This window comes from Myotis lucifugus, unplaced genomic scaffold (assembly GCF_000147115.1).
Source record: "Myotis lucifugus unplaced genomic scaffold, Myoluc2.0 scaffold_562, whole genome shotgun sequence".
NCBI classification, from domain to species: Eukaryota; Metazoa; Chordata; class Mammalia; order Chiroptera; family Vespertilionidae; genus Myotis; species Myotis lucifugus.
The window spans coordinates 380,474-449,051 of record NW_005871610.1 but is presented as its reverse complement, the minus strand read 5'-3'; the positions used below and the strand labels follow the sequence as shown (position 1 = coordinate 449,051).

The 68,578-nt window shown below is 51.6% G+C and overlaps 4 protein-coding genes and 3 long non-coding RNA genes across 10 annotated transcripts in view; 1 reads left to right on the top strand and 6 right to left on the bottom strand.

Moving 5' to 3' along the window:
- DPF2 (double PHD fingers 2) overlaps window positions 1-4,388 on the bottom strand; it is a 31,482-nt gene extending 27,094 nt beyond the window's left edge. For 2 of the 3 annotated variants that reach the window (XM_023745645.1, XM_023745647.1), the window contains exon 1: window positions 3,059-3,202. In XM_023745645.1, coding sequence (XP_023601413.1) covers window positions 3,059-3,069 — 11 coding nt within the window. In that variant the 5' untranslated portion in view covers window positions 3,070-3,202. Of the gene's footprint in view, window positions 1-3,058; window positions 3,203-4,256 lie in introns of those variants that run through there. The other variant, XM_023745646.1, reaches the window with a different exon arrangement.
- On the bottom strand, window positions 3,320-9,960 carry CDC42EP2 (CDC42 effector protein 2). Its single transcript, XM_006104355.3, has 2 exons — window positions 9,852-9,960; window positions 3,320-4,780 (listed from the first exon to the last, which is right to left on the bottom strand). Exon 2 carries the CDS (start codon window positions 4,432-4,434, stop codon window positions 3,793-3,795), a length of 642 nt encoding a protein of 213 aa, XP_006104417.1. The 5' UTR covers window positions 4,435-4,780; window positions 9,852-9,960; the 3' UTR covers window positions 3,320-3,792.
- Window positions 9,961-20,209: 10,249 nt separating this feature from the next.
- On the bottom strand, window positions 20,210-20,993 carry LOC111823571. Its single transcript, XR_002826623.1, has 2 exons — window positions 20,520-20,993; window positions 20,210-20,392 (listed from the first exon to the last, which is right to left on the bottom strand). It is a non-coding gene; the product is annotated as an uncharacterized LOC111823571 (long non-coding RNA).
- Window positions 20,994-21,185: 192 nt separating this feature from the next.
- On the bottom strand, window positions 21,186-50,103 carry POLA2 (DNA polymerase alpha 2, accessory subunit). Of its 2 annotated transcripts, none has more exons than XM_014446691.2 (18): window positions 49,689-50,103; window positions 45,138-45,262; window positions 44,556-44,647; window positions 44,318-44,375; window positions 38,343-38,449; window positions 35,904-36,097; window positions 35,171-35,259; window positions 33,343-33,498; window positions 32,770-32,832; window positions 32,133-32,175; window positions 28,840-28,964; window positions 27,950-27,988; window positions 27,001-27,074; window positions 24,090-24,198; window positions 23,511-23,617; window positions 22,775-22,834; window positions 22,379-22,505; window positions 21,186-21,594 (listed from the first exon to the last, which is right to left on the bottom strand). In XM_014446691.2, exons 1-18 carry the CDS (start codon window positions 49,765-49,767, stop codon window positions 21,445-21,447), a joined length of 1,797 nt encoding a protein of 598 aa, XP_014302177.1. In that variant the 5' UTR covers window positions 49,768-50,103; the 3' UTR covers window positions 21,186-21,444. The 2 variants fall into 2 exon arrangements, with proteins under 2 accessions (XP_014302177.1, XP_006104416.1); XM_006104354.3 differs by having other exon boundaries at window positions 24,090-24,195; window positions 49,689-50,102.
- A 6,297-nt stretch (window positions 50,104-56,400) lies between these two features.
- Window positions 56,401-67,715, bottom strand: SLC22A20P. Its single transcript, XM_006104353.3, has 10 exons — window positions 67,058-67,715; window positions 66,867-66,970; window positions 65,108-65,262; window positions 63,647-63,815; window positions 62,950-63,073; window positions 61,736-61,851; window positions 59,872-60,086; window positions 58,123-58,231; window positions 57,740-57,943; window positions 56,401-56,944 (listed from the first exon to the last, which is right to left on the bottom strand). Exons 1-10 carry the CDS (start codon window positions 67,430-67,432, stop codon window positions 56,851-56,853), a joined length of 1,665 nt encoding a protein of 554 aa, XP_006104415.1. The 5' UTR covers window positions 67,433-67,715; the 3' UTR covers window positions 56,401-56,850.
- LOC111823570 lies at window positions 60,063-63,653 on the top strand. The gene is made up of 3 exons (XR_002826622.1): window positions 60,063-60,196; window positions 62,694-62,851; window positions 63,010-63,653. It is a non-coding gene; the product is annotated as an uncharacterized LOC111823570 (long non-coding RNA).
- A 781-nt stretch (window positions 67,716-68,496) lies between the features above and the next one.
- Window positions 68,497-68,578, bottom strand: part of LOC106694670 — a 1,188-nt gene continuing 1,106 nt past the window's right edge. The window contains exon 2 of the long non-coding RNA XR_001345711.2: window positions 68,497-68,578. This exon is cut by the window's right edge and continues 647 nt beyond it. This is a non-coding gene — a long non-coding RNA (uncharacterized LOC106694670).

Genomic DNA, 68,578 nt, shown 5'->3' with positions numbered 1-68,578 from the left:
ATATGTAATACTCTTTGTAATACTTTAAGCAATAAAACAATAAAAAATAAAATAAAATAAAAAAAGAAAGTACACAGGTGACACACTAACCTAGCTATGTGACTCTGAGCAAGTCATGTCCCCCTTCAGAACCCCACCTCCTCCTCTAGCCACCAAGAATTTGGGCTCAACACTTTGTAAGAATTTGTTGAATCTTTGGAGATAAATAGACTCACTTTCCAGCCATGAGCTTTGTCTAGAGTGGAGCTATTACTTTTCCCCTGTAAAAGGTCTCTTGAAATACAAGAACATCATTTAAAAGTGAGATCTTGCTGTGGATGGATATGTTCCAGTATTAGATGAGAAGGGGAATAAAACCACATCCATTTAAAATCTGACAGAGGACCAGGGAGAATAAAACCCTCTTGGTCTAATGACAGGACTAAATTGGGTTCTGTTTCAAGTTGCCATTGAGTTTCTGAGTTCTTCAGAAGGCAGATAAAACAACCTCAAAAAGAATGATGTGTATAACGGATTAATTTCCAGAGCATTCACAGATGCCATTTCTGTTGCAAGTCTTCCTTCCTGAATTGTTTTCAATTTTCAATTGAGGGGTTATGTTAAAGCAAATAGATGAACCTGAGTCTGAGATACAACTGTTCAATTGGCTTTGCGGAGAAGAAATCTAAGAGGATGAGGTCAGAGGAATGGGATGGAAAACATACCCATGGTGCAACTTCTTCACTAAGTTAGGCAACCTGCTCTCTGGAAAAGGACTATTTAGCCAAGACTTTCTTCAAGACCGAGGCTGACCAGAGATGCCTTATAGTCCACAGGGAGTTATCCTGTTCTTTCAGAGTTTGAGGAGGCTTATCAGGAGCTAGGCACACATAACCTTATTCCCTGTCTGTTCTCCCCAATTTTCTCGGGGGAATATTTCTGAATATTAGAGACATGGAAAAAAATGACATATTCTCCTTTTCTCTCTCCTCATGTAGGTATTTCAGAATTGAACTACAGGGGGCCTGTAGAATTCTCTCTCTCTCAGTGATCAACAAGAGGCAGATGTGAGTGGTTTAACCTCAACAAGTGGTCTTAGTTGAATCCACCACAAAAAAGGTGATTGAAACCCTCTACTTTAGGCCCTAAAAAAAAAAGGGAGGAGAAGAGTGCAGATTGGTTTGGCTCCGTGGATAGAGCATCGGCTCTTCAGCTCTTAAGCCGCAGGGACATAAAGCAACTTCTGTTTTTAATCCTCACCCAAGGTTATGTTTACTGATTTTAAAGAGGGGGCGGGGAGAGAGAGAGAGAGAGAGAGAGGGAGAGAGAGAGATTGGTTGCCTCCTGTGTGAGCCCCAACTGGGGATTGAACCCACAACCTTCTTGGTGTATGGGACGCTCCAACGGAGACATGGGGCCATGGCAAAGCAATTTCTTGATGCCCCAGTTTTCAAAGCCCACTTTTCAGGAGCGATGTCCTGTAACTCTGAAGCCCTTTTCTTTCCAGTGCTTCAGTAAGGCTGCAGTGGCTCAGATTTTGCCAGGCCATGCAGAAACAGAACTGCAGGATTTTTTTGTTTGCACAGTAAGACCTACTCTAAATACTTACACAACATATACATTTTAGTGGAATAAGCCAGAATAATAGTGCAAGTTGGTCTGCCAGGTAACTGCACCTAAACATGTAATTAGTGTATGCAGAGTTTTATATTAAGTTGGTTCTTAGCTAGTAAACATTTTTGGGAGATGTTTCTAGTCACAGCCTTTGGCTGACACAAGGGAATAGGGAGCACCCTTTCTGAGCGTTACAATGAGTATCTCTGCCTCTTTTTGTCCCTCCCTCCTCCCCAGCGGCGAGGGGAGAGGAGGGGGAACACCGCTGGGGAGGAGGGAGGGAAAAAGGAGGCAGCGCGGGGATTTTCTTAATATTTACATTCAGTTCATTGGAGACAGGCTCCTGGTTAGGTGTTTAATTCCAACATTCCCAATAAAGAAAAATGAAAAATCAGAGAAAGTGAACAAAAAAATCTTAAAAGCATTGAAAAACTAACCATATAGTGAAGAATCACTGAGCCAACATTTAGGAGGCTCAAACCCAGAGAGGTAAGCCCAGAATTCAAAGCAATTTTTACTCTGGAGGCATTTACCGATCTGGAAGATATGACTGTGAAACTGAGCTGTTGTTTGGCAGTCTTTGGTGGGGGGCGGGGGGGCCAAAAATCAAAACCCAGAGCCTGCCCAAGGGAGGAAGTCAGATACCCCCCCACACACACACTTTAAGATGGGACCCCTACTTGTATGAACATGTAGCCCAGAATCATATTACCTGGTGGTCCAGGGACTCTTAAGCCTTGAACTTGGATTAAACTGGACCCATCCTTATCATGCCCCTGGTCACCTGGCAGAAGCAAGCATATTTGGTACCAAGCAATGTCCTCTGTAAAGGAATGTACTGTCATCCAAGGCTTCAAATTATTTCTAAAAACAATTTTTCAGATATGATATTCAGTCCGTAGTCAAAGGTAATCAGGCACACAAAGAAATAAGAAACCCTGCACAAGAACTGATACAAACAACAGGAAACACAAATTGACCCACAAAGATTTAAGATTCTGGAATATCTGATAATGGCCGTAAAGTAACACTGCTTACTGTGTTTAAAGAAGGTAAAGACAGGCATAAGAATATCTGCAGGGGCCCTAACTGATTTGGCTCAGTGGATAGAGCGTTGGCCTGTGGACCGAAAGGTCCCAGGTTCGATTCCGGTCAAGGGCATGTACCTTGGTTGTGGGCACATCCCCAATAGGATAGGAGGTGTGCAGGAGGCAGCTGATTGATGTTTCTAACTCTCTATTTCTCTCCCTTCCTCTCTGTAAAGTATCAATAAAATATATTTAAAAAAAAAAAGAATATCTGCAGGGAACAAGTACCTATTAATAAGTGCCCTAGGTTTGGCTTCGAATCACGTGTGATCATCCTAATGTCCCCGGACACCACCGTACCCCTTGCCCCAGGCATTTCCGATGCAATTGTGTTTTCATAGTGTCCAACACTATTGGGAATCAGTTTACTTGCTTACAAATTTAGCATCTTTCTCCTCCTAGAACATTAGCTTCAGGAGAGCAGGGATCATGTCTGCCTGTGTCCCCAGCGCCTGGAGCATGCCACGTACACTGCGGGTGCTCCATCAACAGCATCGAGAGTACTGTCGGGTCCCTCCCAGTCCCAGGCCCTCAGAATCAGGTAAAATCTCCCAACGCCAGGAGCTGGGGTCTCCCCCAGGGTCAGCCCAGGTTGCAGACTGGCCCGTCTTCAGGGACAAGGGTACAGGGAGCACAGCTATGAGCAGCAGCAGGTTTTATTGCGACCAGAACCCTTGGTCATGTGGAAGGGGATGGGGGAGAGGGGTATTCGGTCATTGACGCCATGCTTCCCGCCCGGGACATGACACCAAAGGTCTGTGCCCTGCCTCTTCCCTGCCCCCCAATCAGGGCATCCGAGGGGGCTGAGGCAGAAGGGAGGTGAAAGGGGAGTCCACTGTTGCAGAGCCTTCACCCAACAGGTCGGAGGGAAGGAGGAGCAGTTGGTGGGCTGAGTTCTGCACGTGTCCTCGTGGGTTTCATGGGAAAGCAATGAGATGTACTCTGCCCATGGGGAGAGGGTGGGAGGGAGGCAAACAAAGGCTCAAAGTGAGACATCTCTGGCCAGTGACCACACGAGCAGGACTTGGGATCCCGACTTCCAGGCCAGGGCCATGTCCCCCCGCTTCCGGCATTCACCCCAGCCTCGGCTTCCAGCCTGGCTCGCCTGGTCCTATGTGGGGATCCGCATGTGGTCCAGGTCCTGGTCCATGATCTGGAGCACGTCGTCCAGGATGGACGGCCCCAGGTCCACGTGCAGGGAGAGCAGGGAGCTGGCGTGGGACAGGAAGGGCTCCTCGGCCCCTGACTCGGGGGTCAGCCCGTTTGGGGCTGAGCCAGCCTCTGGAATTCTCCACATGTCCACACTCCCTGCCTCCTGCGGGGAGGGCTGTGGGGAGTGCTGAGGGGTCTCCAGGTGCAGGCGCGGGGGTTTGGGTGGGGCCTGGGTGGTGGGCAGGGTGAGGGCCTGGGGCCCTCCGATGACTGGGAGGGAGATGGCGTTCTTGAGCAGAGGGGACGGCCCTTGGGGGAGCTCCTGGCCACACAGGGTGGCGGGGGTGAACGGGAAGGGGAGGTTAAAGGTGCCGTCCTCCTCGGGCCCCTCGACTGCCGTCCCTGGGAGGAGGTGGAACTTGCCCTGCAGGAAGGAGATGTCACCGAACATGTCACTGCCGCCGCCGCTGCCGATGTGGATGGTGTGGCGGAAGTCCCCCAGCGGCGGGCTGATCATGTCCGAGGACAGCAGGTCCCGAAGCTTCTCCTTCTTGCCCTTGCGGCTGCCACGCTTCAGATAGATGGGCGCCTTGGTGGACATAGTGACTTCACCGCCCGGGCCTGGCTGCCGAGGCCAGAGACCGTCCACTCGCCGACGACAGGCTCCTGCGGCCTCCTCCCGCCACCGGAAACACCCAGAGGGCAGTTTTCAGGCACCAAAACCCTGCAAAGGGCTAAGAGCGGGTATGGGGCGTGGTCACCAAGTTGGCCCAAGGACTTGGAAAAAGAAAGATGGACTGTTGCTGAAGTCAGGGGGTTGAGATAAGGAAAGTCACACTCTCCCCAAAGGGTGGAGAACTGGAACTGGCAGCAGAAAGGTGATCGTGCAGGCAGCGTGCTCCCTGGTCTTGCCCTTGTGGGCGTCTCCCTGGTCCCGGGCTGAGGAGCTGAAAGACACACCAAGGGTACAAGTCAGGGACAGAAGGACTTCACTGCTGGGCCCCCTGTGCCAGCCCTGGGAGCCCCAGTGCAGGGCCCTGCTGGAGGGAGCATGTGCTCAGTCATAGGCCCGCCGCACCTTCGGGCCTGGATCCCCAACGCCAAGCCTCTCTCTTACAAGAGGGGAAACTGAGGCCCGGGAACCTGAATGACAGGCCCGAAGTCCCAGCTCTGGCCCTGGCCGGTTTTGCTCAGTGGTTAGAGTGTTGGCCCACAGACTGAAGGGTCTCAGGTTCGATTCCTGGTCAAGAGCACGTAGCTCGGTTGTCTGTGCAGGAAGCAACCAATTAATGTGTCTCTCTCACATCCATGTTTCTCTCTCCCCCTCCTCCCTCTCTTCTATTCTCTCTAAAAATCAATGGGAAAAATATCCTTGGGTGAGGATTAAAAAAAAAAGTCCTGCCCTAGCCGGCTTGGCTCAGTGGATAGAGTGTCAGCCTGCGGACTGAGGGGTCCCAGGTTTGATTCCGGCCAAGGGCACATGCCTGAGTTGCGGGCTCAATCCCCAGTAGGGGGCGTGCAGGAGGCAGCCGATCGATGATTCTCTCCCATCATTGATGTTTCTATCTCTCTCTCTCTCATTCTCCCTTCCTCTCTGAAATCAATCAATAAATATATTTAAAAAAAAAAAAAGTCCTGGCTCTGGCCTCTTGCCCTGGGTCCCTGGCTCTGCTCATCACCGTGGCCCAGGCACTCACTCCCTATTGCACATCAATGGGGCCCCAAGAAATGGCAGGCAGGTGCCAAATTGCCTGGGGCTCTCAGAGACTGGTCTCAGTTCCCTACCTGACAGAGGACAGAGATCTTGTAACCTCTGTCTCACCCACCCAGACCTGGCACAGGGCTGGACACACAGTAGGTGTTCAGCTGGCAGAGCCATGTAACTGAGATACCCCTCCCCCTCCCCGCCCTTCATTTGGCCTAATCACATCCCACCTGGAAGTGAGGTCACCTCAGAATTTCTCTTTTCTCCTCCTCCTGGTCAGGAGTTCCTTATGGGCAGGGGCTGAGTCTCATGTAGTTTCTGTCCCCCTCCCTGCCCTAGCACCTGAGGGGAAGTGGATGCGGGGGACCAGTTGGGGGGGGGTCTCTGTTCTGTATCTGCCATTTGCTGAGTTCTTTGCAAATACATCTCATTTAGTTATCACAACCACCCTCCTATCATCCCCATTTAAAAACTGGAGCCATGCCCTAGCCGGTTTGGCTCAGTGGATAGAGCGTCAGCCTTCGGACTGAAAGGTCCCAGGTTCGATTCCTGTCAAGGGCATGTACCTTGGTTGCAGGCACATCCCCACTGGGTGATGTGCAGGAGGCAGCTGATCATCGATGTTTCTCTCTCATCGATGTTTCTAACTCTCTATCTCTCTCCCTTCCTCTCTGTAAAAAATCAATAAAATATATTAAAAAATAAAAATAAAAACTGGAGCTATGCCCTAGCCAAATCAGTGGATAGAGTGCCGGCCAGTGGACCAAAGGACCCTGGGTTTAATTCCGGTCAAGGACATGTACCTTGGTTGCAGGCTCCGGCCTGGGCCCTGGTTAGGGCACGTGCAAGAGACAACCAATCGATGTGTTTCTCTCACATCGATGTTTCTCTGTCTTTCCCTCTCCCACTCTCTCTAAAAGATCAATGGAAAAATATCCCCAGATGAGGATAAACAAACAAACAAAAACTGGAGCTATAAGACATCGGAGGAATTCCCACAAGGCATTGCAGAGGGAGAGAAGCAAAATGCAAAAATGTAATATAGAAGATTCCATTTATTGGAAGCCTTGACCAACTCCCCTCCCACTCCCCATATACACACGTACATGTACCTACATACAATCTGCGTAGAATTTTATTCGATGTATGAACAGAGAAGAATATGGAAGGCCAGCACTAGATGTCATATGTGCTACCTAGACTGGAGTGGGGGGCAGGGGTGGGATGTGAGGTCAGTGATGTGAGCGGAAAGGTGTCCTCAATAAAAATTATCTAATATTTAGCACAGTCACTATAAAATAAAATATGTAAATATGAAAGAATGGCAGTCAAAATATTGATGGTACTTCTCTAAGGTGGTAATATTTCCGGTGACTCTGCTTTGCTTGTTCATACTTTTATAAACTCAGGTTCTTTTTTTTTTTTTCCCCAAACAGCATTTGTATTTTTTTATAGTATAATTTTTAAAATTTTATTTTATTGTTTAAAGTATTACAGATACTAGTACATATGTCTCCTTTTTTTCCCCCCATTGACCTTCCCCCGGCCTCCCCTACCCCCCAGCACATGCCCTCACGCCCCCCCCCACCCCCCAGTGTCTTGTGTCCATTGGTTATGCTTATATGCATACAAGTCCTTCGGTTGATCTCTTACCCCCCGCCAACACTCCCCAGCCTTCCCACTGTAATTTGACAGTCTGTTCCATGCTTCTCTTAAACTTAGGTTCTTAATAAGCTTATATTATTTATGTGCATATTATTTATAAAATCAGAAAAATAAAGCTATTTTTAATGTGGAAAAAAATAAGCACAGTCTGAAGGGGTGTCTCACCGGGTTAACAGAAAAAGGAAGCCTCCCGAGCGCTCGCTCTAGTTCCCACGGTGAGGGAGTGGCCCTGACACGTGGATACAGATGTGGAATCAGAGCACAAAAGGCAAAGGAAGGAACGTGTCCAAGATCATCCAGCGGGTGCCCACATGACCTCACCATCTCCCTCTGCCCCGTCCCCAGGCCGGCAGAGGTTGAGCAAGTGGGAACCAGCCAGGGAGGGGCCGAGCAGCAGGGCAGCCCAGCCAGCTCTGCCCCCTTATCCTGGGCAGGGTGAGGGGAGGATGAGGGGCTGGCGGGAGGAGGCAGGAAGGAGGCAGGAGGATGCAGATGTGGCAGAATCACCCCCTCAGCCCAGGCTCCCACTGAGGAAACCCCACCCCAGCACCGGACACCCAGGGTCAATCACGCTGAGCCACAGAGACCGGACATCTTGCCCCTCCCGGAGCACCTGCAGCTCAACAGGAAACAAAGGACTAAATCTCCAGTGTGGGAATTCCAGCTAAGCTTGGAAGGAGCTGGGGGGAGGAGGGGGCGGCAATGGGTGCCTCAAGGCCTTAGAGTCCCCTCATTCACCTCACAGATGCCCACCATGCCAGCCTGGGGGGGAGGGCGCGTGCTGACACACATTCTATCTGTCTCCTTGGCAGGCGAGAAGTCCTGGGTGGCTTTTCCCTCCTCTTTGCTCATGGAGAGTGGGGCTGACTGGTGGGATTGCTCAGAGCCTGGGCCAGGTCCCCCCGGCCCCATTACACAGGGGTGCCAAGACAGCCTGAGCGTTTCCACAACAAATTGGGCGTCCCTGACAGCTGTCTCACTCAGAGCCAGAGATACCGCCCAATTCCAGATGTGGGGAGAACAGGCTATCGAGGAAGGGTTGGGCCAGCATCAGCCACCCAGGGGAGAGCTGGGAACTGCAACCATCAAGCCCCAGGAATTCAAATTTGGCAACCACAAGACCCCCGTCTCCAGCCGCCCTTGCACAGCTTCCATTTTAAAGCTCCCAGACGCAGCCCAGGTGGGTGTCGTTACTGCCTTTCACAGAGGCAGAAGCTGAGCCTCGGAGACATTAAATAACTTTGCTGAGGGAGGCTGGGCACTGGGACCCAGCCACGCTGGGCCTCCTTCAGAGAAAATGACCTCCCATCACAAGGAATAGTAGACCACTCCCTACCCGGACCAGGGCCGTTCTAAGAGCAGCCAGACCTTACAATCAGGAGACCCACCTTAAATCCATCTCCACGTAGGATTCACTCTGATTCTGGGAAAGACACCTTTCCTCTCTGGCCCTCACCTTCCCCATCCATACAATGGGCTGACAATAAAGCCATCACCAGCCGGCACCTGGAGACCCTACAGCTATACTGCAATTGAGAGCAGCAATGTCACCGTCAGCCAGGCCTTTTATTCGGCAAACAGCTGTAGGGCCTCCCCCAGGCACTTCTGTGATCTGGACACAGTGCTCCCGACAAGATAAAAAACCAAGGGCCCCTGGCCCCAGGCGTCCACCTCCTCTCGCCCGCCCAGCACAGCCAGCGAAGAATCCCCCTCGCAGGCCTGGGGAGGCTGGGGGTACGGGGGTCGGGGGTGGGGGGTGGGGGGGTGCCTGTCTCTCGAGATCCCGGGGCGGCGCTGGAACCCGCGGTCGCTAGGTGGCGCGCGCGCGCTCTGTCTGTGCCTCCGAGTCCTGGAGGAGTCCGGGCGCGCGCCGGGGTCTCCAGCGCGCCTCCGGCTGCAGGCGGGCGCCCCCAAGGAGCCTCCCGTTCGCGCACCAGATGCGGATGGTCTGCGGGATCTTCTCCTCTTGGGGGTGTAGGGGGTTCTGTCTCACAATCAGACAATCACGAGGGGAAAGGGCGATCGGGACCCGGCGCGGGTCTCCCAGCTCTGGGAGGAGCCTCCCCCGTGCTTTCCGGCCTGGGCGACGTCCGAGTGTCCACTCGGCGCAGGGCCAGAGCTCGGCGTGCGGGCCCCCACCCCTGGCTCCCGCGGGCCCCGCTCCTCAGCCCCAGCTCGGGTTCCGGCGCCGATCCCTCCCCGCCCTCTCCCGGAGCGCAGCGCAGCCCAGCCCAGCCCAGCCCAGCCCAGCCCGGATCCGTTTCAGGACGCTCGCGGCCGTGGCTAAAGATAGGAGGACACCTCACCATCCGCTAAAAATACGACCCCTAGCCCTGCACACAGGCTCCCAACAACACCGGGTGGGGACACAGGGCGGAAGGAAGGCACTCCGGGGCCCCGGCGGGGCGAGGGTGGCTCAGGCGCAGGATGGAGGGCGGATCAGGGGTTCGGGTTCGGGATGCACGGCGCCCCACAGGCAGAGAGGGCTCGGGTGTGGCCGCTGGGACCGAGGCGCGGGCGGGAAACACCGGGGAAAGGACCTGCGCGGAGGTGAGATGGGAGCCGGGGTGACGGAGCGCCACAGGGATGGGCCTCTCGGGCGACCCCTCGGAAGCCGGTCCGGCTGCAGAAGCCCAGCGTGAACTCACCTCTAGCGCGCAGGCGGCGGGCTCGCGGGCGGCAGCAGCTCCGGAGCTGGACCCGGCGGCCGACTCGCGCTGGGAACTTGCTGTGCAGACCTGGTCCCTGAAGCCCCGCCCCGGGCCCGCGGAACCAATGGCCGGGCCTCCCCGGACAGACCCCGCCCACTCCCCGCCCCTCTCCTACGGCCCCGCCTCGGCTCCCGCGGCAGCTCCGCGCCTGGGAGCAGGAGCGGTTCTGGGGGTCCAGTCCAGCTCCTGCGGCTGCGAGCCAGGCGGCACCGAGTGCCTGGCTGGACTCCGTGGACTCCGGCGGTGCCCGTCGGAACCTAAATGTTTCAGCTCTAGGAGGGCCGAGGGGGCGGCAGTTGGAAGAGTGAATTCTGCAGAATCCCAAGAGCGTCTCTGGACCGGTTCCTTCCCTGGAGGGCTGGGCCAGGGAGGCGTCTGCACAAGTGTCTTCAGTGACTGCTCTGGAAATGAATGAGGCGTTGAAGAGCCTGCATTATAATATCACAAACTTTCGAGAGCCTCCAGGAATTACTGTCCCCATAAGAAGAGGGCATTGCGGTGGGCAGGTGGAGCGGCCTGGGCCCGGATTTGCGGTTCAGGCTAGGTGGCTTCTTCGGAGGGAAGCAGGGGTGGGATCCATGCTTAGCCTTGTTACAACGTTGGTTCTTCATTCATTCACGCACTCTTTTTAAAAAATATTTTTTATTGATTTGCAGGAAGAGGGGGTGGGGTGAGCCAAGTCAGGAAGGAGGAAAGGATGGGGAGAAGTGGTAGGCAGAATGATCCCCCCCCCAAAAAAAAAAGATGTCCATGTCCTAGTCTCCGGGACCTGTGAACAGGTTCCATTACATGGCAAATCATAATTCAGGTTGCCGATGAAATTGTAGTTGCTAACCAACTGACTAAAATAGGCAGATTAGTGTGGTCCCGTGTACCAAGAGGTTGTTGGTTTGACCATGTCTGGGGTTGTGGGCTCCATCCCCAGTGCAGGGGTGTGCAGCCAACAGCTGTTTTCACATAGATGTTTCTCTTTCTCTCTTCCTCTCCCTTCCTGCCTCTCTCTCAAAATCAATAAAAATACTTTTTAAAAATAGGCAGATTATCCTGAATTATCTAGGTGAGCTCTGTGTAATATCAAGAGTTCTTTTTTAAAAAAACATATATTTTATTGATTTTTTAGAGAGAGGAAGGGAGAGGGATAGAGAGTTAGAAACATCGATGAGAGAGAAACATCCATCAGCTGCTTCCTGCACACTCCCTACTGGGGATGTGCCCGCAACCAAGGTACGCGCCCTTGACCGGAATCGAACCTGGGACCTTTCAGTCCGCAGGCCGACACTCTATCCAGTGAGCCAAACCGGTTAGGGCAATATCAAGAGTTCTTAAAAGGAGAAGAGGGAGACAGAAAAGGAGGGTCCAAGAAAGGGCTATGGAAATGGATGATGGGCCAGAGAAATGCTCTGTTGCTGCCTTTGAAGATGGATGAGGGGGCTACAAACAAAAGAATGTTGGCAGCCTCTAGTCACAAGCATGTCAGACTCGCAACTGGTGGGCTACATGCCTCGGCCGAGAGTTTGACATGCTTGCAAGAAGCTGGAAAAGGCAAGTGAACACTCCCCTGGGGCCTCCAGAGGACCATGGCCCTGCCAACACCCCGATCTTAGCCCAGTGGGACCCATATTGGACTTCTAACCGGTAGAGCTGCACCTTAGCAAATCTGTGTCCCTTTAAGCCTCCAAGTTTGTTACAGCAACAATAGAAAACTAATAAAGGGAAGTTTCAGGCTCCTTCCCGGCTCCTCCCTCAATTCTCCAGGAAGCATTCATTAGGTAGATTCTGCCGGAACTGGCCTGGCGGTTCAGAGGAAAACTGGCCTGGGCAGCGGAGAGAGGGGACATGGTGGCCCTGGGCCAAACTGATGCAGGTGGGTAAGAGTTATACCTCTTCCCCCTCTTGCCACCCAGGCTCAGCAGGCAGCCACCCACCCAGGCCTGCCTGTGCCCCTTACCTAGAGCTTCCTGTCCCTGAGAGCCCAGCCAGGTGGGCAGAGCCAGCCTCACTACCCCCCTTTACAGAACTGGAAACCAAAGCCAGGGCCACGGACAGTAACCTGCTTGGCCTGAAAGTGTCAAGACACGCAGACTCGGCCTTCCTCCCCCCCTCAGATGCTCGCCTAGCCGTTGTCACCCCTGCCTGCCCCTCCCTCCCACAACACAGTCTGGGGTGGGGCAGCTCTGCCCAGCCCTGAGCACGGCCCCTGAGCCCTGGGCCCAGGGTGAGCAGGGAGCCCCGGCTCTGCTGCTGACGTGTTCTGTGGCTGCGGATAAAAGACAGTCCCTACCCAGCTGGTGTGGCTCTGTGGTTGAGCGGCCCCTGAACCCAGAAGCCCCAGGTTCGATTTCTGGTCAAGGCACACGCCCAGGTTGCAGGCTTGATCCCTGGTAAGGGATGTGCAGGAGGCAGCCGATCGATGTCGCTCTCTCATTGGTGTTTCTATCTCTCTATCCCTCTCCCTTCCTCTCTCAAATTAATAAAAATATATTTAAAAAAGGACAGTCCCTTTCTGAACCTCTTTGCCTGTAAAACGGGAGTTAAGTGAGCCCCAAACAAGATGAGGGAGTGTGTGTGTTTCGCTGATGGAAACACATAGCCCCGGCAGGCGACGGTTTCATGGACACGATGTAACAGGAGCTTCGGGGAAGCGGGCTGGCCTTGCCACCTGCCCCGGAATGACTCCAGCGATGAAGCCCCTGAACCTGCGGGAATGTGCCTGAGGTGCAGCCCCCAGCCCCCTGCTCATTCGCTGAGAGTCCGCCACTGGGGGGAAGGGGGTCAGGAAGAATCAGAAGCTCCATCCAGAGTTAACGACGAAACCAAGTTGCAGGGATGGAAGCTTAGAGCAGCAGACCCTCACCCAAGGCCACAGAAAGCCCGAAACCCACCCCGGAGCTCTTTGGAGGGGTTCAGGGGGTCGGATTGGGGAGCGGTGGGGGATGGGTCAAGAGCAGCCTATTCGGCCACACCAGCCTGGCCCAAGCCCCTGCTCGCTCAGGGTCTGGTGATCAGTCCGGCCTAGCCGCCAGGTCAGGGCCAGAAGCCAGAGGACCTACCATCTGCGCTCGGGGACCGTTAAGGAAGGACACCTGGGTGTGACAGGCTTCCATTTAGTGCGGGGTCCCCTTGTTGCTCTGTGGACTAGTGCCATCGGCCGGAGCAAGGGCCCTCCGCCAAGCCCACATCCAAGGCATGATTTGTGCCGGGCCGTGGGTCTGCGCTTTGCGAGCGCTCAGGTAGATGGTTCCCGCTCCCCATTCACAGGTGAAGTTCTAGCCCTTGGCTGGGGCCAGGGAAGCCCGGGAGCTGCTGCCGGCTCCTCCTGGATGTGCTGAGTGGACAGGACCTTTGTGTACACGCCCAGCTGCCCAGGGAGCCCTGCAATTAAGGAGCATTTATAAACCAGAATCTCATTTACTAAAATTGGTTTTTTTACGTAACCTCTCAGGCTGTGTGCAGGGCCTGCGTGTGGGCAGGGAGGCTGGGATCCTGAGCCCGGGGATGGCTGGGGTGTCCTGCTGTTATGACCCAACAGACACAGGCCAATCGCCCCAGCTGCTGCCCCCCACCCCAGCCTGCACCCCATGCTCAGGGCCCGGGTCCGATGCCTCAGCCAGAGCCTGCACTGTTCTTGCTGGAAGGGTTCCTGGACAGCCTGGTGGCTGAGGGGGAGGACCCTGCAGGATGTTTGGGAGAATTTAGAGGCAAGGAAGGCTGCCATGGCAAAACGCCCTGAACGGGGTATTCAACTTCCTCCTCCTCAGTGTGAGCCCCTCCCTGGCCCTGGGATGGGCCCAGTCCATTCTGTTCCCCGCAACCCCACGGCCACTCCCCCCCCCCCCCCCCCAAAAAACCCTGTAATCACCACCCGGGGACTGACTCAGCCCTTCCTTCCCCTCCCAGACTCTTCTTCCTGGAAATCATTCGCGTCAGCAGGCCCAACCCCCCAGTGGGTCCAGGGGAACCGGTCAAAAGTCCCTTCTCCAAGGATGGCTGGGGTGAGGAAGGGGCTGGCAGGGAAGGAGCCCCAGGCTGGAGCCAGCTGTCTGTGGTCCCACTTACCTGGGAACCTAGGGCCCTGGGAAGCAGGTGGGACGATGGGGACCAGGAGTCTGGGGGCAGGTCTGGGAGCAGGGAGTCCCCAGGGAAGGGGGCATCTAGGAGGTCAGTGAGAGATGAGGTCCGTAGAGAGCCTTCAGTTCTCCCCTCCTCACACTCCCCCCCCCCCCAAACCCCTAGGAAGCCTCCTCCATCCCAGACTGAGCTCAGGCTGCAAGGCTCCGTGACCTGAGCCAACCCCAGGCCTGGGTTAAATTTTTCCTTGATTGTTTCTTGTTTCCTTCCTCCCCTGCGCTCCTGCCAACTCCAGCCCTGCCCTCCTTGCCCCCCCCGCCGCCCAAGGAGCTCTGATCCATCAGAGGCTGGGCTTTGAGATGAGTGTCCCCTTGGAGCGACCTTTGCCACTGCCTTAGACCCCACCTTGGGAGCTGGGCGGACTTGCTGGGGGACTTTCCTTTGGGTCTGGATGTTGGCCCCAGGCTAAGGCCATGGGGTTTTCCAGGATGGTGACAGCTCTGCTAGCAGGGACCAGCCCAGACACTTCCTCCCAGAGGCCACAGTGCTGTCCCTGGGCCTGGGGAGCAGGGTCCACAGAGGCCCTCCTCAGCACTTCCCACCCCTCAATGAGCCTTGTCATTACTCATCGTGAAAACTCCTATTTGCATCCACCTTGTGCCCAGGGCTGTGCCGGACTAGAGAAGACACAGACGGCCACGGCTGGGCCCCAGCTCTCAGGGGACAGGTAGCTCCGAGTGAAATGCCAGCTCTCAGGCAGCATGTCTGTACACGAATGGAGGTCTGTGAGGGTACAGGCCGCCCTGATCCACCCCTGGGTGCCCCAGGCCGGCATGGACAAGGCTGTCAGTGACTGTGGATTGAATGAAAACCAAAAAGAACAGCAGTGAGAGGATTTGTTCTGCTAGCGTGGGGAAGCAGATGGGAGAGTTGGGAAGCCTTCAGGAGGAGGTGATATTTGAGTAGGGCAGTGGTTCCCAACCTTGGCTGCATATTAGAATCACCTGGGAATCTTTTTAAAATCCTGATTTCTGGGCCTCACCCTCCGGAAATTCTGTTTCTTTGTTGTGGGGTGGGGCCACAACATTAGTAACAAAGAAACAGAATTTCCGGAGGATGAGGCCCAGCAATCAGAATTTTAAAAAGATTCCCAGGTGATTCTAATGTGCAGCCAAGGTTGAGAACCACTGGAGTAGGGTATTAGTGGGTGAATAGGAGTTTGCTAGGCAGATAAAGGGAAGGCTGTTCCAGGGGGAGCAGGCAGAGGCAGAGGCCAAGAGGAGTACAAGTAGATGCATGGCGTGATCAGGAAACAAGAGATGTCCAGTAGACCATGGCCTAGGAAAGTCCAGGAGGGTAGGGAGTGAGGGCTGTTTTCCTTGTCCAGCCTCCATTCCTTATTGTGGTGACGCCCTTCAGTTTTCCAGAATCTCCAGTCTGATTGAGCCCACCCCCAAGCTCTAAAAGTGGGCCTGAGACCCAGGCCTAGCCAACCTGAGTCATAGGGATGGGCATATGACACCAATGAGTTTCAGCCTGGGACTTGCCGGGACTCTTAGGGTTACAAATGTCAAGATGCAAACCCAGGACTGCCCGTGACTAGATCTGCCACCACAAGGAAAGATTATGTCTGAGAATAAAGCCTGAACAGAGAAAAGCAGAGCCAAGAGAATGAATCTCAATAACATTGCTTGCGATCCTAGATCCAGCCATACCTGAAGCAGAATCCACTCTATGGACCAAGAAATTATAATTTTTTTTCTAATCCAGTTGGGATGGGGCTTCTGTCATTTGCCACTGAGAATCTTTCCCCTTATAGAATAATTTAAAGGCAAGTGATAGCTCATGAAAACTGCTGAATGCCATGGGAAGGGAATTAAGGGTCTGTGTGGAGGTGCAACATAAGAATTGCATGTTTTACGTTTAAATTATTTTTGACATGGCAATGCTTTCATGTGGTTCAAAATTCAGAAGCCATAAGAGGCAAAAAAGTCTTTCTCTTGCCTCTGTCCCCAGGCACCCGTTCTCTTCGCCACAGACAAGCAGCGTTATCAGTTTCTTGTAAACACTTCCAGAGATAGTCTTTGCATGTGCAGGCAAAGCCCTTCCCGGGTGTTTTACACAAATGGCGATGTTTGAACAAGTAGAGCCCCAGAGTCCTGCAGGCCCTGGTGGCATGGAGGGAAGCAGGCCCATGGTCGGGGGCAGTGGGACTTACTCGTAGGGGCGTGGAAACCTCATTTTATTGAGCCTCTGCTATTCACGAGTCCTGCACCTTTTTTCAGTTTATTTATATTTATGGGCACTCCCTGTCAGTACACAGAGTATGTCCTGGGTTTCGCTTTTTAAAGTAAATATATTTTTATTGATTTCAGAGAGGAAGGGAGAGATAGAAACATCAATGATGAGAGAGAATCATTGATCAGCTGCCTCCTGCCCACCCCATACTGGGGATTGAGCCCACAACCCGGGTATGTGCCCTGACCAGGAATCGAACTGGGACCTCCTGGTTCATAGGTCGATGCTCAACCACTGAGCCACCCTGGCTGGCCTGGGTTTCACTTGTTCATGGCTGCATAGTATTCCCATGCACTGGAATTTACATAAGTAGTTTTCAGCTGGTGGACATTTCGGTGGTTCCCAGCCTTTTCCTATGACAAGCTGTGCCACAGTTAGTCATCTTGCACAAATGCTGTTTCACACACATGTGAGCTGTGGAATAAGTTCGGAGGGGCTTGGGGGTCAAAGGGCACATTCAGTTGCCATCTGGTCAGCTCTGTCTGCTTGTCCTTCTCGTGGGATGTGCCAAGTACCAGGCCCCCAGCATGGACCACAGGGCCCGTTTCCCCTCAGCCTCCGCAGCCCCTGGCTCTCAGCCTTTTTGATTCCTGTCAGTCTGAAAGGTAAACACTAAACCGAGCCAGAGGAACCTCGGTGTAGTCTCAGTTTGTGCCTCTCGTGACAGGTGAGCTTGGCCATCTTGTCAGAGGCTTCAGGGCCATTTGAACTTCCTTTCCATGAGTTGGTCGCTTTGGAGAGGGCGGCCTGGCGGAGGCCCAGTTGGAGGCAGGGGACACTTTGGGGACAGTTGGTTCAGCAGAGAGACAGGACTTGCTTCTGGATTGTGGTGTAAAAGCCAGGGTTGGAGATAATAAGATCAAAATATTAGAATCTGGTGATGGACCAGAACCATGGAGAGAGGAGGAGGGTCAGACCCAGTCCAGGGTGATGACTTGGGTGATGAGGGTGGGCAGGGAGGCAAGGAGGACGATGAGGCACCAAGGGACATAGAGGATTCTGGGAGTGAAGATGTGCCACCTGCCCGTTCCCCAATTGTGATGATGCACAACACCCTGCCGGCCCAGGCCCCTGCTGCATGCTCGCGCCACACACCCTGGGCAGGGCTCCTGCAGGCCTCCGCGGCCTGAGGCCTCAAGCCACCTCTCCACTCCCTCTGCTCCAGACAGTGGCCTTCCGGCCCACCAGCCGTGCCAGCCCCAGGGCAGTCCCCTTGCATCACTCTTCCCTTCAGCTCACCTGGCCACTTCCTGCATGTCCTGCAGCTCTCGGCCGTGCTGCCTCCCACTCAAGGAAGCCTTCCAGACCCGCTGCCCGTCATATACCCTTGGAGGAACTCTGGACCACTGTCTTCTCTATGCCATTGTCACTGATCCATGTGCACCCGCCACTGGACCGTAACCACCAGTTTCCCCAAAGCGTATGCCATAGAGCAGGTGCCCCATGAATGAATGAATGGCAGGATGCTGGGGACAGCAAGAAGGGGGTTCTGGGAGACAAAGGTTCAGGAAGTAGAAGAGCCTGGAGTCAGTGACACATCCTAAGGGGCAGGGTATCTGAAGGGAACTTGCATGCTCAGGGGAAAGAGGGCCTCGGGAGAAGGCTGCCAGGATCAGGAACGGACCTGCCTTCCAGTCCCTGGCCCAGTGCGCCCCCTGCTGCCGCCTGCTCTGTCCTGGGACCCCCACTGCCTCAGCGGGGCTGCGGGGCCAGGAGCCCACCTTGGCCACCCTGCTTCTCCCCTTTCCCACTCCTCTGGGGTGGGGCCTGCTGACGGGGCCCTGGAAGACCTGGGAGCAGGCAGAGGCGACAGGCTCAGCTGGGACCTGAAGGCTGGGGGCTGACTCCTGGGCCCTCAGGGAGCATGTGCAGGGGTCAGAGGTCAGCAGGGTCACGGGGCAGCAGCTGTCCCTGAGACCTCTGAGAGGCCCCTGGGCTGGGCAGCTGCAGGGTTCTCAGCTGTCAGGCAGGAGGAGCCGGAGGAGAAGGGAGGGTCTGGGTAGAAAAATCTGGAGCTGGCCTGGGCCCAGCTGTGTCCAGGACAGACGGGCCACGGGCCCCTGGGCCGTTATTTCCAGGACAGTCCCAGAGGGAGCAGATAGGTGTGACCGCTCAGCGGCAGAAGACCACGCGTGGTGTCATTCCCGGTATGTGACATGCCCTGAACAGGCAACGCCATAGACAGGAAGTGAAATCGCGGTTCCCAAGGGCTGGGTTGGGAGGAGGTGGTGAGTGACTGCTAATGGGGATGGGGTTTCTTTTTGGGGCGATAAAAATATTCTGGAGTTAGACAGTGGTGATGTTTGCACTATGTTGTGAATACACTAAAAACCCTTGAACTGTACACATTAAAATGGTGAAGTTTATGTTCTTTTTATATTTCAATAACAATTTTTAAATGTTTTTTTTAAAAATCTGCCCAGCTGGTGTGGCTCAGTGATTGAGTATTGATCCAGGAACCAAAAGGTCACTGGATCGATTCCAGGTCAGGGCACATGCCCAGGTTGCTGGCTCATCCCCAGGAGGGGGTGTGCAGGAGGCAGCCGATCGATGATGTTTCTATCTATCCTTCTCCCTTCCTCTCTCTCTAAAAATCAATTAAAAAATATTTAAAAAATCCTAGTCAGTGGAGGGCTTCTGTAGTTAGAGCGCTCGCAGTCTGGGGGGCAACCAGCCAGGACTGTCCACCCCGGAGTGGCTCTCAGGTGGCTCAGCCAGGAGCCCCAGGTCAGAGGAAAGTTAATGTGCCCCAAACAGAGAAGTAAACCAGCCCACATGGCTACTCCCAGCACCAGGGGAAGCGACAGGGCCCAGCTGAGCTGGCCGGGTGACCCGAGGTCAGGCAGCGAAAGGAAACACCAAGTCCAAAGAGGCTGCAGAAGGCAGAGCAGAATGGAGGGCCTGAGGAGCGGTCATGGCCCTGCCCCTGCCCCTGCCCTCACCCCAGAGCCCCTTCCCTCAATTCCCCAGCTTTGTTCTGGGCACCCACTTAGGTTTCTATGCAGCTGTCAGCTCTCCCCTACCCTCAGGCTCCCCCACCAGAGTGAGGAAGAGGCAAAGGGCAGGGCTGGAGCTTAGGTTTGGAAGGAGAAACTTGGTAAGAGCTTCACCTTTGGGCTTGTCTCTCAAGGACACAAGGCACAACCAGGACCCGGGAGATTCTACCAAGAATCTGAAGCAGTGGGCCCCAGGAGTCCAAGCCCAGCCAAGGCTCCTCGCTTCCTCCACCCCCCAACTTCAGCCAGAGGGCCCGTGCCCCCGCCAGGTGGGAGCAAGAGCTCCCGTGAGCAAGAGGGATGACGCTAGGAAACCAGTGACTCAGCTGGAGGGGCCTGGCAGCTGCTGGGCACAGACTTCCTGACAAGGGAACCATCTGGTGGCAGAGGCGCACCTCCGCCAGACCTGGCTGTTCTCTGCTTCACACCCTGCTTTCTTGTGTGCTTGCTTTTTGTTTAAGTTTTAAATGCCTACTCTGACCTTCCCGGATCATTTCCAAGTCACACGACTTGTATCCAGGCAACGGCTCTCGATCCCATTCATTCCAGGCAGCTCCAGCTTTCTTCCCGGGAGGCTGCACACCCGGCATCTCGGGCCCTGCGTGCGCCTCCCCCCAGGATGCAGCTCTCCTCCCCCTCTGCCAGCTGCCCCCATCCCACTGGGCCTCTGGGTCCTCCTGAGTAGGTCAAGGAGATGGGGCCTCTCTGGACCTTGCCAAGTGGGGACCAAGATGTTACCCTTCAAGGCTTCTTCAGCAGCAGCATGAAAATAACTGCCAAGAGCCACGGCTCCCCAAGAGCCACACGGGCTCACGTGATAGGGCTTGTTTATCATGGCTGAGGGCCTGTTGCTTAATCTTCCCAAGCAAGGGTTTCCCAAGGAGGGGGGCGTGCCGAGCGGACATGGCGCTTGGTGGAAATAAGATGACATTCTTGAACTGGGCAACTGTATCATGTTGTGGAAGAGGGGCCTGAGCCCCAAAATGCCACATCCGGAGCACAAGTCACGCTGCCCCTCAGATCGCAGCCGGGAGCTTTGGGCGTGGGGAATTCTGGGAGGGAGATCAGCTCCCCAAGCTGGGGCTTGTCTCCGATTCTTGTCTGCAGAGGAGGCGCCTAGAAAACGAATGAGGCACAACAGCAGCTGCTTGTTTTCAAAGAGAGACCAGTTCTCCCAAGTCCCGTCAGATCTGTCATCGATTCCACGGGAGGGGGGAGGCAAAGGCTGGTACTGTTGGGTTACCTATTTATCTCTGACTCAAGGCACAGGCATCAGCCCCGCTGCTCCCTCGGCCCGGCAGCTGGGGGTGTCCTGTCTTGGATTTGGCATGTGAGGCAGGACCGTCTGCCAGTTTAGGACAGAAACCCACTCCACGTTTAGCCAGAGGCAGCCTTTCCTTGATGCCAGGACCACGGGCACGCGACCTGCTGGGGATCCTGGAAGGCCTGGCCTGCCGTGTTCTGAGCTATAGGTGGGCGCAGCTCCTCTGTGCAGCTTGGCGGAGCCAGCTCCGGGGAATCCAGCCTTGGCACAGCTCCGGGAGGCCGCCCCTCCAGATGGAGAGGTCAGGCTGGGACCACAGTATGCATGTGAGAGCGGCGGGAGGGCCAGGCACGCAGCCAGCCGCTCGCTCTGCAGCCCCGCTCCTGGCCTGGGCCGGCGCACCTCGTCAGCAAGAGCCGTGGGGGCCTTGGGGCTCAGGAAGACCCAGGCTGGGGCCGGCCAGAAAGCCAGAAAGCCAGGTGACAGCCACTGTCTTCTCTGGCAACCTTTCTTATTCACTTTCTTATTCACCACCAGGAAAAAGAAAGAGTGCGAGATTAGACCAGAAGTCCGAAATTACTTTCATTTCTCACTCCAAAGAATTCTTTCTGTGTCTGAGTCAGGTAGAAAGTCACCAATCCGTCTACTTTTTCCTGAGCAGATGCAGCCCCAGCCCAGTTCGCTCTGGGCTTCGTGTGTCAGAAACAAAACCGTTCTCCCAGAGCCGCTCAAGCCCGGGCAGCCGCACACGCCTTCCCTGCCGGGCCCTCTCCCCTGCAGTTGGCTGCCTCTGCTCCTTCCCCTTCCAACAGTTGGGATCTTGTCAGAGGGCCACTCCTGGGCTCTTGGCGGCTACGGCTACACGAGGGCCCGCGCAGTGGGGGACGGTAAAGCACCCCAGGCCTCAGATCCTCACCACCTGGGCGGCAACACACGGACTCCGTCTTCCCTCCCCGTCCATGGTCTGCCTCCTGATGTAGAGTCGGCCATAGGTGCCCCCCACCTGCCCTTTGGTGAGGCGCCCAGGGTTCACACAGACACAGCCGAGGACGTCCTGGGAAAGGAGAGGAGACTGGGTTTGGAAAGGCCAAAACTAGGACTGCTGTGACGAAGTTGGAATTATCTAACACATGTCAAACGGTTTTATAAAATGGAAAGGAATGGAACAAGACACATCTTAAGTCAAATATGTGAACTTATTACTGGAAAACTGAATTCCTTTGGAGTCTCTGAAACAGAATGGAGGTCACTAGGCAGATGGCAGTCAGCTCCCAAACTTGGAGACACATGTGACCTGGCTGATTTCCAACGTGAAAAAGTTTACCACTTGCCCAACGTGAAAAAGTTTACCACTTGCCAACCCAGAGCCAGTTCAATGTGAGGTTGACAAGAGGGGGATTGGCTGGGGGAGTCCCAAATCCCAGGGGTCCAATCCCAGGCGGGCGGGGCCTCCGTGGCAGAGATGAGAACGCTGACGCAACCTCCAAGTTCTCAGGGCTGAGGCCACTTGGAGGTCAAACCAGAATTCAGGGGTGGAGCAGGCAAGCGCATGTGTGAACCGGTCCCCAGGCCACCCCGGCAGGGCCCCCTGAGAACTATTGTTTGAGGGCCATACTTCCTGCCTCCGGGGCTCCCAGGCTGGGCTGACTGAGCACCAAGCTCTGGGGGGAGAGGGGAGCAAGGGGATGTCATTTACTGAAGTGTTTTACTAACAGATTTTTTTTCTAGTCCTACCACCGTCCCCGTCAGCAGACCCATGAAGAGTGGGTGTGGTGGTCTAGAAGGGAAAGTCAGAGACTGCTTCTGGCCTGTCTGGGGAAAGCAGAGTCCAATCTTACCTTGACAAAGTACCTGAGCTCTGAGGGAACTATGAGGACATCTGGGGTGACGGGCAGCTGTGCATAGGCATAGAAATTCTCATAGTCAATGGCCATGTCTTCCTGGGGAGGGTACAGTGGGTAGTAGCTACAGAGATGGAGAGAAACAGTCAGAGCAGCTGATCCAGATTCAGGACCCCCTTCCCACATGGAGGCCCTCGATGTCGCGGGTTCCCACGCCATCAGGCTCTTTTCCTTGCCTCTCTGTGTTTGGGGGACAGAACACAGGCTTGTCATCACAGGGGGGAGCTCCCTGGCAGTGGCCTGGGGAAGGCTCTCATGATCAAATCTGCCAGAGCTCCATGAGCCCAAAGCAATCTCCCCACGGCCAGTCATGGTTCCAGGAAGCGAGCTCACCTCCTCTGCGTCAGGATGTGCTTGAGTATTCGGCTGAATCTGTCTGAAGTTCCAGAAGCGCTGGGGAAGGCAGATAAGAAAGAAATGGAATGCAGAACCTTGCTTTTCAGTTTCTGTTTCTCTTCGGGAGGATTTGATAAACTACAGGGAGACTACATGGCCAAGGCAAGAGGGTCCCTCTGGGGAAGTTTAAAGACCCGCCCACAAGTAGCTCGGTCTTCTCCCACACGACGAGGGGCAGGATGCTGGGTTAAGAAGGGAAAGAGCAGGAATCCCGTGATCAAAACCATGTCAGCCAGCGCTGGGTTGTGCAAGAGCACGTAGCGCCTGCACCAGCGAGGGAGTGTGTAGCCGGGTGACCCTCACAATTCAACTCTCCGCCAACAAGCACACGCCCATGTTCACACGACTGCAGAACCTACGCGCACAGATCTGGCTGCAGCTGGTTCTCTGCAGAGCAACACACTGCTCTGGTGGGGGAACAGCTTCCAAAGTTCACAGGTCATCCTCCACCAACGGGGACGCCCACCCTTATTTAGGTCACAAATGTGGGAGGAGAAAAGCAGATAAACTTCTATGACCATAAATTAAATGCAGACAACAAGGTTCTTTGGGGTCTCAAACACGGTAGAGACAAGTGCTAATAGAAACAAAGGCTCCAACGGCTCCCCTCCCATGGCCCCAGGGTGTGGTGGAGGGCCAGCTGTCCTGCCTGGGGTTGGAATGCGTGCCTCACCTGCTGATCTCCTCGGCCCCCATGTGGAAGAGCAGGTCCGTGGACGTCAAGCCAAAGACCAGGCCATTTATAGAGAGGCTGCAGGGGTCGGACACAAACTGCACTCGCTAAAATGAGAAGGGGTTGAGATGCACATTTACACACCAAGCTCAAAACTTCTTATGAAAGTTGGGGGTCTCCAAGGGCTTAGGGAGCCCAAACCAGCGCACAGTAATTTATGAGCACAAGTGCCTGGCCGGGGTGGCTCAGTGGTTGAGCGTCAACCTGTGAACCAGGAGGTCATGGTTTGGTTCCAGGTCAGAGCACAAGCCCGGGTTGCAGGCTCGATCCCCAGTCAGGGGCATGCAGGAGACAGCCAATTAATGATTCTCTCATCATTGATGTTTCTATCTCTCTCTCCCTCTCCTTTCCTCTCTAAAATCAATAGAAATATATATATTTTTAAAAGAGTAGTAGCTTAAGGTTCAGGCCCTGTGCATGCCCCAAAAAGGCATCTTCACCTCCACTTCGGGGACAGAGCTGGTCACCTGCGGCACATTCAATTCTGGCTGCCTGCTGGTCAAGGAGGGGACGTGGTACCTTTTTGTCCTCATGAGGCAGATCGTAGTTGAAAGGCGGCTGTGGGTACACAGGCTCATGGTGCACATCTCTCAACGAGGGGACAAAGACGAGGTGGGAACCGGAACTACTTCGTCATAAAATCATCAGAAGAGGGAGAACAATGAGCGCAGGTTAGTGAGGACAACTGGACGACAGGAAAACATCAGGGCTGTACAGACCCTGCTTCCAGGGGAGAATTTCAGAACCGAACTCTCCTATGAAGAGAGGTGCCACTTCCCGTGGGACAATTTGTGCTCATTCACACATCCACCTTGACCTGGAGCAGTCACCCAGGATGCATTCTCTTGGCTCTCCGTGATGAGGAGATGGGACTACTGTTTGGTAGAGAAGTTAGGATCTAGAAAATCTAGAAAGACAGGATTTGACCAAAGGATCAGAGACTCAGAGCCAGAGCTGAAACCACGATGTGGCTTGAAGGCGTTAAGTCTCGGGACAGAGCTCTTGCCTGGGGAGGGACCCGGCACATTAACCAGACCTGGAGACCACAGCCTCCTACTGATCAAGCACTGGGTCACAGAGCTGCAGCCAGGACCAGGACCGAGAGGGCTTCAGAGCGACGGGGAAACCTGATTGGCTTCTCCCAGAGCCAGCCCCCCCCCCTTCCCTGGGGAAGCGATGCGCTCAGTTCTTATTTCTCAGCAGACAGCCTTGTAAAAACGAAAGACATTTAACAGCAACAGTAAAAGCATAGCTGACAGATGTTTCCTTTGATGGAGGCAGAAGGAGAATCCCTAGGGTTACAGCGCATAAGCGATATAAAACCTTTAACTCTGGGAGCCAATTGTTACCCTCCCCAGCCACACAAGAGAGGAAAAAAGCCCCGTTTCCTTGGCTCCCTCAGCTGTGCGTGGCAGAGGGGCCTATTATAAACCAAATAGGCGTAAAGCGGACTCGGGCTTATTTAAAGCCCACCAGGAACTCTCACTGCCATCTCCTCACGCTTAAAGGGTGGCCTTCCCCAGTGCAGCTAATGGCCAAAGCTGCCTCGTACAGGACAAAGGTGCTGGTGACTGTAGTCACACTTGTCCCTTGTATGTCACCCTGCTCATGTGAACTGAGACTTCTGCAACAGAAAATCAGAATCTTGAGACCAAAGGAACTTTACAAACTAGTTACAGTCCCCTTGACATTGAAAAATTCACTGTAATTATCCAAGACCACCCGTTTGGTGCCGGAGTCTAGCAAGCAGGCCGGGGAACCTGAATGGACAGCCTGTGCTCCAGGCCCCAGGGGCTCAGTCTTGATGGACACGAAGGTACAGCTGGGCTTTAAGAGGTGGAACTGCTGTTTCAGTGTAGGCGCTGGAAGAGCAATAGTTAAGGAGGAAACAGCTCTTGCTCATGGTTAGGGCCTGGCTGCAGGGGGAGGGCTCGGAGAGAAAATTCCAACTATGCTGAGGATTGCACAACCTCGTACATCACGGTGGGAGGGCCCTCACACAGACTCGCTCCTGCGAGGGAGGAGGTGCTTTCTCACTGGTTCTGGTCTTTATTGATAAATCAGCTAATGCCCTGCATTTCCGGCCGCTCAGGAAGAAAAGGAAATTCCCCAACGAGGACTGTTTATATACTGTTTGGGGGGAGGTGGGGCAGCCTCCCTACCCGTGGGCACGCCCTGGCCGCAGATGAAAGTGCCTGGTGGTGCTGGGTGCTGCCCCCGGGTAACAAAGCCTGGTCTGTTCTTTGTTTGTACCACTGCTGTCAATACCACATGGGGCGAGGAACCCAAACAGAACCCAATCTCACAGTGAAAGCACCCGGCCCCGGGCGCCGTGCTCCACAGCCCTGCCCGTCCCCAAGGAGACCTCGGCCGACAGCACAGGAACAGCAGCCCTGCTCCCGTGTGTCGGGGTTTATCTCCCGAGCTCGCCAGGTCTGATGAACTCTCAGGGCCACAGCAAACCTGGGAAGCAGGGTCATCTTCACAGGAGGAAGGCAGGAAGAGGTAGTTCCCGCCGCAGCCTGTCATTGCACCATTCAAGTCCCCCAACTCTGGGTCATTTAGGGGCTGTCCCCCCCGCCCCCCCATCCACGAGGCCTACCATACCGGCCATGGTGCTGCCAGTACAGGAAGGTAGTATTCAGGCTAATCGACTCTGTGATCAGTTCACTCGGTCAAGGGGTGGAAGAGTAAACATCTTGTTTTAAAATCTACCTTTGTTACAGACTTGTTTTTAAAAGCTTATCCTCAGGAATGCTGGTTTTTTATGAGCTCAGCTACAGGCAAGCAAATCCCCAGAGACGATCTATCACCTACACCAATCTCTCCCAAACCCAGCCCTGGAGGAAAAGGGACAGGAAGTGACTGTTCCTGGAATAGCACCTTTTCTCTCGTTAGAGCTGCACATTCTTCTCGTCACCCTGTGACCTGCCACAGCTCCTTCCCCGGGTCAATGGCAGGGATTCAAGATCCCCACCCTGAGTTTCTACCACGGCTGCTCTGGCCACCGGCGACATCCACAACATGTGGGCAAGCAGTGACTCAGGGGAAGGACTCGGGCTCACCCCAACAATCACTCACACAATAAGAGGGCTAGGCCTCTCGGGATTTTGCTGTGTAAGTCATCACACACTTCCCAGGAACATCCTGGGAAGATTCTGTGGAACATGAGTGTATTCGAACAGGAGTGAGAAAAGGAAGGAAGTACAGAGCAAGGGAAGAGCAACGTCAAGTGTGTTTATCTTTGTGGTTTACAAAGACGCCTCAACGCAGCGTCTGTGTACTTGAAGTTCAAGAGTTCTAGCTGATCCCTAGTTCAAAAGATGAAAGGATAGGAACTACCCCTCCTTTTGAACTATTTCAGTTTTTTAATGAGAAGGAAGCCCAGGAGAAGCCTAGGCAGCTTAAGGCAGTATTTTTAAATTCTGACCTTCGTGTCCCTTCAATAATCGTGCGTAGACACTGCTTGAAAACATCTTCAAATGGACTTGTCAGGAGACAGTTCTGCAAGAAAAGATTTAGAGGGTGGACATTTGGCGATGATTCATTTGTTTAACATTAGATGACCCCATGTACCAGCTGTTGAGCTAAGAGCTGAAGGGGGTGCAAAGGAGGACAGCTCTCTGTCCTCAAGGAGCGGGGTCTAGTGGGGACAGGAAAGGAGATCGGGAAATAATTAATCCTCTTGAATAGAAGCTGAAACACTAAAAGGATGAGCGTCTGGGTAGATGTCCGGGAAGGGCCAGTTGTGTTAGTGCATCAGGGACAGCAGGACTGGGCCACGGAGCTGAGGGGAGCGGTGGTAAGGGACTTCCCTGCATCTGTGCCGACGCCCTCTGGCCTTGGTGTCAGGCGTCACAGAGGAACACCAGGACTCATGTATTTGTACTTCCCTCCCCCAGCTTCCAAATGGCCTTGGATTCTGGTGAAACGAAGCCCTCACATTCCACATCTTTATTTAAATGCCCACTATAATGTCGTTCTGACTAGCTATAGGGATTAGATGCAGGGTAACTCCAAGAGATGAAAATAGCCCAGCCAGTGTGTCTCAGTGGTTGAGCCTCGAGTCAGGAACCAAGAGATCGCGGTTCGATTCCCGGTCAGGGCACATGCCCAACTCGGTCCCCAATAGGGGGTGGGCAGGAGGCAGCCGATCTATGATGTTTCTCTCTCATCAATGTTTCTATCTCTCTCTCCCTTCTTCTCGGAAGTCAATAAAAATATATTTAAAAAAAGAAAACAAAATAAAAAGTAGCCTCGGGTGAGGATTAACAACAAAAACAATAAAAACATAAAATAAAATAAAAAGAGATGACTAACACTGAGGGTGCAATTGAATGCAAGTATCCACCACCCTCCCCCTCATCCCAGTCACTTACCTCAACCTGCTCATGCTTAGCATCCAGGAAAGGGCCAAACTACAGATGAGGGCGAGGGGAGAAACGAAAGAACCAAATCAGAACCACGTGCGCCCGTGAGCGCCTTCATAACCCCTCCTAGCAGTTCTTTCTCCGCGCCCATCTGTCCTGCCAAGGCTGCGTGTAGAGCCTGGGACAGTTAGCAGATGGGGTGGGTGCCCCCAGCCAAGATCAGACAGAGGCCGTGAGCCCTGGAAGCAGGGAGGCCGCCATGGCCCCATAACCAGTGTACAGCCTCCTACAATATTGGGCTTTTTCTAACCTTCTAAACCAGCGGTTCTCAACCTGTGGGTCAAGACCCCTTTGGGGGTCGAACGACCCTTTCACAGGAGTTGCCTAAGACCATCGGAAAACACATATATAATTACATATTGTTTTGTGATTAATCACTATGCTTTAATTATGTTGAATTTGTAACAATGAAATTGGGGGTCACCACAACATGGGAACTATATTAAAGGGTCGCGGCATTAGGAAGGTTGAGAACCACTGTTGGGAAACCTAGCAAGGGAAACCTACCACGCTGCTAACAACAGTGCTTTGCACTTAAAAAGAGGACAGTTCAGAACTTGGAGTAATGACACAGAGGCCAGGATCCTGTAAAGACAAGGAAGGATGGAAGGACGCTGGGCTTTTAGATTAAATTAAGGCCTGTGGGCATGTACACCTCTCCAAAGATGCAGATGAAGAACTAAAAAATATTTTTTTAAAGGGAGGAGAGAAAAAAAAAGGGAGGAGAATCCGAAACACTTCCTAAGAATTTAGACCCGCGCTGGATCTTTTTCTGAAGAACTGCCTGGTTTTCCCACTGGTGCCTGTCTGAGCGAAGCTGTCCCGGGAGGGTCTCCTACCAGGATGCAGACGTCCGGCCGGTCATGGTTGATGATGGTGATCAGGTCAAGCAGGGGGTCATACGTGATGCTGTCAGATGTGGTGTATGGTCCACAGGCCACCAGGACCATGTTTTGCTCAAAATCTAAGAGAGAAAGGATGGTAAGGTGTTGATTAGAAGATCCTGGGACGGTGGGAGAAAGGACAATTAGGGAGAAATGCCACAGGGTTCAATTAATTGAGTCTCCTTGTGTGTGCAACTCGGGAAACCCAAGAGGAGTAAGACCACATTCCTAGCCTCACAGGATCCTCCACCAGCAGGTGCACAGGTGGGTATGCAAATAACTGGACCACATGACAGGCACGCTCCTAGCAGCGCATGGGAGTGGCGGGAGGAAAGTGGCAGTCAGGAGAGTACTGATCAAAGTGAGGTTTGCTTATATTTCCCCCCTAACTTTTCTTTTTAATCCTCACCCGAGGCTGTTTGTTTGGTGTTTTGTTTTGTTTTAATTTATTTTTAGAGAGAGAGGAAGGGAGAAAGACAGAGAGAGAGAAACACTGATGTGAGAGAGCAACATTGACTGGTTGCCTCTCGTACGTTGCCCCAAATGGGGATCGAACCTGCAACCTTTTGGTGTATGGGACGATGCTCCAACCAATTGAGCCACCTGGCAAGGGCTCCCCCTAATTTTTTTATTGTGGTAAAATACATATAACACAGTTTACCATCTTAACCATCTTAACATTTCAGTGGTATTAAATAAATAAATTCACAATGTTGTGCAACCATCACTACCACCCGTCTCCATAACTCTTCATCTTGTAAAACTGAAACTGTCCCTGAACAGGCTGGGATGCAAGGCTGGGAATGAGCAGCTGCTGCGGGATGGGGTGCAGGGGTGCTGTGCTCTGGCCACTCCTGTGTTGCCCTTTTCCTCACAGCATCTGCTTTCCTTCGGAGAACCAGCTGCCTCCTCCATAGAGCAGTCTTGGGAGGGAGGGGCTGTAAATTAGGTGCACTGTCCTCCCCTGGCCACGGGACAGGCACGTGACCCAGTGTCAGCCCCTGACTCTCCTCCCAGGTTCTGGAATCTCAAGGTGAACGATTTTCTCACCAAGGAGAGAACAAAGGCTGGAGCTGACCTATTCCAGCAGAGGTGACCGGATGAGACAGTGGGGAATTCCTGCTACCTGGACACCTAGAGTTGCTAGCTCCTATTCTGGTTCTAGCCTGGATTTCTAGCCGCCTGTCCAGTCCGTGAGCTCCCTGGACTTCCTCTAACAAATGCTCTTTTTCTTAAGGTGGTCTGAACCAGTTTCTGTAGCTTGCAACAAAACAACAAAATCCAAAGATCCCGGACTTCTTAACATGCAGCTGCAACAAATTACCACAATTAGTGACTTAAAACAACACGCATCTATTTCACAGTTCTAGAGGTCAGAAGTCCTAAAATCAAGGTGCTGGCAGGGCTGTGTTCCTTCTGGAGGTTTGAATCTGTTTCCTTGACTTCTTTCACTTCCAGGGCCACCCACATTCCTTGGCTCATGGCCCTCCTCCATCCTCAAAGCCAGCAGCCTAACATTTCTAGTCTCAGAAGCTGAGCCTCCTGCCCTCCCTCTTAATGACCCCGTCACTACACTGGGCCTCCCTGGATAATCCAGGATAAGCCCAGCTCAAGAGCCTTCATTTATTCATATCTGTAAAGTCCCTTTTGCCGTAGAAATAACAAATTCACAGGTAACAATACCATGAACTGAGACAGAGAGCTCAACGGGAAGAGTAAGTTTCATACAGAGCAGGGGGCAAAGTTAAATTTGGTTCTGCGGTGCCTACAGGAGATGTAAACCCAGGGCAACTAGCAAGTGCCAGGAGGGCAAGACCCACATCTTCCTGTGTCCAGGGGTGCCTCGCTCCACACCCTGCTCACAGCATCACTGACACCACACTCAGCTGCTTCCAGGCTTCCCTGGCACACAGCTCAGGCTCTGGGCATCTCAGCCACCTACCTACCTACCTTCCTCCCTCCCTCCCTCCGTCCCTCCCTCCCTTCCTTTCTTTTGCTAATCCTCATATGAGAATATTTTTCCATTGATTTTCAGGGAGAATAGAAGAGAGAGGGAAAGACAGAGAAAAACATCAATGTGAGAGAAAACACAGCGATTGGTTGCCTCCTGCACGAGCCCTGAACAGGGCCCGGGCCAGGGAGGAGCCTGCAACTGAGGTACATGCTCTTGATCAAAATTGAATCCAGGACCCTTTGGTCCACAGGCGAACGCTCTATCCACTAAGCCAAACTGGTTCGGGCAACCATGTGCGTTTCTTTTCATTCTCTGAAGCTGACCTAATACCACCATGCTACTCATACTGCCATAAACACATGTCTTCTGATAAAACGCACAGTATCATCATTCCTAAATTTCATTCCTCATTCTATGTTGTCGCCACCTCATACACTATTCATGTGTATGGGTGGTGGCCATCTCACTGTGAATCCTTAATAGTCTTCTTTCCTTACAAAATGTTGTAAGCCCTGGCCAGTCTGGCTCAGTGGATAGAGTGTCGGCCTGCGGACTAAAGGGTCCCGGGTTCGATTCCAGTCTAGAGCACATCCTGGGTTGCGAGCTCGATCCCCAGGAGGGGCATGCAGGAGGCAGCTGATCAATGATTCTCTCTTACTGATGTTTCTATCTCTCTCTCCCTTTCTGAAATCAATAAAAAAAATTTTTTAAAAATGCTTTAAAATATTTTGAAGCAAAGTTTGTTAAAATTTATTTTTGTCTTTTCCCATCTGGTTTAGTTACCAAACAACTCTAGGTTCTCTTAGAAATTCATCTAATTTTTTAAATGAACTTTTTATTTTGGAATCACCTTAGACTTATAGCAAAGACAGTACAGAGTTGCTGTATGTATGCTTTTCCCCCAGTGGCCCTGATGGCGGCATCTTTCCTACGTTTGTCAAAAGGAAGGAATTGGCGCCGATACATCACTGCTAACGGTTCCTGACTCGATGTGGATGTCACTAGTTTTCCAGTAACATCCCTTTTCCAGGATCCAATCTAGGGGACCACATTGCATTTAAAGAAATTCTTTTTTAAATAGCTCCTAGTTTTCCTTTTTCAGAGCAACCTTCAAATACCTATTAACATTAGCATTGAACGACACGCCTCCGTACTCAGAACCCAGGTGGCCAGACCCCTGCCTCCCACGGGCCGCCATCGCTGCGGCTTCCTCCTCCAACCCTGCGGCACTGCCCTCCTGGGCCCTGGCCCACCCCGTCAGTGTTGGCACAACAGTGCTTGAACCCAAACTTACCTCCGTCCTCTTCGGCGGGCTGATAAAATGGAAGTGGCACACCCTTAAAAACAGGAAAAACGAAACTGAGGTCGTGCTCCAGGCATCGCTTTGGTAAGGAAAAGGGTGGGCTCCGAACGGGGCATGTCTGCAGTTGTCTTGCTCCACGGAGCTAAAGGCTCACAGAGCTGATGTTATCTGCCGTTTTTCTATATTTGCTCAGAGTGACAAAGAAACCCAGAAAATGGGAGGTCACAGCAAACTCACAGGACACCCAGCAAAAAGGGGAGCAAAGTGGGAGTGTCCCAGGGAAGGAGGGGAGATCGGGGTGTCTGCTACTCTCCCTGCATCCTATGAAAATCTGCGGAAGATTATTGCCTAGAGCAGGGACCGGTAAACTGCGGCTTGGGCCAAATCTGGCTACCACCTATTTTGTAATAGGCACACAGGCACTCATGGGTTTACACGTTGTCTATGGCTGTGGTTATTAAATATTTACTCTCTGGTCCTTTACAGAAACAGTTTACTACCCCTGGCCTAGAGGTGGGTTCCCACTCCAGAGAGAGAACTGAGAAGCAAGTAAATAAGCTCTGAAAAAGGACAAACTGCACATCCGTGCCCGTGGCAGACCTGGAGGGAGGGCAGGGGACCATGGTACCTCGTAGAGTTTAGTGGCAACAAGCTGTCTACCAGTGGTGTTGATCCCTTCCATAACTACAACCTGAAAGACAAGAAGCAAAACGGGAGATAAACGAGAGGTCAGGAATAAATTATTTTGATGTAATTAAAAGTATTGTCCAGCTACTCTCATTTTGTAATTGTAAACTTGGCAGTATTTTTGTAGAAACCAAATTAAGGGGGTTGTATTAGTAATAATAATTATGCTTTACATGATGACCTAACTTTTACAACAACCCTATGAGGTAAGAATTATTATTCCTATTTCACAGATGAAGCCACTCTGGCTAACTAAATGGCCACAATCACACACCTCAGGGGGTGGAGCTGGGATCTGAACCTGGGCCTCGGATTCCAGAGCCAAGATCAGAGCACACGAGGGCAAATCGGAATCCCCTCACCGGTGTCCGCTGCTGGGCCCGTGCCCCAGGCACATCTCATGGCAGCAGAGGCTGAAAGCCAGGAGCAGAGGCCAGCGATGAAAAGCTTATTCCTACAGCCACAGCCCAGCACACAGACTGCAGAAGAAAGAGCATGCCGTGTCCCGTCTCACCTGCCCGGGAAACAGAGAGTATTCTTTGAGCTCAGATAAATCCACTGGAACTCGAGCACCAGAGGAATGTTCTCGGTCTCCCTCCAGAATCACTGACTTGTTGTTCAGCTTCCCATTGCTATCACAGCCGATCTGGCCCAGCAGCGTGACAGGCTCCTGCGGAAGGAAGGTTGCAACAAAAGAACGATACAATCTTTGGGACAGAAGCTCAAATTCTGAAGTCAACAGGGTGAATAGCAAAGCAAAACCCAAATAACAACACACCTTATTTTGGCGGGTATCATTTTACGCTAGTGATGAGCGTCATCACCGACTCTCAGGGGTGTTAGAGCTCTTAAAGGGGTCCAGTCTGCCCACCTAATGCTGGAGACCCTCTAAGTGGCACCATTAAGCTTGAGCATCTCTATGAAGGGGAACTTGCCCCCACACCCCGAGAGCAGCCCACTGCATCTCTGCATAGCTATAGCTGTTAATAATAGCTCACATGTATTGAGCTTACGTACCAGGCACTGTTCTAAAGGCTTACGTGTATTAACTCATTTAGTCCTCACAACAACTGTGAGGGGGATACTATTACTGCACCCATTTTACAGACGAGAAAACTGAGCAACAGAGACACTAGATAATTTAGTCAAGGTTAAACAGTGAGTGAAGCCTGGCTTTGAAGCCTGGAAGTTTGGCTCTATTGCGGGGATGGAGAACATCCGGCCCATGGGCTGTATGAGGCCCGCAAAATCATTTGGTCTGGCCCTGCCAAGGCATTAGGGGTGAGTTAATTAAATGCTTAAGCAAGTATAACAGGCTAATTTTTTTTTTGGGGGGGGGTGCTAATTTTTCAGTTGATAATTTTGTGTGGCCTGTGAATGATGTTATAAATATCCAAATGGCCCTTGGCAGATAAAAGGTTCCCCACCCCTGCTCTACAGCCATATCCTTAACCACACACTATACTTACTGCCTCTTAACCGGAAGTTCTTCGTTAAATTGGGCTGAAATTTCTCTTCCTGTGGCTTTTTCTGTCCTGTTCCCATTCCTTGGGGCAAACTGAGGAAGTCTAATCTTTTCCCACAAGATCATGCATCCTTGTCCCCCCTCCACTACTTCCTCCCAGTTCCTCCCAAACTTCCTCATATCACATGGTTTCACATTATCTTCCCCAACTGGTCATTCTTCTCAGAATGAAAACATATGACCGAGGTACCTTAAAGACTCTTCTAGAACACATCTCCCTCTAGCAGCAGTTCTCAACCTGTGGGTCGCGAACAATGAAAATACATCCTGCATATCAGATATTTACATTACGATTCATAACAGTAGCAAAATTACAGTTATGAAGTAGCAACGAAAATAATTTTATGGTTGGGGGTCACCACAACATGAGAAACTGTATTAAAGGGTCGCGGCATTAGGAAGGTTGAGAACCACTGTTTCGAATGCACTGGCACATATGCCAAATTAAACCACGATGTAAAGACACTATTGGCAGCAGCTAGTTCATAACAACAGAGACCAAACAAGGAAGAGACTGTGAAACCCGTTTCTGGAACTCCTATCCTTGCTGTTGTCCTCACATTCTGACACTGAATGCTTAAGGCCCTCCATCTTTGCTGTGTGCAGGATCCGAACCCAAGTGCAAAGACAATGACTGTGTCATAAACCAGAGAGGATTTGTAAGTCCTTCTTTAAAAGGACCCATTTTACCAAATCGAACCAGGGTAGATGTTCTAACTAGCATGTAGACAAGAAGTGAAAAGGGACACAAAAGGATTTTCACCAGGAATTAAACAATATAGTATTAATTAGGAAGGACTATTGGAACAATTCTTACTTGTGCTGGAACTAGAACAGGAGTAAAAGCCTCAATCTTGTAATGTTCCTTGAGTTCACTGCCAAGTTCTTCTATCTTACAGGTCAGAACTGAAATCCCAAGGGGAAAAAATATTGTGTTTAAGACATTGCACTTGCCAAAAAGAGAAAACACAGCACACCGTCAAACATTAACACCAGTCATTTTACAGAAGCAGGAAGGGTGCTTAGGAGATCCGGCCAGTTTATACTTTCTAAAGCCCTAGCCAGTTGCCTGATACTTGCTGCTGAAGCTGGCCTTCCTCCTGGCCACAGGGGTTCACGTGGCACAGTCCCAGGGGCAGCATGGTCCCCACCCACAGCCTTCCTGTTACTCAGGTCATCCGTGAGGACCAGGGCAAGTCAAGGCCAACCTGGACAGTCGCCCATTCTTTACCAGGAAGAAGCCATAAACGTTTCTGCTTTAATACTTTAATTGGCTTCCTTTACATAGTTCAAGTAGTTGTTACTGAGAAATGGTTATGTGCTTTTCCTTTAGCACTTTTCTTTAGCAAACGGAAGTCACTTGGGAGAATTACTGAGAGTATCATCTCATGTCCCTGCACTAATAGGGGCCCCAGAGGACACCTACGAACTTTCGTATTCAAAGGCAACCCTGGAACTTGCTCTGCAGCCTAGCTGACGCTTTGCTCCTTACTCTAAACCCTTCCAGGTGGTTTTATATCCTCCAGAATTCCAAAGGGAAAAACAATCACCTTCTCGAACATCTGGGAGCTTCTGGAACATGAACTTGTAGCTCCCAGTTAGTGATTCTGGACACCCCAAGACCTTCAGGCTGATGATACCGGCTCCTCCTCTCCCGGACCAAGACACTCCCTGTGCTGAGCCGAAGGAGGTAACCACTTCTCCGCGGTTACTTCTCGAGTTATATTTCTGGGAGGGAGTAGCACTAATTGGAGCAAAAGAGATGAACATTACTGTGTTCATGTGTAAAAACAGGAGTAAAATGAGGCTGCCTTTTGGAAATGGGGATTGGAGAGACATCAGGCTGGGGTTTGTAAATCTAATCAGCTTAATGGGGTCAGACATACCCAGACCTTTAAGGAATTTCAGGAATGAGGGGCTGAGGAAGACCAAGTTGAGCAATCCCAACCATGTTAGAGAAGTTTAGAGACAGAGAGAGATTTTGTAAGGTCGTTCTCCTGGCTTAAAACTAAACAAAGGAAACGAAACCCAAACTCTGAACTGATTAAAAAGCAAACTTCAAGTACCATTTTCTTTCCTTCTTGTGAATATTTAGCATTTATTAGAACATCGTCAGAGCCTGGAACTTTGGACAAGCCAAAGGTTGCTGTGCATGTGTATATTCCCTCGCCATATAGTTCAAGGTGGAAACAACAATAAAATGAAGTTAAGTGAAACGAACCAACTTCCCAGTGTCCATGGCGGTGGAGATGTAATGAATCTGGTCAGCTGGTGAACAAATTCCCATTCTGCAAGGCTCAACTGACATGCTCTCACATTTCCACTCCCCAGGGGTAAAGTACACCTCCAAGAACACTGACTGTGCTACCCGCTGAGATGACAGTGAGGCCTTCTAATCCTTTGGCTGTGAACATAACTTGCAGAGGTCTATTTAAAACAGGCTTATTTAATGCACCGGAACTCTGCAGGAACCAGCTGTACGTGGGCCCCACGGCAAGCGGGGCCATCGTTCCGTCTTTCCACAGAGAGGCTGCAGAAAATGACTCAGTTAATTATCTCCATCTCCAGGGCTGCCTCCACCTGAATAATTTAGAAGTTACTTTCATAAATTACAGAACCAGTTTCTGATGTCGGCTTTATTAGCGTGCATTTAAAAATGACTAGGCAGCGTATCCCTGACTTCTCCAAGCCCCTCCCTGCTAAGCTCGTGGGATGTCTGTGACCGCCGGCCCTTTAAGGCGCCGAGACACTCACACGAGGTCAGCTGTACAGAGATCTACAGGTTTCAAAGGACTGCTTGTTCAGAGATACGACCACTGTAGTAGTGCTGGCCCACCTACGAGAACCACTTCTATACACCAAGTTTCACAGGCGCCTTTGTCAGTCTAGAAAGTTCGCTTCTAAAAAATCTGACAACTCCCCAAAGCAGCAGTGGACCACATGAAAGTCCAATTGTCCTTTAGAACCCAGTGACGGCTCATCTTGCCCGACTGCCATCACCTCCTTTCTACAGCAACAGGAATCTTAAGCTCTGCTTGCCTAGAAGTGATGCAAAGTGGAGGTGGTGACCCTGGCAGCCAGCATTTCCCTAGACCAGGGGTGGGGAACGTCTGGCCCACGGGCCACATGAGGCCTGCAAAATCATTTGGCCCTGCCAAGGCATTAGGGGTGAGTTAATTAAATGTTTGACCAAATATAGCAGGCTCATTTTTAAGTTGATAATTTTGTATGGCCCTCGAAAGGGCCCTTGACAGAGAAAAGGTTCCCCACCCCTGCCCTAGACGGTTAGCAGTTCTGTTCCTCAGCCTCATCCTACAAACCTTTCTTCCATGCAGCACAGCCCTCACCTATGGAATTCTCTAATATGAGACGTGTCATTTACAGATTTCAAAAAATCACGTACGATCTCTGTGGATTCGCGTGCAGAAGTGGCTGCAGGGACAAAACACCAATTAAGTCAGTGCAGATGCAGTGACAAGAAAACTCTCAGAAGCCAGCTGTAACCTGAGGTGGCACAATAACAGGTTATGCAACATTATGAACAAAGATACGTGCTTTTCTTTTTTAAAAACAAATAACTACTTTAGATGGAAAAAAAGAAAAAGAAACCCAACGACACACGGGCTAACAGAGAAGCAGGTGAAAGGCGCTGCGCCTCCGCTGGCAGGACTGGGAGGGCTCAGACTCCTGAATAGACAGGTTGTTTCCAGTCAAGATATCAGTTCCCCATCTAGGAAACGAGCCCCAGAAAAGTGGGTGGAAAGTGAGTTTCCTGAATTACTGTAAGAAACAGTAATTTTCCACACAGGAAGAGAACGCAGGGAGGGCACAGGGCAAGAGGCTCTCCAGCCAGTTCACGGCGGCGGGTGTCCGTCCACCCCATTCAATAAGTTACCCCCCATTTAATTTAATGGTGGGGTTAGCCTCCACCAGATAACCAGAGAAAGGGGAGGGCGGGCAGGCTTTTTGGCAGCCGAATTAATTCCTACCTTGGAGAGAAACTCGACGGTGAGAGGAGCACCTGGGGGCTGCGGGCAGACACCCTCCTTTTTGTTAGGGGGGTTTCTGGGGTGGTGACAGCTCGCTTCTGAGAACCCTAGAAACAAAACAGAAAACAAAATCCCAGTCCCTCTAGACTCAGTTACTAATTAAGTGTACAGTTCCTTACGACTGGGTCTTAAAGTCCCATCCGCCAAGCACAATCCCATGTAGAAATCTTCAGCAATTGTAACCCAGCATTTATCAGAATACTGACCCCATGTGGAAGGCAATTATGAAAAAGTGCCAACCTTTCCCAAAAGGACTGCCAAGCAGGCATCTGTCCTGTCAAATCATGCATGTGGTCACCTTCTTCCCCACCTCTAACTGCTTTAGAACAGCTGTGAGTTTAACAACGCATGGGTTTTGACCTGCATGGACGCATTTTCCTGAGAAGGGATGGGACCATGTTACTACTTATTTTGGCAAAGTCTACCACACATTTGCAAAATTAGAGAAGGGAATGACTAAGGCAGAAAACATGGTTGAGCTCATTCTTGGAGAAACACCTCATTGATGGTCATTTTTTGGTTTTTGCTCATCAGCAAGAATCCCAGGATATGACCAGAACGGAGATGAAACCCACAGTCCAGAGACCTATTGCTCCCCAAAGTCTGGGATAACTGACTGACAGAGCTAAGGCAAACCCTTGCCCGGACTGCAACCAGGAGGCCAGCTAGTCTGCCCTTGGGCTCCTCCTGGCTGTGTATCTGAGTCATGCACCAAAGCTGCCTACTGTGGCAACTGCGAGATGGACACTATACAAAAACCATTTTTTAATATTCCTTTCTTGTATTTTAATATTTTTCCAACTAAAAATACAAATTCTAATAGTTACAATTTTAGTTTAAACATAAACCTTTGTTTAAGTACTATGTATACTGATTTTTTGGTCTATATTAATTACCAGAATTTTCCCACAATGCCACAATCTTTTTTTAATCTTCACCAGAGGATATTATTTTTCCATTGATTTCTAGAAAGTAGAAGGGAGGAAGAAAGAGGAGAGAGAGAGAAACATCGACATGAGAGAGAGACATCGATTGGTTGTCTCCTGCACATGCTCCTCTCGGGGCCGGGGAACCTACAACCAAGGTACGTGCACGCCTTGACAGGGGAATCTAATCCGTGACCCTTTGGCCGTCACTCTGACCACCAAGCCAAACTGGCCAGGGCCATTGCTACAATCTTTATCCTTTTTAGTAGCTGTATTGATTAAAGTGAACTTATCCTATATAATAAAAGGCTAATATGCAAATTGACTGACCGGCAAAACGACAGGTCGCTATGATATGCATTGACCACCAGGGAGCAGATGCTCAACGCAGGAGGTGCCCTCAGCCCGCAGGCCCCAGACCAGCCAAGGCAGGTGCCAGCTGCCCCCCACCCCCCCATCACCTGCCGGTCGCCCCACAGAGGGAGGCAACAACTGGCGGGGCCGGCGAGCTGGTGGCCAAGGCAGGTGCCAGTGGGGGCCCCCCTAATCGGCCTGCCGATTGCCCCACAGATTGGCCCTGATCGCCGGCCAGGCCTAGGGACCCTACCCATGCACGAATTTCGTGCATCGGGCCTCTAGTACATAATTTACATAATGACTTCTCTATTGCTGGATGTATCAGCTGCTTATAATTTGGGGTGAATATAAATTATGCTGAGATTCGTACTGTCACGCATATAGATTTTTCTCATAATCTGGTTTATTTCCTTAGGAGAGAGTCTTACTAGGAAGAATTCTTGGGTCAAAGATAGAAAAGATTTTATAGTTTTGATATATATTTTTCTCAAACTATTTTCCCAAAAGATATTTCTAATATGCAATCCTCTGTAGGACTCTAGGGCCAATGTTGTACAGGGATTATTTCAAGAGAGAGTGTGCCTCCCAGAACATGGCAAGAGGATGGTACTCTGAGAAAAGCAGTCTCATTTCTCTCATCCTCAGCCCTTGTCATAAAACCTGATTGTCAACAAGTCAACTGCCCTTACACTCCTCAGGGATGTGCTCACTCTGCCCAAGCTCATGAGATTCACTATTAACACTACACGCCAGTTATTCACTTGTAATGAGAAGTACAGTGGGTACCCTATCCTCATATAAGCACATTCTCACACCACACGGGAACCCAAATTATAGCCAAAGATGCCAGTTTATTAATTTACCAGAAATTTTATGCCAATCGTATGGGAACTTCATATTCTTAGGTTAATACACCCTTTCCTGTCAGGCAGGACATGTGGAAACCCAAATTATAACAAGAAGATTTATGGTGAGCATGGAGGCAAAAGAAGAGCTGCCAAGTGCACAAGTCAAATATTTAATGACGATAAGCAAGCCCACTGACATTCACCACTGTAACTGGAATACACCTGCCCAAGACCTGACAAGGGTCAGGCAACCTCACCTGGCACTGACTGTGTGGCACTATTATGCATGGTGTACAATGATTGAGCAGTTTCCACGAGATGGGTACTGTTCTCAGCATATGACATATCTCTAGCCCAGACCATATTTCATCTTCTCTGAGCTTCAGACGTGTATTTCAAATTGTTTGCGCATTTCAATCCACTGACTGAGCTCTGATTCCATGGTCACAGATTTTGATTTATAATTGAGTCTCCCAAGTACCTCTATAGTAGGAATGGGTGTCCCCATGTGGCACCTCAGTCTTTGAGAGGGTACACACTTCAACAGTAAATTTGCATCTGACTTACACATCGGAATACTGAGAGCCGGGTTACCACGAGTCAATTCCCAAGAATATGATTAACTCTGGATATACAGACAAGTCAGATACATTCTGAGCTGCGAAGCTGTCAATCAGATCAACAGGATGGTGGCCCCAACAGGTATTACAGTTCTGCTTGATGCTACCTGGAGAGCCACCCAGTTGTCCTCTTTCAGACGGTCTGTACTTCAACAACCACTGCTGTGCCAGGCACTGGGAGAACAGCAGTGACTAAAGCAAAATCTCTGTCCTTGTGGAGCTTACACTCTAATGGAGGGAGACAGACTAAACCAAAGAGCAAATATATAACATGTCTCATGGTAGTAAGTTCTATGGAGAAAAACAAAGCAATAAAATAAAGGAGAGGCCTGGGCCAGTGTGGCTCAGCTGGTTGAGCACCGTCCCGTGCACCAAAAGGTCACCTGGTTCAGTTCCTGGTCAGGGTGCGTATTGGAGGCAACCAATCAATATTTCTCTCACATCAGTGTTTTTCTCTCTCTCTAAAACAATCCATCCCATATAATAAAAGGGTAATATGCAAATTAACCCTAACAGTATGACACTGACACGGTGCACTGACAGCCAGGGGGCAGACGCTCAATGCAGGAGCTGCCCCCTCATGGTCAGTGCACTCCCACAGGGGGAGCTCCGCTCAGCCACAAGCCAGGCTGACGGCTGGGAGTGCAGCGGCGGGTGGGAGCCTCTCTCGCCTCCCCAGCAGCACTAAGGATGTCCGACTGTGGCTTAGGCCTGCTTCCCGCAGGAAGCGGGCCTAAGCTGGCAGGTGGACATCCCCCAAGGGGTCCTGGACTGTGAGAGGGTGCAGGCCGGGCTGAGGGGACCCCCTCACCCCTGAGTGCACAAATTTCTGTGCACTGAGCATCTAGTAAAAATATATTTAAAAAAAAAAAGAAGAAAAGAAAAGAAAAGAAAGAAGAGCCCTAGCTGGTTTGGCTCAGAAAAGAAAAGAAAAGAAGAGCCCTAGCTGGTTTGGCTCAGTGGATAAAGCATTAGCCTGTGGACTGAAGGGTCCCAGGTTCAATTCCAGTCAAGGGCATATGCCTGGTTGCGGGCTCAATCCCCAGTAAGGGGCGTGCAGGAGGCAGCCAATCAATGATTCTCTCTCATCATCTATGTTTCTACCTCTCCCACTCCCTTCCTCTCTGAATCAATAAAAATAAAAAATAAAGGGACATATGAGGTGGACCTGTTTGGTGTGTTTGAAGAGTGAGGAGGGGCATGGAAGGAGGCCAGAAGGAATAGGGGCCAGCTCAGACAGAACCTCACACTTCAGACTGAATTTACACGGTTGCTAAATTACCAGGGAAGATAGAGAACTGATGGAGAGCTGTGAACAAGGGAAACCTGGCCTTTCATTTGAAAGGAGCACTCTGTTTTTGTTAATCCTCATGCGAGGATATTTTTCCATTGATTTTTAGAGAGTGGAAGAGGGAGGGAAAGACAGAGAGAAATACCGATGTGAGAGAAACACATTGACTGGTTGCCTCCTGCACAAGCCCCAACCAGGGCCCAGGCCAGGGAGGAGCCTGCAACCCAGGTACGTGCCCTTGACCAGAATCAAACCCAGGACCCTTTGGTCTGCATGTTGAGGCTCTATCCACTGAGCAAAACCGGCTAGGGCTGAAAGGAGCACTCTGGCTGCTGTGTAGAGAATTGGTTAGAAATGGACAAGGCAGATGCCAGAGGAACGGCTAGGAGGCTGTCCTACTCATTCAGAAGGAGCCGGTGAAGCCAGGGACCTGGTAGTGGCAGTGGAGGTTGTGAGAGGGGCCCAGATCCTGGAAGGAGGGCTGATGTGACTGACGGATGAGTTGCATGTGGGTATGAGAGGAAAGAACGACTCAAGGAGGTCTCCAAAGTTCCTGGCCTGAGCGAATGAAGAACGGAGGTACCTTTTGCTGAGATGTGGACTCTAGGAGAGAACCATCTTTAAGGGGAAGATCAAGTATTGATTTTATAATCTCTAAGGGAAATCTCATTACTCCATTTAATATTATATGCACTTGGTTTTGTGTTAACAACTTTTTAAAAAATATTTTTATTGATTTCAGAGATGAAGGGAGAGGAAGAGAGATAGAAACATCAATGATGACGAGAGAGAATCATTGATGGGTTGCCTCCCACTCACCCCCTACTGGGGATCAAGCCTGAAACCCCGGCATGTGCCCTTGACTGAAATCCTTCAGTCTGCAGGCTGACGCTCTATCCACTGAGCCAAACCGGCCAGGGCTGTTAGCAACTTTACAAAGTACATTTTTAGCTTTCTTGGTCTCCACAGACACACTTAAACTATTTACTTTCTTTCTTACAATGTAATTTACTTTGAAAAATTAAGGCTTACTCCATGTTTATGTATTTCCACAAATTTATTTATTCCTCCCCTTTTGAATTTATTGGGTTGACACTGGTTAACAAAATTATACAAGTTTCAGAGGCACAATTCTACAATATAAATTTATTTTGTATAAATAGTAACTACCATTACTGAATATCTTGCTTTGGGCTTGGCACTTTACATATTCATTTCATCTTCAAGCCCTCTGAGATAGATTATTATTATTTATTTTATTTTATTTATTGTCTAAAGTTTTACATATGTCTCCTTTTCCCCCTCTTGACCCCCTGAGATAGATTCTGGAGGGCAGAGCTCCTCCATGCCCGTTTCATTCATTGTATAGCACCTGGCACATAGTAGCTGCTCAGTAAATGAATAATAAATCCTAATTGTATATGTAAGGAAACTGCAGCTCAGAGAGCTAACAACTTACCCAAGGTCATCTAGGTCTTTGGACTCAGGCTTTGAGGACAATACTTTTCCACTACCCTACTCTCTGTTGTGCTTAAATCCAACACTAGAATTAGATTATTTAATTATAGTACCTCACTTAGATATGAAACTATACAACCATTAAAAAGAATAGTTACGGAGAAATGGTATTTATAAAAATTCTATGATATGCTAACTGAGAAAAGCAGGATAATTAAATGTTCACAAGAACTGCCACTATGTAAAAACACGTATGCATAAGGGAAGGAAGATGCATTAGAGGAAATATGGTAGGAAATACGTGGAAACTATATGAGTGGTTAATTCTCTCTCGGAAATTCGAATGTCATGATGTTTTCAGAATAAAGAAAAAAACACTATTTGCAGAATGCAATTCCAAACACTGTAAACTCACCTTAGAGGGTGTGGTATAAGAGTTCAAGAGGGTCTCCTCTTCTTCCTCCACTTCAATTCTAAAAATATTGGTTAAGAAAAACAATAATAAACTTCTCAAAATCTAAGGCAAGGGTTGATTAAATAGAAATCTGAACAGAAGGTACTTTTTATTTTTGTTTGTAAATTACACATGCAACTGTAAATACATTATAAAATAGAATATGGCTTGAGGCAAAGACCTTCCACAGAAAGGATACAGCTCTTGTATGGAAACAATGTCTCTGGCTCCCGCATGCCCACTGTCCTTGGAGGCACTGTGATGGGCTTTGGACAATCTTTTGTTCAGAAACTGAGGAATAAAAGATGTTGAATATATTATTACTCCAAAGTCAAGTACTAGAAGAGGTATTTTCCACAGTCACGCGATAACTGGCATTCAGAATATAAATAAAGATATGAAATTCCTCAAAGTAAGAATTAAGAAGACACATGTTCAACTAAAAATAAAGACTTATTCTGTGACAATTTCTCTACAACAATAATAACTCTAGTAATAACACCAATTACTTGTTGAAGACCCACCACCTGCTGGGCATAGTCCTAAGTGATTTACAGCCATTTTCATGTAATTCTGACAATAATCCTAAAAAATATGCATTACTAGAACCACTGACAGAAGAGGGAAGCAAGGCTCAGAGACATTAGTCTGTCCAAGCTCACATTGGGACTGGAAGCCAGGTCGATTCCAAAGCCCACACTCTTCTCAGTATGTCATACTGCCCCCCCTAGAAGGCAGAAATGGAGAATTACACGATGAGTCCCTTACACTGTGCTCTTACCTCACGCTCAAAAGAGTCCACGGTCTCTGAGCTAAGGCAGTCTTTCCGTGTGCTGGTGAGGAAGGCTACGAACTCGCCTACCATTTCCTCCTCATTCTGTTCATACCGAGCACACAGCTCTGCCACTGTGGAGGGAACATTGGACAAGTAAAAACTTAGTTTATTTCTTGCAGCTTTCACCTTGAAAAGAGAAAATAATCCTCTATTTATTCAATCCATATTTATTCAGCACCTACTAGTGCCAGGCACTGTCCTAGGCATGAGAATACAGCAATGAGCAAAACAGAGAATCTTTGTCTTCATGAAGCTTACTATTGGTGGGAGACAGAAAAGGAACAAATAAGTAAAATATGTAGTGTATCAGAGGGTTAAATGTGCTATGTAGAAAAGTACAGCCGGGAGAGGGATCGGGGAGATGGGGAAGGACCTGGCACTTTTACTTATTTTTTATATTTTTTTTACTGATTTCCGAGAGGAAGGGAGGGAGAGATAAAAACATCAATGATGAGAATCATGGATCGGCTGCCTCCTGCACACTCCCTACTGGGGATCGAGCCCACAGCCCGGGCATGTGCCCTTGACTGGAATCGAACCCGGGACCCTTCAGTCCGCAGGCCAACGCTCTATCCACTGAACTAAACCAGCGAGGGTAGGTTTGGCACTTTTAAATACACTGATTAGGGAAGGCTTCATTGAGAAGAAGACTTTTAAGTAAAGGCTTGAAGGAAGTGAAGGAGTGAGCCAGTGTTTAAGGGAAGAGCTTTCAGGCAATCACCCCGAGGCCCAGCAAGATCAGCAAGGCCCCGTGACTGGAATGCTGGGAAGGAGGAGGCAGAATTGAGAGGGTAAAGGGGGTGCAGAGTGTTTGCTATTACAACTACTCTGGGTAGTACTCTGAGCAAGTTGGGAAATCGCGAGAGGGTCTGACAAGAATAAAACTAACATGATCTGACTTCCACTGACTGAAGGGCACACGGGCAGAATCAGGGGAACCAATGAAGAGAATCATGGCAAAATCCAGGCGAGAGATGACGGTGGCTTGGATCGGGGTGGTGACTGAAGGCGGTGACCGCGGAGGCGGCCAGAAGTGGTGGGACTCTGGAGAAGAAACATCCTGAAAGTAGAGCCAGTGGGTTTGCTGTGTGGACATGAGGTCTGAAAAAAGAAAGGAGATGATGCTGTGTTTTTAGCCTGAGCACCTGGAAGGGAGGTGGGGGAGACAACAGGACTACTTTGAGGAGAGGGAGCAGACACCAGGAACTCCGTTTTAGAAGACTAGAGTTTGAGGTGCCAGTTAGACATCCAATTGGAGACGTCATGTTGGGCAGACGAGCCTGCAGTTCAGGCAAGAGGTCGGGGCTAAGATATGAATTTGGAACTCATCAGAAATCCAGGGCTGTAAAGCCACGAGACCAGGTGAGATCACCAAGAAAGTGAGAGCATCTTGAGGCTCAGGACCGGAGGGGGATGGATCTGCAGAGCCTGAATGGCAGCAATAAGCAAGGTGGAAGAACAACCAGTGTGTCCGAGAGGCTAAGAGAAGAAAGAAAACATGAGGAACAGTGTTAAATGTTGCTGATAACTCAAGATGAGGACGAAAATGTACCACTGACTTTAGCAGGTGAAAGTCACTGATGACCAGGAGAAGCCGTTTTCAGTGTAACGGTGGAGGTGAAAAAGCTGACTTTTAAGGACAAAAAAAATCGAAGACAAATCTAGACAACCCTTTTGAAGACATTTGCTGTAATTGGGAAGGAAAGAACTGAAGTGGGAAGTGGAATCACTTTATTTATTTATTTTAAAGTATATTTTTATTGATTTCAGAGAGGAATGGAGAGGGAGAAAGAAATAGAAACATCAATGATGAGAGAAAAATCATCAATCAGCTGCCTCCTGCACACCCCACACTGGGGCTCGAGACCACAACCCAGGCATGTGCCCTGACCGGGAATCAAACCCGTGACCTCTTGGTTCCTGGGTCAACCGCTGAGCCACACCCCGCTGGGCTCAATCGAGTATTTTAAAGGCAGTAGTAAGAACACATCTCTATGCTATTAGGGAAAACGTCTTATATAGAGAAAAATACAAAATATGTAAGAGCGGAGAATTACCGGAGTGATGTCCCTAAGAAGGTGAGAAGGAATGGGATTTAGGATTCAAGTGGGAGGTGTGGCTTTTGCCAGGAATATGGGGAATATATTCACTCTAACAGGAAAGAAGGCAAGGTAGGCAGGAAGACGCAAGAGTAGTAACTTACTGAAGTTTACTAATAACTTCTATTTTTTCAGCAAAACAGGAAGTAAATTCATCCACTGAGAGTGGAAAGAAAGATGTCAAAGGAGAAGGTGGAAACCAGTTGCCTGGAGACTCAGAGGAACACACCAGGGAAAGATGGTGTAACTGTCAGGCAATACTAGAGTCCCATTGAGGTTAGGGGCTATGAGTTCAAAGCCTAGAATTCCAACGCCACGGCCAAGGCAGTCCCATGTGAGATGGAAGCCATCTTGGGCGGAAACCTTTTTCTTGTTTTGACTTCAAGCTCACATGATAGCCCTAGCCCAGTGATGGTGAACCTATGACTCATTTTTTTGGTTGATTTTTCTTTGTTAAATGGCATTTAAATATATAAAATAAATATCAAAAATATAAGTCTTTGTTTTACTATGGTTGCAAATATCAAAAAATTTCTGTATGTGACACGGCACCAGAGTTAAGTTAGGGTTTTTCAAAATGCTGACACACCGAGCTCAAAAGGTTCGCCATCACTGCCCTAGCCGATGACAAGGGCACAAGTTCGGGGTGTGGGCTCAATCCCCAGTAGGGGGCGTGTCAGGAGGCAGCCGATCGATCAATGATTCCCTCTCATCATTGATGTTTCTATCTCTCTTCCTCTAAAATCAATAACGCAGCGGTTCTCAACCTGTGGATCGCGATCCCTTTGGGGGGTCGAACGACCCTTTCACAGGGGTCGCCTAAGACCATCGGAAAACACATATATAATTACATATTGTTTTTGTGATTAATCACTATGCTTTAATTATGTTCAATTTGTAACAATGAAATTGGGGGTCACCACAACATGAGGAACTGTATTAAAGGGTCGCGGCATTAGGAAGGTTGAGAACCACTGCCCTAACCGGTTTGGCTCAGTGGATAGAGCATCGGCCTGCGGACTGAAGGGTCCCAGGTGCGATTCCGGTCAAGGGCATGTACCTTGGTTGCGGGCACAACCCCAGTAGGAGGTGTGCAGGAGACAGCTGATCGATGTTTCTCTCTCATCGATGTTTCTGACTCTCTATCCCCTCTCTCTTCCTCTCTGTAAAAACTGGTTAAGGGCATGTACCTTGGTTGCAGACACATCACCAGTAGGAGATGTGCAGGAGGCAGCTGATCAATGTTTCTCTCTCATCGATGTTAGGAAGAGAATGGACCGGGCATAAGAGGATTGTGGTCTCTCATAAGAGATTAACACGTTAATGTTTAAAAAGTTCCAAGTGTTGATGAATGGTTAGGGCAGGTGCGCACTCACCCCATTTCTAAGACCGAGAACTCTCCCTCTCCCCAGAGGAGCTGCAATGGAGTCCTTACCCTGCCCAGCGCCTGACCGCACCATGGACCCCCGGGACGGAGCTCCAGGCTTAGGGAAAGGAGGCTGGATCCACAGACCAGCTGGGGCTGCTCCTCTCCTGTCTGCCTGTCCGTCTGTCCCAGCTGACAAGCTCCCCAAGTCCCTTCCAAAGCTAAACTTCCGTTTTAGGGAACCCTCCTCCCTGGGCTCCTATCTGCACAGACTACCCACCGCTTTGCTGGGAAGTGAGGGACGGGCAGGAGTTCAAGGTGTGGGCTGGGAAGAGAGGAGCCAGGGATAGAAAGCCCCGTTTCACAGCCCCACACCTCCGGCTTCGTCCCAGGGCAGTGGTTCTCAACCTTCCTAACGCCGAGACCCTTTAATACAGTTCCTCATGTTGTGGTGACCCCCAACCACAAAATTATTTTCGTGGCTACTTCATAACTGTAATTTTGCTACTGTTATGAATCGTAATGTAAATATCTGATATGCAGGATGTATTTTCATTGTTATAAATTGAACATAATTAAAGCATAGTGATGAATCACAAAAACAATATGTAAGTATATATGTGTTTTCCGATGGTCTTAGGCGACCCCTGTGAAAGGGTCGTTCGATCCCCAAAAGGGGCGCGACCCACAGGTTGAGAACCGCTGTCCTAGAGGCTTCACCAATGTCCCAACTTGGAGATGCCCCGGAGCCTAGTGTGAACCCGGCTCGTCCCCATCCACCTCGGAAAGGGCAGGGACGTAACACCGTCCTTCATATTCTCACTTCTGAGCTGGGGGTCCCAGCAGTACTCGGTGAGCACTGCCAAGCCTCCACATTCCACGTCTCAAAACTCAGTTTAATTCGTCTCTCACGCCCCGAGGGGGCTCATCTAGGGGAGGCGACCGTGGAGGCGCTCCCTTGAGGTCCTAGGGCCTGGACTAGGCGGCTGGGAACCCCGAGCCGGCCGAGCGGGGAGGGGGCGAGGGACTCACATCGCTCAGTCACAGACTCCTCGCAGTCCACGCCGAAGATCTCCAGCTCCTTTGTCAGCTGCTGGACGGACACGGCCATGGTGACCCAGGAGCGGGGACGGGTCTACCCAGCTCCGACCGAGGCCAAGAAACCCACGGGAGATGGATGAGCAGGACGAGGTCCCTCTGGTCCTTTCGCCCTCTAGGGGACTGAGGCGGAAGGTGACCAAATAGCCCCAAAGGGCAGGCGTCAGTCACGGAGAAACTATTTTTTTTTAATGTGGAGGAAGCCCCCGAAGCCCGAAGGAATGGAGCAGCAATCTCGAGAAGTCGCTCTCCTGGGAGAACGGCCTCCTTCCTAAAAGCTCCCGCTGAGCATCTCTGTAGCCGGAACACACCGGAGCAGCCAGGAAAAACCCGCCAAACTGTTTGTGCAGCGCACGCATGCGCGAGACCAGGGTTTAACCCCGCCCCTTCCCCTCCGCTTCCTGCTGGTTTCCAGACTCCGCGCGCGTCCGAGGGCGCGTGCGCACACACTCCAGCCCGCCTGCGCGCGCACGAACCGGGCGGTGGGCGGGTCCGACAGCGGCTGCGCAGTGTTTCTCCCAAGCCGCGGAAGCCGGGACTCAGCCTCCTGGCGAAGGCTCAAGACGCACCGTCATCACCCTCAGGCCTGTGCCTTGGTGCATGTGTTCCTCCAAATGTCCCAAACATTCTGTGCCTTACCCCGGAGAGGAAGGCATGTCTTTCCTTCTCCTGGCATTTCTGCACCTCATTCATCTTAAAAGGGCGGCTTCATTAGAGAATATGGTTGCCCTGGTTATCATCATAGTTGCCACTTTGATCCCAGCCATAGTGATAGGTCTGTTTTCTGGATCTGGAGCATTTTGGTAGAAAAGGAGTGGAAGGGTGACAAATGACTTATTTTGGAAGTTAGGTTTGGGTGCCTTTGGGATTTCCAGGTAGACGTACCCAGAGGGTGACTGAGAGCTTGGGAGTGAAGAGAGTTTAGAGGTGAAATGAAAGGAGGGCCTTCCCCCAGAAATATCTCCTAATTCCTTTTTTGTAATTAAAAAAAATTTTTTTAATTGCCTAGCCAGCCTATGAAACAGGAGGTCATGGTTTGATTCTTGGTTGGGTTGCACATGCCTGGGTTGCAGACCCCAGTAGGGGGGCATGCAGGAGGCAGCGGATCAGTGATTCTCATCACTGATGTTTCTCTCTCTCCCTCTGCCTCTCTGAAATCAACAAAAAATATATTTTTAAAAATTTATTGATTGATTTGAGAGAGAAACATCCATTTATTATTTCACTTATTTATGCATTCATTGGTTGCTCCTTGTATGTGTCCTGACTGGGGATCAAACCCGAAATGTTGGATGATCAGGAGGACACTTTAACAATTGAGCTACCTGGCCAGTTGTGTTAGGGTTAACCCTAACCCTAACATCTTCTAATTCTTTGAGCCAAAATCTCCATTGGCTTACCTCAAATAACTTTAGGCATCACACTCTGCCAATGGGATGGTAGGCTGGTGGAAAACATTTTGGCAACATATATTAGGAGCCTTAAAAATGTTTATTCCTCCCTGACTCAGCATTTCTTATCCCAAGAAAAGCAGCCAAAGTCCAGACAAAGTTTTACATACAATGATATTTGTCATGGCTTTATTTACAATATTAAAAAAAATTTTTTTAAAGGAAACTTCCTGAACATGCAAAGGTAGGGGCTAGTTGAGCAAAGTATGGGATTTTACCAAAGCAGTGATTCTCAAGACTGTGCCAAAGAAGCCAGACTCCTGGGGACACCTAGGGGCGTGAGATGAGAGACCAGGGCCAGGCAGAGTGAGACACCCTGTCTTGGCCTCAGTGGGGCAGTGTGGAGCTGGTTGTAGTCTGCATATTAACCACAGTAGAGAGTCGGGGAGGCCTTGTGGAGAGAGAAAACCCCTTACACTCCCCTAAAATCTCTTCCTGGCGGGGACCAAGGGCGGAGGGTGGGAGCGGTACCTGGGTATAGGCAATAAAGGGTGTATTAGCTTTCTATTGCCATGTAATAATTTATCATAAACTTAGTGCTTAAAACATCACCCATTTATTAGTCCACAGTTCTGTGGGTCAGCAGTCTGAGCACAGCATGTCTGGGTTCTCCACTCAGCAAGGCTGAAGTCAAGGTATTGGCCAAGCTGCTCTCCTTTCTAGGGGCTTGTTCCACAGCCAGAGGAACTCTGTCTTTAAAAGGCCGGTGCTTTGGGTCAGGTCCACTCAGATAATGTCCCTTTTCTTCTTCTTTTTTTCTTTTTAAATAAATATATACAGTATGTATATATATTATTGATTTCAGAGAAGAAGGGAGAGGAAGAGAATAGAAATATCAATGATGAGGGATGCCTCATCATTGATAGGCTGCCTCCTGCACGACCCATACTGGGGATCAATCCTCAACCACTGAGCACACTAGCCAGGCTTGCTTTCTTTTAACTAATGTATTTAATCCATTTATTAGTTATATCTTTTTTCCTAATCAGACAAAAAAAATCACAGGTATCCCTTATGTTTTAAAGTCCCTTTGTTGCTTTTTAAACACCAAAAATGTATTGTATGTGGTATGGCTTTCTGATAAAGAAAATATCTCGTTTGATGTATTGCATGAAAAAGTATAATTACCAGTTTGCTGATTGGATTTACTTCCAAACATTGACATTTTTGCTTCAAATGGACATTAAGGAATGTTTCAGGTCTTAGTTTTTACCCATTTACCTCAAGTTAGGCAACAGTTTGGGAAGAGAATGAACTGTCAACATTATGGTGAAGCAAAGTGAGTACACAGAAACCTTTGTTATGAGTCATCAGTTTCTCTGAATAAGCAAGCGTTCACCCCTTAAATACCTGGGGCTGGGCTCTTCCCACTCACTTTATGCAGACCTCAGCTGCCTAATTGGAGAGACCAGTGCGAAATGAAAATGATTAAGATTTTCAGGATGACAGCAGGGCATTGAACCAAATGGGGGGCCCTTCTGAGCGTGGGGTCCGGTGCAGCTGCACAAGTTGCACACCCATGAAGCCGCTGTGTTCACAGTCATTCCTGGCTAATGGCAGAGGGGCCTTTTGCTGGAAGCCAGCCCTGGGCCAGGACCACATGGGCCAGCTGCCCTCCGCTTGACTTGGGCTTCTCAGCTGCTCTGTTTCTGCTCCCTGGGTCTTTATTAAAACCTCACCCAGAAAAAAAAACACACACAAAAAAAAACCTCACCCAGTCCTGAGACCGGATGCTGCCTCGGAGACGGGAGCGGTGTGCTAGGAAACGCCCTGGCGTGGCCGGGTTCTCGCTCAGGTAGGGCTGGGTGTGGGCTGTGACAACTGACCTCGGGCCGCCCTTCCGTGCTTGCTGAAGGGAGAAGCGGCCAGGCGCAGGACCTGCCAGCCGACGAAAGTCTGTCCCGCGGCGATAACAATGGTAGCATTATTGAAGCTGTGGTTTTGGTGGTTCTTTTTTTTTTTTTAAATTCTGTGTAGTCATCCTTTCTTGCACAGAACTGCCCTTGTCTTTTGCAGCTTATCCTTTAAGTCCATCTTTTGGTGGCACCTGCTGCCTGGCAGCACAGGTCCGATCAGCGTGTTGATTCCACTGATGTTGCCTGTGGATCACGAATGGGGGTTTGTGGGCCTCGCGCAGTCTTCCAGTCCTCCCACCAGGCACCAGGCACCAGGCCACACGGCCCATGGGTCAGTGAAAATGTGGGCAGGTGCACCTGGGGCTGCTTTCCAGGTGAGCTCCACAGCCCGCCTCTGCCCGTTAAGCAGAGTTCACTGTTCCGTGCACAGTTGGTAGCAGAGGCACCTGACACCATCAGCCTTCCCAGTTCCCTTAGTGCAGTGATGGCGAACCTTGTGAGCTCCGCGTGTCAGCATTTTGAAAAACCCTAACTTAACTCTGGTGCCGTGTCACATATAGAAATTTTTTGATATTTGCAACCATAGTAAAACAAAGACTTACATTTTTGATATTTATTTTATATATTAACATCATTACATAAAAGGGTACGGTCTTTTTTTTTTTTTTAGTTTTATTCATTTCAGCGGGCCGTAGTTTGCCCACAGCTGCCTTAGCGGCTCTTACCTGGCCCGGGCAATCTTTGATAAGTGGAAGCCCCAGGCGCCCTGGCAGCCATCTCCCTGCAGCCACAAGGCCCCGTGATACTTAATGAGAAACGTAGAGATGCCTGGAAGATGGTTGTCAAACACTCTTGAACAAAACTAACGCGCCAGCTGGTCAGTGCCTTCGGATACAAAGGCAAAGAAGTCTGGAGATCATTTGCCAGAAAGATGATGATAAGGAGCGTCAGACAAGTGGAATCCTGTGTAGGCAGTGCAGCCTATGCATCATCATCACGAACTTGTCTTCACGTAACAGTTTCTGGCCAGTGTTTTTTGTTTTTAACACGTTAAGCGCCCAGCCTGTTTTGTCTTCCAGACGGGAAGTATAGTGTCAGTCACCGGTGACTGGGCGCTTAACGGGTTAATATATTTTTATTTATTTCAGAGAGGAAGGGAGAGAGAGAAAGAAACATCGATGATGAGAGAGAATCATTGATCAGCTGCCTCCTTCATGCTCCGCACTGGGGATCGAGCCCACAACTCAGGAATGTGCCCTGACCGGGAATCAAACTGTGACCTCCTGGTTCATAGGTCACGCTCAACCTCCGAGCCACACCAGCGGGGCTGGCTAGTGTTTTTTGCTAAGACCAAGAGTAGTCAAGTCTTCGTGGTTTTACCCCAGGGACTGTGACCTGTAACCTCGAGATTACTTACGCTTGTTGTAGGAAACTTCATTGTCAGAATGTTTGTTATAGAAAATCAGGTTTGTTCACGTAAAGGTATGTGTTTTCTTTGTCCTAGGATTTCATAGTATTGTTTTAATGAACTCTATCCACTGGACTAAGTTGTGTTAATTCTTTTACTGGTTAGGAAAACTATTTCTAGACAGTGGTTCTCAAACCCAACTAAAGACATCAGAATTCTCGGGAGTGGGCCCTGGCACTGATATTTTTTTAAAGCTCACAGCTGATTCCAGGATTGAGAATCACTATTTAAATTTTCTTCAAAAAAGAAAATGGTGTTTATAATAGATTTGTTTTTATTTATATATTTTTAAACAAACTGAGGACACTTGAAAAAAGTGCCCTTTTATTTTTAATTTTTATTTATGTGTTTATTTTTATTAATTTCAGAGAGAAAGGGAGAGGGAGAAAGAGAGAAACATCAATGGTGAGAGAGAATCATTGATCAACTGCCCCCTGCATGCTCTCTACTGGGGATTGAGCCCACAACCCAGGCAATGTGCCCTGACCGGGAATCAAACCGTGACCTCCTGGTTCATAGGTCGACGCTCAACCACTGAGCTATGCTAGCCGGGCACAGATTGGTTTTTTTTGTTGTTGTTTTTTTTTTTTAATATATTTTATTGATTTTTTACAGAGAGGAAGGGAGAGAGATAGAGAGTTAGAAACATCGATGAGAGAGAAACATTGATCAGCCGCCTCCTGCACATCCCCCACTGGGGATGTGCCCGCAACCCAGGTACATGCCCTTGACCAGAATCGAACCCGGGACCCTTCAGTCCGCAGGCCGACGCTCTATCCACTGAGCCAAACTGGTTTTGGCCACAGATTGGTTTTTAAAATACATACAAAATCTTGTTATTCTACCCAGATTTTCCATTTAGTTTTTCTACCTCCTCCTCAGCGTTCAGCAGTGACAGATCACTTTTGTTTTTAGTGTCCAGACTATTTCATTCACCCCAATAATGTGAACTGAGCACCTACTCTGTGCAGGCCACAGAACCAGGCCAAGATGGCCTAACTCTGCCTTCAGGGAGCCAGGGTGAGATCAGCATGTAAATGGATCCATTACAACACAGTAGGGAGGATGTGTAGGGGGCATGACTGGAGCCCAGAGGTAGGCAGGGGTTGTCAGGGAGTGCTTCCTGGAAGAGGTGACTCCCAAAGTGAATCTTAAAGTATGACCAGGCACAGCAGCCCTCCGCCTTTCAAATTTACTGATCTGCTGAGGGCTGTGAGTTGAGAACAATTCAGGTAGGAAAGCTCATGTATCGGATTGTTGAAAGAGAGGTTACTTCTGTGGGAGGGCCTGGGGGATTGGTGCATGAAGGCCAGGGCCTTGGGACAGCGTCCGGCGGAGTTTCGCTCCAGCTCTGCTCCAAGGGCGAGGCTGCTGAAAGACTAATCTTGGCGAAATGGCAGGTTGCGGTGTTTTTTGCCCGAACTGTGATATTCCTACTTCTTTCCTAGATTGTGCTTTTCCTCAGACTGTAGGGGACTGTTTATCTTGTTTGATTCCCTGGAAACTCTAGGAGGAAGGGGTTAGACAAGGAAACTTGCCAAGGCTACCCAATGGGCCAGGATTTGAATCCCTTATGAATCTAATCTGAATTCTGGTGAAGGTCAGGGTCAGGAATGCAGGTATACATCGAACATCTGGGCTGGAAATGATCTGAGGTCAGAGGGAAGCTATGCTATGCCAGGGATTCACCCTCTGTGTGTCTTCTGCAAAGTGATATTGCTAGAATGCAACAATGGGTAGAGGTCTCTCCATCACCCGGGACTGGCTTCATCATTTATTCATCAACTATTTATTGAGCGTGTACCATCTGCGAGGCCCACTGCGAGGGGCAAGCAGGCTCTGGCATGGAGACATGTGCCCTCGAGGAGGTAAGCCACACACACAGGGGAGAGAGCTTTAATCCTCAAGGCAGGAGAGAGTAATGTGTCAAGAATGGAGCACAGTGAGTTTTCAAGGACAAGTGGGCGGGGCTGTTTCAGGGACAACCAGGGGCCGAAATGTCACCCTAACCCTGCAAGGACCCAGCGCTTTCAGGTGGAACAAGAATGAGAAGAGAGGTTTTAAGGGGCAGAGTTGGAGGTGGGAAGGAAAACGGCCCCTCCTTCAGTCCCTGGGCATGGCTTCTCCTCAATTTCTATCCATTTGTGATGCCAATGGCTGCTGGTCTGGTTTCTGCCGGCAGCCCCAGCACTGGCTTTGGGTGGCTCTTTGACATGGGCTGATGGAGCCACCATGGTCCTTGGCCAACCCCGACCCCGGTCAGCACCAGGAAGCCGGATACTGGCTGAGGTACGGCCAGCATGTGCCGGGCCCTGGGCACCTCAGATGGTTTCTAGGAGGGGAGAAGCTCCCAGCTGCTGGAGGGAAATGTCTTCGCTCCTCCCCTCTGCATCCTTCCTGGAGAGGCCTTTGGCTCTGCGGAATGAGAAGGCAAACGGAACACTGATGCAAGTGGAAGGGAGGTGGAGAGGGGCAGAGCATGTGTGTGTGACGATCGAGGGTGTTTGTCACGCACGAGACGTGTCTCCACTGTCCCTTCTGCCCCGTCCTGGCTCCACTACGAGGTCTCACGGTGGCAGAGGCTGGCCTGGTTAGTAAGAGCCAGACTTGGAAAAGCTGCTGGTCAAAGAGTTTTCCAAAGAGGACCCAACGCCAGACAGTCAACCAAGGCCACCCCGCTGGGCCGGACTCAGCGTGGACCAGGGCACAGCAGAGACCTGGGCGCTGGGCATGCCAGGCCCTTCCTACGTTGCCCCAGGTGGAGAGGCAACCAGCCCAGACATATTTCTTTTTTCTTTATTGATTTTAGGAAGAGGAAGGGAAAGGGGTAGAGAAATAGAAACATCGATGACAGAGAAACATCAATCGCTGCCTCCTGCACGCCCCCAACTGGTGATCAAGCCTGCAACCTGGGCTTGTGCCCTGACTGGGAATCGAACCTGTGACCTCTTGGTTCATAGGTTGACGCTCAACCACTGAGCCACACGGGCCAGGCTACAGCGGATTCTTCTTTCTATGGCACCATTCGCCGTTGGGTCTGTTCTTGTGAAAGCTAAGCCTCCACCGATGGAGGAGCTGGGCATGGTGACACCCAGCTCTCGCTCAGCAGTGACGTTTTAGCAGCAGCCACAGGACACTCTGCCCTCAGTTGTTTTGGGGACCACAGCCTGTTTGGTCGCCCCCACCCCGCTGTACCCAGAGGCCTCTCACCTCCTCTCCATCACCTCAATGGTCTCCACCAGGGGTGTGTTGCGGGTCTCAGCCAGGAAGCAGACGGTCAGTCCGGCCAGGATCGAGGTGGCCCCGAAGGCCACAGGCGGCAGGATGGCACTGAACTCCCCGACCGTGGTGACCAGGGGCGCCGCCAGCCCCCCGAGGCGGGCGTTGACCGAGACGAAGCCCATCCCCATCTGCCTGTGCGAGGAATGTGGACAGGTCCGTGGCCGTGGCCTAGACCCCAGAGGGCGGGGGTGCTGTGGACCGAGCAGAAAGGAGAGGGGCTCTGCCTTGGCAAGCCCAGCAGGTGTCAGCCAGGAGCGCCGGGGGCTCCCAGTTTGGGGCAGGTGCTCTTCCGCCTCCCCCTACAGACCCACCTGATCTCCGTGGGGTACAGCTCTCCCGTGAACAAGTACACGCAGATGAAGGAGCTGGCCAGGCAGCCTTTGCCCAGCGCTGCCTGGGCCGTGCGCAGGGTCTGCATATCTGCAGGGCGGACAGACTGTGGGAGGGGTGGCTCAGAGCCCAAGAGGGAGCAGGGAGGCAGAGGGGGTGGGGGTGGGGTTGGGGGTGGGAGTGGGGGTGAGGGCCATGGGACGGGGTGCTGTGGGGGAGGAGACAGGGAAGCATAGGGCGTGGGGTGGGCACAGCCTGGGCGGGCAGGGCGCCCAGAACCTGGAGGGTGTGAATCAGGGTTTCCACCACCTCACGTCCCCACCTGGGACCCAGAGTCCCCACACGGCCCTTCTCTGACTTCCGCCTCCTCCCCTCCTTCTTTCCACCGGTCACCAGGTCCTGCTGGGGAGCCGGGACAAGCTTTGGAGCTGGGCTCAGGTTCAAATCCCGGCTCTGACCCAGATGGGTGACCCTGGTCACTATCACATAACCTCTCTGAGCCTCCTCTGAAGAATGAGGAAAACGCAGCGCCTGCTTCGAGGGCTTGTCCTGAGGTTGACAGGATGCCGTGAGTGCAGGTGCTAGTGCTCATCACATGCTCGCTGCTACCGTTATTCACATGCTCATCCTGCTGCTGCTCACCAACAGCTCAGCCCCAGTGCCCATGCCCAGCGCGGGGCAATGGGCAGGGAAATGGTGGCACATCCTTTGTGGCCACTCCGGCTGCACACTGCAAGTGGAGGGGATAGTTTATCAAATGCCCACACCTGGGCCCCACCCATCTCGGTTATTGCAAAGCCTCTTGGGGCTGGGCTCAAGTTGGTAATTCTTTTAAAGGTCCCCAGGAGAGTCTGATGGGCAGCCAGGGTTGAAAATCACCAATCTAGATGGGATATTACACAGCGATATAAAATTAGGGCCATGAAGCATTTGTCCTAACATGGAAAAGTGTTTATGTTGCAGCATAACATGGGAAAGCATGTTTCTAGACAACATACAATGTGAAAAGGGATACATTATATATAATATATACACACATATACAATCCTTTTTATATATGTATATAATAGTTTCTTGATTATTGATTATATCAAATACAGAATCAACAAATAGGAAAAAAGATTGGAAGAAATTCGTCAAAATGCCAATAGTAATAATCGATCCATTTTGTAGGGAGGAACTGAAGCACAGAGAAGTCAGACAGCCTGCACGGTGGTCACAGCGAGCCCTCGGCTCAGCACACGCTCTCGGGCTGGGATACCCAACCCTGGCTTCTCGCTGAATCACTGGACAGCTTTCTGAATCCTAAGGGTTGGGTCCCCCTCCTGAGGCTAACTGCACTGGCCTGGGGCCCCTGGGCACTGGGAGTTTTCAAAGGTCTCCAGGCCGGTTTGCAGACCACTGTCCCAGGGCCAGCGGCTGAGGTTCACACTTGAACTTCTCCGCCCTGGAAATGCTGCCTGTCCAGGCTCCAGGTGGACACACACCAGCTAGCCCTTTGGTTGGTTTGATGCATCAATCTAACATCCCCGATAAGATGGGAAATGCCCTGAGGGCATTTACAACCAGGAGCTGACCCTAGGCACCGAGTGCTCATTAAAACCCCTGCTGATGGACAGTCACTTTCTTCCCAGATCTCTCTCTTCCTTGTTCCCTTGTTGTACTTGTTGCCCACCAGACCCCAGACCCCAGAGGCTCCCAGGCGGTAATGGCAGAAGCCCGCAGCTCACCTTCTGGCACAAACATGTTGGCGATCACCATGAGCCCAGCCAGGATGAGGAAGGAGGCCACTGTGGCTCGGCGGCCCACGTAAATCATGGTGGTGGTGGCCACCAGCATGGCCGGGATGTCTATGACCCCGAACAGGACCTGGACCAGGTAGACGCTGAGCCCAAACTTCTGCAGGTCCATGGCCAGGCCGTAGTAAGCCATGGAGTTGGAGAACCTGGGAGAGGCAGCAGAGCAGGCTGCTTGGGAAGGTCCCAGCACACGGGTGCGCCGCTCCAACCTCAACTACGAGAACAGACTCTTCCCCTGAACATCTCCCGGGCCAAGGTGGGTTTACAGGTCAACTCTCCGTCCTCACGAGGACCTCAGGGGCAAGGGCACAAGTGGGAAACTGAGGCCCAGAAGGCTGGTCGGCCTGAGCCCAGCTGGCGACCTTACCGACAGTGCCTGGTCTGCTCCAGAGCTCAGGTAGTGCATGGCCCGCAGCCCACGCTTCCTCAGTATCAACCCCTATTATCTTTATGTCCAGGACACCCAGTCAGGCAAATTTAAATTTTTTTTTTAATCAGCCCCTTACCTCGGCATTTGCTAGCGTCCAGTCTGTGCTAACAGGTAGGGGTTGCCTTTGTATTTTTATCCATTGCACATCTTTATGCCTATCTATGTACCTGTTAGGAAGTTCTTCCTGCTCACCTGGTAAACTCTATTAACTGTCTTTGATTTTATTTATTTATTTATTTATTTATTTATTTATTTATTTATGTAATCCTCACTCGAGGATATTTTTTCATTGATTTTTAGAGAGAGGGAAAGACAGAGAGAAATATTGATGTGAGAGAAACACATGGATTGGTTGCCTCCTGCATGTGCCCTGACCACGGCCCTGGCTGGGGAGGAGCCTGCAATGGAGGTTCATGCCCTTGACCAGAATCGAACAAGCTGACATTATCCACTGAGCCAAACCGGCTATTAACTGTCTTTTCAAACCCACCTAAATGCCATCCCCTGTGTGAAGCCCTCAGCAGCCCTAATTAAGGGAACTATTATTGGGACACTTGTCATACCTCATAGAAATTACTGTTTTCCTGTCTGTCCCCTTCTGGACCCCACATCTGGGCAGCAGGTCTCACCTGGGTGGGCACCTATTGGAGGCATCTGGGCACCATGTCTCATTCTGCTCTGCCCTGGGGCTCTCCAGGGACAGATGTGGGGTCCCTCGGTCAGCATGGATATCTCATCCATGGCCATATGCAGCACCAGCGGAGGCCAAAGGACCCCGGAGGAAGGGTGTAGAGCAGGATCGGATTCACAAGGCTCACCTGCTCATTGCATTAAGCATATTTAAGAGTTAGTCAGTGGCCCGGCCGGCGTGGCTCAGTGGTTGAGTGTCAACCTATAAACCAGGAAGTCATGGTTCGTTTCCCGGTCAGAGCACATGCCCACATTGCGGGCTCGATCCCCGATCGTGCAGGAGGCGGCCGATCAATGATTCTCTCTCATCATTAATGTTTCTCTCTCTCTCTCTCTCTCCCTTTCTCTCTGAAATCAATAAAAAAATATTTTTAAAAAATAGTCAGTGGGGCCAAAACCGGTTTGGCTCAGTGGATAGAGCGTCGGCCTGCGGACTGAAGGGTCCCAGGTTCGATTCCAATCGGGGGCATGTACCTGGGTTGCGGGCACATCCCCAGTGGGAGATGTGCAGGAGGCAGCTGATCGATGTTTCTCTCTCATCGATGTTTCTAACTTTCTATCTCTCTCCCTCTCTGTAAAAAATCAATAAAATATATTTTAAAAAAAATAGTCAGTGGGGACAAAAGTTATGTCTCTAACTTGGGTCAAAGTCTTGGGCATGAGCCCATCACCTACCAGACCACCATGAGACAGCACGTGACCTTGCGGATGGCCGGGGTTCGGAAGAGGTCCAGGACGGAGGTGGAAGTGCGGACGCTCGTGAACTCACTCTGGATGTAGGAGCTCACCACCTGGGCCAGGAAAGCGCGATCAGGGGACTGGAGGGACCTGAGACCATGTTTCTCTGCTGGGTATCCCTTCATCCATGGGGAGGAGGGCCATGGTCAAAGGCCCTGGCAGGATGGCTGGTCCTGCTCTCTCTCTATCTTGGGGCTGCTGGCCCTCCGCTGGCTGTCTCCGGGGATTTGGGAGGAAGCCGAGGCTCCCACGAGTCCCATGGCTCCTGAGCCGCCTGCTGCTTAGGCTGAAGCGGCCACCTGTGTTCCAGCGGGGCCCTCACGCCCCATCCTCGGTGGAGACTGTGAGACAGGCGTGGCCAATGGTGAAGAGCAGGGGTCTGAGTGGTTCTGCCCCTTCCCGCGGTGTGTTCTTAGGCAAATCACCTGACCCACCCAAACTTCATTTTCCTCATCAGCAAAAGTGAGACATTAAATGAGGTCACGTAGCCTGGCCAGCGTGGCTCAGTGGTTAAGCGTTGACCTATGAACCAGGAGGTCATAGTTCCATTCCCAGTCAGGGCACATGCCTGGGTTGCAGGCACGATCCCCAGTGTGGGGTGTGCAGGAGGCAGCTGATAAATGATTCTCTCTCATCATTGATGTTTCTCTCTCTCTCTCCTTCTCCCTTCCTCTCTGAACTCAATAAAAATATATTTTAAAAAATAAAAAAAATAAATGAGGTCATGTACGTAAAAAGGCCTTAGCATACATAGTGCCTAGCATAGGGCTCGATAAATGGTACTTATTTATAATAAATGGTACTTTTATTATCAATTCTTCAATAATTTTACTTCATGATGGCTATTTTAATATTTTCATTTTGTTACTTTGTTTACATTTTGGCTGGATGTCAGTGTGAATGACAATCTCCCCATTATACAGTCGGATGGTCTGATGGACAAAGCGGCTGACGTTTTTTATCCCGGGCCGCACAGCCATTCAATGGTTAACACCTTTGCTGCACGGCCTCTTCCCGCTCTGCTTACTCCCAGCCTCTTCACCTGGATGGTGGGTGAGTCCAGGGGGGCTACTAAGTAAATCCTAGCACATCCGGAGGCCACCAGCGCGACCGCAAACTGTCCCTGCCCTTCCTCCCGCCCACCCGCCTACCTCCTGGGTCAGCCTCTCCCCTTCCGCCTTTCTCCCGTTCATGGCGGCCACCTTCCGCAGGTTCTGCACAGCTCGCTGGGACTTGCCGTGGAGGAGGAGCCATCGGGATGACTCTGGCAGCCACCTGACACCAGGAGGAGGACGGAGAGTGACCAGGGCTGAGTGGGACTCACTCTTCCCCAAACGCAAACACGGCTTCATTCACCTTCTTTCAGGCCTTAAGGGAGGTGAAATGCCCTGCCGGCCGCAGCGTCAGGACTTCACAACACATCACACAGGGACGCACTGAGGCCGCTCAGAGACTGCTGGGGGCTGGGGGCCGGGACAGGTCGGTTTTAAATCTGGGTCTGACCCAGTGTCTGGCCTTGAGTAAGTCATGGACCCCCCTTGGCGGTGCCTCAGGTCCCCTCCTACAAAATGCCGGGAGGTGGTCGTGAGACACAAAGGAGTTGAAAAGGCAAAAGCACTCAGATTGTTCTGGAACCCAGGCCAAGGTCGGGGATTTGTCCGGAGCTTCCCCACAGCCGTGCACATACTCGGGAGCCCGAGGTCCCACAGCTCCGCCCTCTTCGCATCACCCACCACCACACCCAGCAGGTCCCAGTCACTGCACACCCCAGGCCGCCAGAGGGACAGGTCGGCCACACAGGGGCACCCTCCCCCACACCCCACCCCACCCACTCTGCTCAGGACGTACCAGGAATAGAGGGAAAAGATGAGGAAAGGAACAGAGACGGCAAACTGCAGCCAGCGCCAGGGCCGGGCCAGGTACGCCACTCCGGCCAGGATGAGCTGCCCCAGGGTGAAGGAGAAGCCCAGCAGGACGCCCGCCACGGTCCGGCCGCGGGTGGGCATCCACTCCACAACTGCGGAGAGAACACGCAGGCTCGGCCACGCTCGCCAGGAGGCCCCGCTGTGGTCACTCGAGAGGAACTCAGAGACCCGCCGAGACAGGCCAAGGCCCCTCCTCACTCGTGCACTCGGCGGAATGCCAGGTGGACCAAAGCCCCAAATTAAACAACAGAACCTCAAACGTAGTAGAAGAAATCATGACAGGTTGTTTTTTCAATCTTAGAGTCAGGAAAGGCTTTTCTAAGAATATCACAAAACCCAGAAGCAATAAAAGGAAAGATCAGTAAACTCAACTTCATAAAAATAAGAAGCGTCTGTATTAAAAAGACAAACAGCCCTAGCGGGTTTGGCTCAGTGGATAGAGCATCGGCCTGCGAACTGAAAGGTCCCAGGTTCGATTCAGACCAAGGGCACATGCCCAGGTTGTGGGCTCGATCCCCAGTAGTGGGCTTGCAGGAGGCAGCCAATCAATGATTCTCTCTCATCATTGATGTTTCTATCTCTCTCTCCTTCTCCCTTCCTCTCTGAAATAAATAAAAATATATTTTTTAAAAAATAAAATAAAAAAATAAAAAGACAAACAACAGCAAAACCCACCATAAGCAAAGTCATAACACCAGCAAAAAAAAAAAAATGACAAAGGAAAAAATTGCAACTCAACAGATAAAGGGCGAATTTCCCTAAAATTGGAAAAATTCTCACAAATCAGTAGAAAACAACCAAAACAAACAGAAAAACAGGCAAAGGACATGAACAGTTGAAAGAAAAGGAAATATAATGATTCTTATTTTCATGATTTTTTTTGTAAATAGTAAAATGTGGAAACAGCCTACATTTTGCCAGCACATCCCAGGGGGCTGGTAAAGAAATCATGGCGCCACCATAAATGATGAGTCAGCACTTTGCAGCCCAGGTGAACCCCAGCCTTTTTGGATCCACATAATCTCAGCGCTGCCTGCAGCCCTGGGGCCACGGTCTCACCTCACCTCTGTGCCCCCATACTGAGAGCCTGGCACACAGTAGGTGTTTAGTAAGTGGTTATTGTTGACTAATTCACACGGGAAATAAACCCAACCCTCTCAGCTCACTCACTGATGGCAAATCACAACCCAGGCCCACGGTCAAGGCCGGCGGGGCTGCTGCTGGGAGCCCAGGCCTCTCAGGGCCCTGCTGGGAGGCTCTGAGTGGAGGTCACTGGGTGAGAATCCCACAGGAGGACACAGGTAAGATGTCTGACGATGGGGCTGCCGTGCCACCTTCCACGAGCGCCCCCCCCCCCCTGCCGCCCCTCCTCGGCTGGACTCACCCAGAGAGAGGGAGTTGAGGATGATGCCAGAGAAGGTCATGCCCATCAGGAACCGGAAGACGCAGTAGGCACTGAAGGAGCTGAAGTACGCGGTGGCGGCCCCCGACACTGCCAGCTGCAGGTACGACCAGACCAGGGGGCCCTTGCGGCCCAGCCTGAGCCGGGCCATGGCACGGCGTTAGGGTTCCCCGCAGAGATTGTTGAAGGAGGGTGAACGAAGCTCTCCCGCCCCCCTGCCACCCGAAGCTGCCCCCCCAGATCACAACCCTCGTCCTGGGCCCAGGCACTGGTGGTGGAGGCCAGCCCGGGAGGGAGCAGCACAGGGTGGAGAAAATTAACAATGAAGAGTGTGCTCCCTCCTTCATTCCTTCACTTGAGGAGTATTTCTGGCCCCACTACCAAGCCAGCTAATGCCAGGGCTGGGGATTCTGCAAAGGCCCAGAGGCAGGAGCAGTGGGTGGTGGTGAGCTCTTGGTGGGGCCTCGGCAGGGGGAGCGGGGCCCCAGGGTCAAGTCTTCCTTTAAACTGATCACACTGGGGAGGCCATGCTGGGCGGGGCTTGTCACACCACAGAGGGGTCCAAGGCCAGGGGAGCAGGGTCATCGCACCCCCATTTGTGAGGGTCCAGGAGGGCAGCAGGCCAAGCAGGGGTGGCTGCATATTCCTCTCCACACACACCCCATGACATACTCGCTCACTCATTCATTGTGTTGCAAAAAAGTTCATCCCCCACCTCTAAGTGACAGGCCTCAGCTGGGGCTGGTGACAGATAAGACACTACGGATAAGATACACAAACTCATATCCAGAAAGACCAGGCTGTGTGGTGTCACAGTGTCAGAGCTCCCACCGCGGGCCTGTGGCCTGCAGCGCCCTCCGGAGGGTGGGGTCTGGAGTCCAGGAGGCCCCCCCAGAACCTGAACTGGCAAGGGTGAGAGGCAGCGGGGAGGAGAAGAGAGGAAAGGAGAGGAGAGGAGAGGAAAGGGGGAGAGGGAGGGGAGGAAGAGACAGAGGGGGGGGGAGGGAAGAGACAGGGAAGGGAAGGAGAAAGGGGGCCCAGAAGAAGGGAGGGCGTGGGGAGCTGACTGGGCAGGGCCCCCGCCATGGGCTGCGTTTTCCTGCTGTCTCCCTAGAGCAGTGGGTCGGCAAAACTGCGGCCCCTTGAGTGTGGCTCTTTCCACAAAATACCACGTGTGGGCGCGCACGTACAGTGCGATTGAAACTTCGTGGCCACACTCAAGGGGCCAAAGAGCCCATGTGGCTCGCGAGCTGCAGTTTGCCGACCACAGACCTAGAGGGGCCGCAGTGGACAGTTGGGGCTGCACAGTCAGTTCTGCCTCCTCCCCGAGTGGGCCGCACTCGGGCAGAGGGAGGAGGGGAAGCACTTTCTGAAGGAACACGCAGGGGCCTTTCGGGGTGGAAAAGGCCGGCGGAGCCCATGGCCGCGCCCGCATTGGTGCAGGAAGGCGGACAAGCACAGGCACCCGCATCTGCTCGGGCTGCATGAAGTGTCCGGGGAGGTGCCTAGACAGGGCGGCCCCGGAAGGTGCTGGAGGTGGGGTGGCCGTGGGCGAGGGCCGCTTCCCTACACGCACCCTCATGCCTTCTGGAATGGGGAGGAATGTGGATGCGTTACAGGCATGATCAATCTACACGCACACACACACGAATGAACATTCATAAGGAAAAATGAACCAGGAGGCGAGGGGGAGGGTCCGGCCTGTGCTGGGGGGCCGGGGCCCTGGTCCCCGAAGCCTCACCTGTCCGCGAGGCTGCCGAACACGGCGGCGCCCACCAGCACCCCGGCCATGTAGACGGACTGAGCCAGGTCGCGGAGGCTGCGGGCCTCACACACCAGGTCCCACTGCGGGGGACAGGGGACGCCTCAGCCGGGGCCTCGGCAGCAGCTCCCCACGCCGCCCGCCCGCCTGCCCTGCGCCCGCCCGGGCACCTCCGTCACGATGGTGGCGGGGAAGACACTGCGGTCGTAGACCCAGCCGTCCCGGCAGCTCTCGGTGGCGGCCCCGGGGGCCGAGGCGTTGGGGCTCAGGAGGGCCCACTGAGGCTCCGTGAAGCGCCGGCAGGGCTCGGGGGCCCCAAGCCGGTCCCAGGGGACGGTGGCCCGCAGCCAGGCCTCCGAGCTGTTGGCGGCGGCCGCAGGGGGCCCGGCGGGGCCGCGGCAGTGGTGGCGGGGCACGGCGGCCGTGAAGTTCTGCAGGAAGTTGTGGCAGGCGAGCAGGCTGCAGGGCAGCAGCAGCAGGCCCGTGTAGACAAGCTGGAAGCGGCCCACGCCGCCCAGGGCGTCCAGCAGGTCGGTGAAGGCCATGCCTCAGGCCTGACCGAGCCCGGCGGCAGGGCCTTATGTACAGGCGCTGGGACGCACCCTGGGAGGTGGAAGAACAGGCCCGGGGTCAGGACCACAGATGCCCTGTGCCCACAGCTCGGAGGGTCCGGTTACACCTCCCAGGCAGCCTCAGGTGTCCCCATGTCTGCAGGGCTGCCCCCTCCAGACCCTTCCTCCCGGATTCTTCAATCTCTCCCCCCCGACCCCCTAGAACGGCGAGCACCCCGAGGGCTGGCTCACAACCATCGCCCAGCTCTGCGGGCCCAGCGGCCCTGCCCGCTGCCCTCGCCGGAGGTCCTCCCAGCGGTACATGCTCCTTCCCCTTCCCTTTGAATGGGGTTTTGCGAGGGGCTCGGCCCCCAGATCCTCCAGCCCCATGGTGTTCTCATCAAGCAAAACCCAATATAGAGAACTCGGAGCGCCTGCCCCCACTCCCCACTTGGCTCACAACCAGCCAGGCTCCCAGGAAGCCATGGGCCAAGCCCCCCTACTGAGGACATGGAGGCCCCAAAGGCCTGGCCCAGGGACCCGCAGGGAAGAAGCGGGCCCGGGATGGCAACTCCCGGCCCTGTGCCAGCCCATGGCGGGCAGAGTCGAGGCCGTCTGCCATTCGGGGCTCCAGCTGGGGCTCCCAGCAGCCGAGGGCAGCCCCCACCCCTGGGCTCAATCAGCCTTTGCCCGCACACACTGTCCTAGTTTGTGGCTCCCTCTACACCCCCACCACCCCCTCCCCTCAACCACTCTTATCTCTGTAAGGAAAGCCAGGCTCCCAGAGCGGCCAGAGCAGCTTACATAAGCTGCAGGTGTCTGGGTCACAGTCCCCCCAGGAGGACCTGAAGGAGGCTCTGTGCTCTGGGGAGCTTCCTGGGGGGTCGGGATTGTGCTAAGTAGGGGTTCTGGTTTCAGCCAGAGCCTCACAGGCCGGAGCGAGCCAGGAAGGCAGAAGTCGGGCCTCCAGGGCGGCCAGGAGGGTGGGCAGGTCCAGCAGGCCACCTGCCAGGTCCCGGGGCGGCAGCCTGGGGCAGGAACACAGTCCAGAGACAGACACGGGGCCTTTCTCCTTTATTATTTGAGGTTTCTCTGCATGGAAACACGAGCCCCCACACACCCAGGCCCAGGTGCCTCTGG

What these genes read in the sequence shown, in the direction of transcription:
- CDC42EP2 (XM_006104355.3), bottom strand. Translation starts at nt 4,434, where the DNA reads ATGTCCACCAAGGCGCCCATCTATCTGAAGCGTGGCAGCCGCAAGGGC.
- POLA2 (XM_014446691.2), bottom strand. Translation starts at nt 49,767, where the DNA reads ATGGCCGTGTCCGTCCAGCAGCTGACAAAGGAGCTGGAGATCTTCGGC. An exon ending in TGGACTCTTTTGAGCGTGAG is followed by an intron (nt 44,648 to 45,137) that starts GTAAGAGCACAG and finishes TTTATTCCTCAG; the next exon opens with TTTCTGAACAAAAGATTGTC. An exon ending in ATTATTGAAGGGACACGAAG is followed by an intron (nt 24,199 to 27,000) that starts GTCAGAATTTAA and finishes TTTATGACGAAG; the next exon opens with TAGTTCCGGTTCCCACCTCG.
- SLC22A20P (XM_006104353.3), bottom strand. Translation starts at nt 67,432, where the DNA reads ATGGCCTTCACCGACCTGCTGGACGCCCTGGGCGGCGTGGGCCGCTTC. An exon ending in ATCTTTTCCCTCTATTCCTG is followed by an intron (nt 63,074 to 63,646) that starts GTACGTCCTGAG and finishes TCCTGGTGTCAG; the next exon opens with GTGGCTGCCAGAGTCATCCC. An exon ending in CTGTACCCCACGGAGATCAG is followed by an intron (nt 57,944 to 58,122) that starts GTGGGTCTGTAG and finishes TTCCTCGCACAG; the next exon opens with GCAGATGGGGATGGGCTTCG.